Here is a 71,785-nt window from a genome sequence, read left to right on the forward strand (position 1 = left end):
TAACAAAGAGAGTGTTAGTATTATTAGAGTTAGGCATGCTGCCATAGGTAAAAAGAGAGCAATGACAAAACTTCTCCCAAAAAATCAACCCAATAACTAGAGGACAGCACTGTGTGGTTATCCAATGGGTGAACTCAAGTTACTTGGGTTCTAAAGTATATATAACTTAAGGGATTTTCTTTCTTGAAGAAGATTACAAATCTATAGTACATATGATATACAATTAGATATGAAAGGGAATATTTATTTTTAACGGGAAAGACAACACACACCCAAGTGATAAGAGTTCTAGAGGGTTAGATCCAACTTTCTTCTGAAATTTCTTAGCAATTCGTCAGAACTGTTTACATGAAAATATTTCCTTATTGTAAACTTGCTTCCCTTCCCACCTAGAACATACTAAGACACCCAGCTAGAGGCAGCATTTACAGGCCTGTGATAATGAGGGGTCTCACTGCTTAACACTCTGCTAGCTTCTCAGTAAAACTGCCTCTACCAAAGGAAACATGAGTTGTCTTGTGTCTCAAATGGAGACCCCTGAGTCCCACAGAAGAGGTGAAATGATATGCAGTTTACCTTACTGAGAAAGTCAGGGCAATATATATTTTAACACTTTCCTTTAAAAGTACAGGAAACTTTTCTCTTTAAAATTTGCTTTTAGGGCTCCCTGGTGGCACAAGGGGTTAAGCACTGCACTATGAAGCAATTTGCAGCCTCTGCAGCACAAGTTTGATCCCTGGCTGGCCAGGGAGCAACCCACATGGTGTGGCAGACCTCTCCTGTCTCGCCCGCTGCTCCCCTCAGCAGTGTATTTCAGTCAGTCTGCCTGTTCTGTTCCCCACTCTGTCTCTGGTGAATCCTCTCACCCCCCCACACACCTCTGGCCTATACCCCAGCTCTTGTATGCATAAATAAATAAATCTTTAAAAAATAATTAGCTTTTAAAGGCAATTAAAAGGGATTAAAAATTATCATATAAAAAACTGACAGTTTGTACAGTCCTGAGAATTTTAGCATATGGATAGTCATGTAACCACCCCTACCACAACAAGGATATAAGACAGATCTATCAACCCCAAATCTCCCTCATGCAAAAGTGTATATATTTAAAACAATATTGAAACAATATTGAAATAAATAACTTCCTTAGTTGTCACATTCACTACTATGAAATAATTCATTTTCCTCAAATGATAGTCCAAAGAAGCTCACTCTTTCCTGGCCTGCACACCCCTACGTCCAGTCTCCTGGAGATGGTGAAGCGTAGGATGACTTAGGAGGAATCATTTGAATCAGAAAGGACTGAAACTTTAAATGAAGAAGACTGTTTTAAAGTCCAAACTGGTCATTTTACAAATGAAAAAACTAAAAGACAATATTATTAACTGTGTCAACCCAGCATAGTCAATTGAAATTATGGGGAAATATGTCATGATTGAGATTCTTCACCACACCAGCTGTACATAGCATTCTTGCCCCATTCCCAGTTACCAATAAAACAAAAAAAAAATCACAGCTTCAAAAGAAGCCCCCAAAGGGGACTCTGTAAAAGGCATAGCTATAAAAGTAAACAGTAACAAGACCTGCTGACTGAGGAAAACAGCATTTGGAACATAATATGTGGCCATATGACATGCATTGTCCATTAGTAGCAAAAAACAAGACAAAACAAAAAAACCCCAAATAAGCTGTGAGTGATTCGTGAAGAAAAATAAACAAACTATGACCAGGTCTAAGGTCTCAGAATTTATCACCAGACTCTTGCTTATTGTAAAAAAAGGATCCTCACGGCCTATTTTTTTTTGAACGGGAAATGCAAAGACATTTCCCATGTGACTCTGGTGAAAGGCAGAAAGGCACAGTAAATAACAGTCCTGACAGAACAATGACAGAGTAACAAGTCCATTCCAGCCCAATCCTCTAACCAAGGACTGAATACAACACACCTGTGAATTGTTTCTGGCTCAACAGCATTTTCTTCACAAAGAAGCTGTTAGCACCAAGCAAGCTTCCGCTCACTGATCCCTGAAGCTTTCCCAGGCATAAGAATAGGAGACCATGGGCCAGCTCCTGCCCTTCTAAGAACCATTTTAAAAAGATAACTTGGGTTCTTTCCTCCCCTCTTCTACCACCACAGATCTTAAGGAAACAAAATCCCCACGGGAAAGCAAACTTTAAAAACCCGTAATAGCAGCATGAGATGAGGAGGCAAAGGGGTACAGCACAAACTGTAATGGAGAAGTGCTGAGTGTTTCTCCGCTGCCTCCCACCAGCCATGGCCAGGCAGGGCGCCCAGGCCTGAAGAGAAATAGCAGCACATGCTGCCATGGTGTTTGGTGGAGGGTTACCATGGGAACCTGCCTCTTGGCTCAAATGCTGAGCATCCTTCTGCAGTCACATCCTTATGTTTTCCAGGCCTGAAGTGGAAGTATGGAAATATAATAAAGGAGGTAGAATCGGGGTGGGGTGGGGAGCTGTCAGTCATGATGAAGCAAATAGACTGTTGGAGATCTGGAAAGTCTTTTCCCACTGCATTGAAGGTGTCAAGACAGAAACAGAAAATGTGTGGTCATTAGATAGAAATTTTACTCTATGTCCTGCGACAAATTTATTTATTCATTCATTCACTTGTTCATTCTTACATAAGGCTAATTTTATGGGCACCCAACCATACGCAAAGGCACTACATGGGCACTGGAAATGTAAGGAGAAATAAGATACAGTCCTCACTCTGAGGGAGCTCACAGTCCACACAGAACACACACATAGATATAAACACACAGTGTTTGTGTTATTGGTGCAAAAACACATGTGTACATACAGAATTGACAAACTGAAGGCAATTATTTCTTAGAACTGGTGTGAGGAGCTAGTCTTATGAGCTGTGATAAAAGTATGGGCTCCTGAAGAAGCTTGTTCAATGGACTAAAGGGAGAATATTGTCCAGCAGGGCACAACGCAAGCATGTGCTATGCATGCCACATGTGACGTACTCAGAAACTACCGAGAATGAAAGCACTTTCAGATGCCCAGCTACTGTTCCATGTGCCTCATTCAATCCCCACAGTGACTCTACAGAGTAGGTAATGCAATGACATTTACAGATAAAAAAACAGGCTGCAGGAGGTAAAAGAGCTTACCCAAGGTCACTGGTATTGGCATTGGGTGGCAGAGCCAGGCTTTTGTTCCAAAGTCCCTGCTCTTAACCTCAACATCATGCTCAGAAAGGCTGGGTTAAAGGATACTTAGGGAGAGAGGAGAAGCAAGAGCCAAGGCTGCTGGGAGGAAGCAAGCTTCAGGAGTTGGATTAGAATACTTTAAACACCATTTAAAAAAGTTTGGTCATGAGACACCATTATGGGTTTTTATGCTAGGACGGGTCATAATGAGAACTGCTTATGATGGCGCTTCTGAGATCATATGTAGTAAGGTAGAATGGAGGAGAAACAGACTGAAGGTTTCAACGGTAGGGAGGAGATCACGTGTAGTTTAAAGTAAGCCAAGACCCCTGTCATTGGTTCACTGCAACGTCTGGTATACAAGAAGCTTCCAGAAGGGTTGGTTAAGTATATATTTCAAAGTTGTCTTAGCTTGCAGGCAGGGAAATAAGGGTCCCAATGAAGTAGTTTATTTCGGAGGTACCAGCAGAAGAATGAGAAGTGGTACAGAAGAGAGGGCAGCTGATAAGAGAGCCTTTTCAGAGACAGCCACAATGGTGGACAGATGGAGTTTAATCATGTGCGCCACATGGTATAAGGCACACACATCAGCACCATTATGTACGAAGAGTGGGGGAGTTGCGGTATTTAAACAAGCTCTGTCAGAAGTTTGAATGTTAATTCTATGGCACCAGAATGGTAATAGTGTGTGTAGCTTGGGGAAGGGGAGTCAGACACAGAGGTACAGCTGGACTCATGGGCACTGACCATCAGGCACATGTGGGCTGGGTGGAGAGATCGCCTATCAAGCCAATTTTGGGCCAAAGTTGAAAGAAGGTAAACTATGAGATGTCATTTCTCCAAGAGAACATTCCCAGTGAGTTTCTCTGTATTTTTCACTAGGACATAAATAAGTTTTTCCTTCCTCCACCAGAAATTATGTTCTCAGTGGTGGTGGGAAACTGATGTTTTGTTCAATTTCATTTCTTGGGTGAGTTCCAGAAAACTTCACTGCACAGTATGGGTAGCTTCTGCATGTCAATCAAAGTTGAAAGCTTGAAATTCTATCAAGCAGCATTAATACTAAAGCTTGAGCAGAAGAAGGAGGAAGGGAAAGAGGAGGAGAAAAGGAGAAAAAGGCTTCTGCTAGAATTAGCACAACCGCTCTCATATCTGAATCTTTACACAAAATTTAGAATATTGCCTAAAGTTTTCTAAGCCAAGGGAACCAGAAACTAACGTGACATGTTTTTCTGGCTAATGGTGAAGCATTCATCTCAAAGGAATATTTCTCCCCCTCCCCACCTGCCCAGCCACCCTCTTTCCTCACCGTGGCTTTCCCTCTCACCTTCCCGCCCCACAGATTTCTTGTCCACCCAAGTTGTTCTGTTTTCCATCAGAACTGCATTCCCTGAAAGCAGATCCCCACCTATTGTCCAGTTTGAATGGTAAAAACTTCCCAAGCCTATAACACAACTGTGTCTGCTCCAAGAGGACCAAAGGAAGCAAATTCACAGAGTCTGTTCTACTGTGAAAAGACCAGAGGTTCTTGTTTCAAAGCATGGTCCTGGCACTACCTCAAAAGACTAACGCCATGGCTATGTGGTTAGAGTATAACACCGCCTCTAAACGATTTATTGAATTCCTCCGAAGACATGAAACAGTCAATGCACTTTTCAAACCTTAAGACAATCTCACAAATATAACTCTCACCCAACTTGTTGACCGATGGCAGTAAGTAGGTGGCAATCTTGTTGAGTGAAGTTAGGCAGGAGGTTTAGAGACATACCGCAGGGAGAACTGTCTTCTTGGCACTGCTCTCTTAGTCATTGCATGGCTCCGTTGGCAAATTAAAATTCCCTCTAATGACCTTATAAGTAATCAACGGTTATAGCCAACATCTAAACAAACACAAGTAGATTTATTTGACAAGTTAATACTAAATTTAAACCTGTCACAACAGAGATCATTTCAAAGTCATGTGAAGACCACAGTGCAAGTATAAATTCAACCACCTTCAAGATACTCAAGCCACTTTCCAGACGTTGCCTCATTTGCTCTTTCACCCTCAGGACAGAGGATAGTTCTGGCAAGTTATGAATACTTCCTGTCCCTGGATGAATTGGAAAAGGTATGGCTGAGGGTGAAAAATTCTAGCTTTTGAAAAGCACAGCAGGACAATTCAAGGCACCAAGGACGAATCACCAAACTAAGGGGAACGCAGAACAAAGGAGACACAGGTGTCTTTTGAGAGCAGACGGTGAGAGACAGCCTTTACAGAGCTGAGTATCAAACGAAGCTCATTAGGCCTTGGCAAGGCTCATTAAAGAGAGCGTCAGACAGGGCGCTGACTCATGGGAGCGGCTCAAGTGTGGTCCAGAGTGGCATGTCCTCCCTGAGGCTGCAACCGCCAGCGAGATGGTGATGGAAGGTGGGTGAGCCATCCATCAATGTCTTCAAAGGCCTCTGGAGTGAAGCCACAATGTTCCAGCCAAGTGTGCGGCGTGCTGACCTGCTCCACAGCCAGAACCCGGTGTAGGCCTGGAAGATAACCTGTGACTGATCAAGTCAACTAGTGTAAACTGGTGGGTGCACACCATCCTCTCCTTCCATGAGTAAGGCCTCTACCATTAGTGGTTATTTATAGTTTAATTCTACCAATTAACAAAAAGATAAAAGAAGTAGAGGAGATGACATAGAAGAATGGTTAAGTGGTTAAAATCAGACTGTCTGAATCTAAATCCAGTCTCTGTCACTTATAACTCTTATAATCCTGGGAAGAAGGTGAACATTCTTTATTTTTAATTTGTTTTATTTTTCACATCATTGTTCATTTTCAGACAATATTTGCTTCCCCCCCCCCCACCTCAGGTGTAGTCCCCATAGAGTATCCTTCACCAGTGCATCCGGGCACCATCACCTCAGTTCCCTGTGCTCCTCCCTCTGATCCCTCTCCCTCCTCCTCCCCTGCAGGATGTCTCTGATTTATAATTGTCCATTTTTGCTTTGTTGTGCATTGTACTGTTATTTTTTTTACAATGATGTCTTATTTGGTTCCCCTATATTCCTGCTATAAGTGCCCTTTTTCCTTCTGACTTGTTTGACTGAACATAATTTTTTCCAGCTCCATCCATGTTGCTGTGAATGGCATGAGTTTATCTTTTTTGATTGCTGAATAGTAATTGTGTATATATAGCATAGCTTCTTGATCCAGTCATCTAATTTTGGGCATTTGGGTTATTTCCAAGCCTTACCTATTATAAACAGTGCTGCAATAAACATAGAGGTGCAGGTATCCTTTGAATTAATGTTTTTGTCCTTTGGGTAGATCCTTAGGAGTGGAACTGCTGGGTCAAATGGTAGCTCCATTTTTAGTATTCTGAAGAACCTCCATACAGCTTTCCATAGTGGTTGGAGCAGTTTGCATTCCCACCTGCAGTTTAGGAGAGTTCCTTTTTCACCACATCCTCGCCAACATTTGTTGTTGCTAGTTTTTTTTTAATATGTGCCATTCTTACTAGTGTAAGGTAGTAACTCATTGTAGTTTTGATTTGCATTTCCCTGATGATAAGGGATGCTGAACATTTTTTCATATGCCTGTTGGCCATTTGCATTTCCTCTTTGGAGAAGTGTCTTTTAGGTCCTTCTGTCCATTTTTTGACTGGATTGTTTACTTTGCTTTTGTTGAGTCCTGTGAGTTCTTTGTATATCTTTGTGATAAGTCCCTTATCAGTTGTATGGAGTATAATATTTTTCTCCCAATCAGTAGGGCGTCTCTTTCTTTTGGTTAATGTCTCTTTAGCTGTACAGAAGCTTTTTAGTTTGATGTAATCCCAGCTGTTTATCTTTTCCTTCACTTTCTTTGCTTTGGGGGAAACATCTTTACAAATGTTACTGAGATACATTTCTTATAGTGTTTAGCCTATATTTTGTTCTTTTATTATTTAGTACAAAACTGATAAACAGTTCATTCTCAGTAAAATTTTGTAGAATGCAGGAATAACTGCTGCTTGAGATAATAACCTCAGTCAGATGCAATCTTAACCTGAAGCCATTGTGAGAATTAATATCAGGAATCTACTGACATACTTGTCCCTTACCGTCATTTAAATATTTACCTTTATTTTTTTTTTTTTGCTTTTAAAAGACATCATAGTGACTGATTTCCTTTATTTAACCAAAATGAGCACTAAATCAAAACATTAAAAAATATTCTTGAATAAGAATGTCTCTAACAATTTAAGTGGTAAAAATTATTTTTAAAACAATCATTTAAAGTCTCTGGAAATTGTCCTCAGAGCATATGGGAAATGGAAAAACACTCAAGAAAACCTATGACATCTGGGTAAGAACAGGAAGAGCCTGTGGCATTTTTCAGCCCCTGACCCAAGCTTCCCCCCCACTCCTTCCAGAAACTCCACCCTGGAGCGCTCTGCTGGCTGGGCAGGCCCTTCCCCAGCTTGAAGTCTGGGACTATGATCTCACCCCAGGAGGAGTGAACTGCCAGCATTTCCCAAATAGACAAAAACTGAGAGAAATACTTCCTAGCAGATACGCCTTACAACAAATGCTAAAGTAAGTTCTTGAGACTGAATATACTCAGGGTAAAATAGAGGGCCTGTGAGGCTAAGAATGTAGGCAATCACAAAAGACAAATATTACATTTGTCTTTTCCTTTTTTAAAAAAACTAATTTAAAAAGCAACTACCTAAAACAATATGCATATAACTGTATTGCTGGATTTGCAATACATAGAAACATAGTATATCTGACAGTAACAGCTCTCAAAGGAGTCAAGTGACACCAGCAAAGCAGTGACACCAGAGAGTAACTCAAATCCACAAAAAGGGATGAAGAGAACCAGAAATGGTAAGTAAGAGCGTTACTATAACAAGCTCTACAAATATATACTTACTCTTGATCTCCTTTATAATTGCTTTCCTTTCTTCTCTCAGCTGCTTAAAAAAGTATAAGGTTATATAAAACACTAATTGCAATAATTGGGGGGTATGTAACATATATAAATGTAGTATATATAACAACAGTATCACAAAAAGGGAAGTGGAAAAGGAGATCTATAAGGATAATGTTTCTATATTTTACTGGAACTAATCATTAGAAATCTAAAGTAGATTTTGACAAGTTAAGAAATACATGTAAGGGGTCTCCCTGGTGGCACAAGGGATTAAGCACAGCACTATGAAGCAATCTGCAGCTACTGCAGGACGAGTTCAATCCCCAGCTAGGGAGCTGACCCACATGGTGCAGCAGACCTCCTCAGTGTTACCTGCTGCTCTCCTCAGCGGTCTGTTTCAGTCAATCTGTCTGTTCTGCTCCCCACTCTGTCTCTGGTAAATCCTCTCACCCACCCCACTCCCCACACCTCAGGCCTACACCCCAGCTCTTGTATGCATAAATAAATAAATCTTTTTTAAAAAAAAGCTAAAAAAAAAAGGAATATATGTAAGCCTTAGAAGGATTACTAAGAAAATAACTCAAAAATATAATTTAAAAACCATTAAAGGAATTAAATTTTTATGCTAGAAATATCTTTTAACACAAAAGCAAATAAAAGAGGTATAAAGGAACAAAAAATACATGAGACATGGGTGGGGGAGGCAATGTGGCAGATATAAATCTAAATCCAAATACATTTACTGCAAATGACCATTAAAGAACGAGAAAGGCTATATAAGCACATACAATAAGACCAAAAACTACTAGAAATAAAGAGAGACATTTCATAATAATAAAAAGACTAATACATCAAGAAAATATATATTGTGGCCTCCCGGGCGCAGCGGTTGAGCGCTGGGTTGTGAAGCTGCCCGTAGCCTCTGCGGCGCCGGTTCGATCCCCGGCTGCTCCCAGCCACCGGGGGAGGGTCCCACATGGCGCGCAGACCTCTCTGCCGCCCGCTGCTCCCCTCAGCAGTGTACTTCGGCCCTTCTGCCTGCTCTGCTCCCCACTCTGGCTCTGGTGAATTCTCTCACCCTCCCGCACTTCTGACTGTGCCCAGTGCTTGTATAAATAAATAAATAAATCTTTAAAAAAAAAAAAAAAGAAAATATATATTGTAAAAAAAAGATATATTATAAAAATATATGCACCATTTTAATTTCCCATTGTTGCTATACCAGATTACCAAAAACTTAGTGGCCACAAAAATATACCATCTTACGGCTCTAGAAATCAGAAGTCCGAAATGAGCATTTGAGGACTAAAATCAAGGTGTCAGCAGCACTGTTCTTTTTGGAGACTCCAGGGGTGAATTCACGGCCTTGCCTTTTTGAGCTCCCAGGGGTCACTTGCATTCCCTTCCTCTATTTTCAGTGCACATGTTCCAACCCCTGCTCTGCCTGCACACTTCCTTCCCATTTCCTTTCCTCCACATTCCTTTCCTTATCAAGATGTTTAACTTAAATGTTTCTGCAAGTCCCTTTGCCATGTAAGGCAACATATTCACAGGTTGCAGGGATGAGAATGTGAATACCTTTAGGGGACATTATTCTACACAACGTATAGAACTATGAAGATCAAAAACAGATGTATTGAAAATTGAAAGAACTGGAGAGAACTAGACAATTTAACAGTAATAGAGACTTCAATACTCTACTTTCAGTAATGAATAGAAAAACGAGGCACAAGATGAACAAGGAAACAGAAAACTTAATATTATAAGCAAATTGGACCTAAATTATCTACAGAACACTCCATCCAGCAAATGCAGGATACATGTTCTTCTGAACAAGCATATGGAAGCTTTTCCAGGACAGGCCACATGTTAGGCCATAAAATTAATCTCAGAGAAGCTAAAAGAATTGAAACCATATAAAGTATACTCTCTTATCGCGATGGAGTCGTATTAGAAATCAGTAATGGGAAATTCACAAATATATGGAAATTATAGAACATACTCCTAAGTAACCAATGATTCAAAAAAATAATCACAGGGAAACTGGGAAAAACTTTAAGATGAATGAAAGCAAACCAAAACATAACAAAAGTTATGGAATACAGTGCTTAAAAGGAATTTTATAGCTGTAAATTTCTGTATTTCAAAAAAGAAAGATCTCAAATTGATAACCTACACTTCTGCCCTAAGAACCTAGAAAAAGAAGATCAAACTAAACACAAAGCAGCAGAAGAAAGGAAATGATAAATAGGAGAATAAGTAAAATAACAAATAGAAAAACAAGAGAAAATGAACAAAACAGGAAGTTAGTTCTTAGAAAACATCAACAAAATTTACAAACCTTTAGCTAGACTGCCCAAGAAAAAAGGAGAAAAAACTCACTTTTAATTATAAAGATCGGAATCAAAAGGGGGACCAACCACAGACCTTACAGAAATCAAAAGGATTATAAGGGAATTTTTATGTATACAAGAACCAGAGTACAGGCCAGAGGTGTGGGGGTGGGGGGGTGGTGAGAGGATTCACCAGAGACAGAATCAGGAATAAACAGGCAGATCGACTGAAATACACTGCTGAGGGGAGCAGCGGGCAAGTCAGGAGAGGTCTGCTGGGCATATGGGTTGCTCCCTAGCCAGCTGGGGATTGAACTCATGCTGCAGAGGCTGCGGATTGCTTCATAGTATGGTGCTCAACCCCTTGCGCCACCAGGGAAGTCAAAAGAATCTTTTTTTTTAAGATTTATTTTTATTTATTTATGCATACAAGAACTGGGGTGTAGGTCAGAGGTGCAGTGAGCAGGGGGAGTTCACCAGAGACAGATGGGGGAGCAGAACAGGCAGATCTTCTGAAATACACTGCTGAGGGGGCGCAGTGGACCAGACAGGAGATGTCTGCTGCACCATGTGGGTCACCTCCCTGGGCGGGGATCGAACTCTGTGCTGCAATGGTTGCCAAGAATTTCATAGTGCTGAGATTTAACCCCTTGTACCACCAGGGAGGCCCTATAAGGAAATCTTATGGCAACCATAGTTTAGATGAAATGGACCAATTCCTAGAAAAAGAAGAATTACCGAAACTAACTTAAAAAATACAAAACTGGGGCCTTCCCTGGTGGCGCAGGCGGTTGAGCACAGCTCTGTGAAGCTTTCCGCAGTCTCTGCAGCGCTGGTTTGATCCTGGCCAGCGGGTAAGGGTCCCACATGGCATGGCAGACCTATCCTGTCTCCCTCACTGCTCCGCTCAGCAGTGTATTTCGTCAGTCTGCCGGTTAAGTTCCCTGCTCTGTCTCTGGTGAATCCTCTCACCCTCCCGCGCATCTGGCCTGTACCCTGGTTCTTGTATAAATGAGTAACTAAATCTTTAAATAATAAAATTTTAAAAAAATAGAAAACTGGAACAGACATCTAACAGTTAAAAAACTTAATTTAGTAGCTCAAAAACTCCCTACCAAGGAAAGACCAGCCCCAAATGACCTCACTAGTTAATCCAACCAAACATTCAAAGAATTAACATGAATCCTGCCACATCCTGCTTCTCTATTTCCCTTCTGAGAAAACCACCTTAATCAATCTCTTTCAGGAGTGTCTGCACTTCTAGCTCTGCTTCTAGGAGACTTGACCTAGGAAACCGCTATAACAAGAAATTCATCATGATTCACTGCAGAATTACCTCACCGTGCTGGGTAAGCGGTGATCATTTTTCACCACAATTTCTTTGAAATCCCTCATGAGTGAATAGGCAATGAGTACATGTAGAAATGCCTGCTACCACCATTCATGATAATGCAAACAAATAATACTTTGAGACCTAGATAAGAGATGTGAATTTTAAATTTTCATGTTTTCAGGATACATTTTATTTGCTTTGTGTGTGTCTTTGGTAAACTCCATGAAGGCAGAAACACTGTTACACTTTTCCACCATCTTAAGTACCTTCACACAAATATAGTTTGACTGTGGGAATTGTGAGTACTCCAACTAGAGGGCTGATGTGTGGACAGAAGAGGATGAAGAACTCTTCTAATGACTGTGGATTCACCTTTTTTCTGCCCTCAGCTGGTAATGCCCACTCTGGTCACTGTGGGTCAATGTGTCCTGTGATGTCTCTTTATCCCTGTTAGGCACCTGTCTGGGGAATAATAAAAGTCTGAATTGATGAAGTGAGACATAAAATTGAGGTCAGAAGACAGTTAGATAAGCCAGAGATCATACACTAGGCAAGGAGGTTAATGACCTTTCACAAGAAATTGATCTTTTACCATTTGAATGATTAATCAAACATCGGGGGAGATTTTGTCAGTTGATGATATCTATGTGGCTGAAAGAGAAATTTCATGGTCCCAAACTGAGTATACGATTCTATATGTACCATTTCTTTAAATTCTTTAAATCTTTATTGAAGGCTCTCATACATGACTAGCAGGAACAAGAACTGGTAGAATCTTATGGAGAATAATTTGGAAAATTCTATCAAAGTTACACAGTTTGATAAGCATAATGACCCCCAAAATTCCAATTCTAAGAATGCACACTACGGGTGACATCATATGCACAAGGATATTTTATGCAAAATTAATTGTAATAAGAAACATAGGCTATTCATAATCATCAAAACTGCATGGTATTGGAACAAGAAGAGACATACAAACCAATGGAATCAAATGGAAAATCCAGAAATAAACCCACAGATTTATGGTCAACTAATCTTTGACAAAGGAGCAAAGACTATGCATTGGAGCAAAGAAAGTTTGTTCAATAAATGGTGCTGGGAAAACTGGGTTGCTACATGCAAAAGAATGAAGCTTGACCACTACCTCACACCATACACAAAAATCAACTCAAAATGGATTAAAGAACTAGACATAAGACCTGAAACCATAAAATACATAGAAGGAAATACAGGCGAAACACTACGTGATTTGCATATCAAAGACATCTTTACAGACACATCACCCAAAGCAGTGATAGTGAAGGCAAAGATAAACAGCTGGGACTACATCAAATTAAAGAGCTTCTGCACAGCAAAAGAGACAATAACAAAAACAAAGAGAAACCCCACCAACTGGGAGAACATTTTTGCACCCAACACTAATGATAAAGGACTGATCACAAAAATCTGCAAAGAGCTAATGAGACTCAGCAACAACAAAGAAAATAATCCAGTCAAAAAATGGGCAGAAGAGCTAAAAAGAAACTTCTCTGAAGAGGAAATGCAAATGGCCAACAGGCATATGAAAAAATGTTCAACATCACTTGTAATCAGGGAAATGCAAATCAAAACTACCATGAGATACCATCTTACACCAGTGAGAATGGCACATATTAAAAAAACTAGCAACAACAAATGTTGGCGAGGGTGTGGAGAAAAAGGAACTCTTCTGCACTGTTGGTGGGAGTGTAAACTGGTCCAACCACTATGGAGAGCTGTGTGGAGATTTCTGGACCTACTAAACATAGAGCTTCCATATGATCCAGCAATTCCACTCCTAGGTCTTTACCCAAAGGACACAGAAACATCCATTCCAAAGAACACCTGCACCCCTATGTTTTAGCAGCACTATTTACAATAGCTAAGCTTTGGAAACAGCCCAAATGCCCAAAAATAGATGACTGGATCAAGAAGATGTGGTACATATACACCATGGAATATTACTCAGCATTCAAAAAAGATAAACACATGCCATTTGCAGCAACATGGATGGCGCTGGAAGGGATCATGCTCAGTGAAATAAGCCAAAAAGAAAAAGAAAAATACCGGATGGTCTCACTCATAGCAGGAATCTAGAAAACTTAAATAAGGGACCAGGAAAATTAATAACTATAAGAAAGTGAAAATCAAAATCAACAAAAACTATGAACCAGAGACACTTTTTGGGGGGTGGGGGCCGGGAGGGGAGGGATTGGGGTCAGAATGGGGCATTTGCAATTGTATGGGGGAATATAAAAATAAATTTATTATTTAAAAAAATAAATAAATAATAAATAAATAAATAAATTTTTACATCAAAAAAAAAAAAAAAAGAAACATAGGCTATTACTCAATTGTCCATCAGTGAGAAACTGGTTAAACACATCTGTTAGGGGAAGTACCGTGTTCCCCACTTCCACGAAGCGAGGGGCAGAACTAGGCAGCCAGGTGGGTGTATGTATGTGAGGCAGAGATAGTGGAGAAGAAAGTCTCCTTTGGTTTTTGGAATTGGACTTGCAGCAGAGATTTGGGGGAACTTGGAGGAGACACACAGAGATCTGTAGAAACAGCTGAAAGAGACACGTAGGGGAGGGACCTGTGGTACAGCTGACAATGGCAGCTATTTCCTTGATTTGTACTTGATTTTGCTCCTTTAGTCCCAGGCTTTCCTGGTCCCTCTGTCCCCCTTTCTATGTTTCCCTACCAGAGGGTACCTTAGACTTATGGCAAGCTTTCAGGCCTCAGCAGCCTGCTTTGGGCAGAAACATGTTTGGCTGTGCATTTACCAACAGGGGATGGATAACTTGGGGTGTTTCATTTGGAATAACCTTTCTTTTTCTCTCTCTATGCACACTAATTCTGTTAAAGTTCTTTCACACTAAGAGTCTCCTTTGTGCACACAGAAGGCGAAATCTCTTTTTTTTTTAATATTTCTCTTTTTTTTTAATAGAAGCATGTTTTATTTATTTATTTATTTTATTTGTTTGTTTGTTTGTTTATACAAGCACTGGGTACAGTCAGAAGCACGGGAGGGTGAGAGAATTCACCAGAGCCAGAGCGGGGAGCAGAGCAGGCAGAAGGACCAAAGTACACTGCTGAGGGGAGCAGCGGGCGGCAGGAGAGGTCTGCGGGCCATGCGGGACCTCCTCTGGTGGCCGGGGAGCAGCCGGGATCGAACCGGCGCCGCAGAGGCAGCTTCGTAACCCAGCGCTCAACCACTGCGCCACCGGGGAGGCCCGCCAAATCTCTTTAGAATACACACTAGCATATCCAAAAGAAAGAGTGAAGCTATAAAAAAAAAATGAAAAAGCTCTCCATGAACTGATAAGACAGATTCTTAAGATTGCTACATTTCAAAAAAAGCAAGGTACAAAGAGCACATATACTGTAAGGGGGAAAGGAACAAAGTATATATCTTATTTGTAATTTACATGCATGAAAAATCTCTGGAAATAAGAAATTATTAATACTCATCTTCCTATTTCAGGGCCAGAGGGTACTGGGTATAGTGGTAGAAGGAATATTTTCTCCACAATACTTTTCTCATGATTTTGATTTTTGAAATATACTTGATGTATTCCCACTTAAAAACTTAAACACATTTAAGATATTTAAGATAATCTTGAAAAATGCCTACTATGTATAGAAGGTTTTACACATAACTCAGCTTTTCAGGAGTTTCTAGCTCACTTGATGAGGTAAAAGGCAGCCAGCAATCATAACACCATAGTGTTAAAAAGCCATCTCAGGATATTCTGCATTTCACCAAGTCTAAATTGTGATTCATTTTGAATAATAGCATGACCTGATATGTCACTAGGAAAAGAAAGACAGTGACCAGTTATTATGGCACCAGGCTTCCTTTTCATTTAGAATTTTCATTTTATATACAATGAGAGATCCTTTTTAGATATTTATTTACACATTGATTCTTATCATGTATCAGTGCTAGGTGATATATGATATTATATAAGAGAAATGAAAGTGAAATAAATTAAAGAATTCTGAAAACTTCTTAGTATGGTCTGTCATAGTAAGGGTATTTTTTTTTTTAAGATTTATTTATTTATTTATTTATTTATACAAGCACTGGGTACAGTCAGAAGCGCGGGAGGGTGAGAGAATTCACCAGAGCCAGAGAGGGGAGCAGAGCAGGCAGAAGGACCGAAGTACACTGCTGAGGGGAGCAGCGGGCGGCAGGAGAGGTCTGCGTGCCATGTGGGACCCTCCTCGGGTGGCTAGGGAGCAGCCGGATTGAACCCACAGCCGCAGAGGCCGTGGGCAACTTCGCAACCAGCGCTCAACCGCTGCGCCACCGGGGAGGCCCGTAGTAAGAGTTTTTAATCAGTTTTTAAATTCAGAATCATCAATGTCCATGTTTTACCACACAGTATTGTTCTCTGTTCTATCAAAAACATTGGTGATATAGCAGCTTTTGAAAGAGTATTCCACTAAGGTTTCCAGAATTTCTTCCAAGCTGAAACCTTATCTGTAAATTTTCATGCACAACTGTATCAGTGCAGCTACAAGACCAGTTGTGATTATAATACATACCCAGATCCCAGAGATACTGGAATGTGAAGAAAGAAGAAAAAAAAGCGTTGCCTCTTAAAATTGCTTAAATGTGGGAGATAAGTAGTATCAGGACAGAAGGGATCCCTGAGGTGTCATAGAAGACTCCTAGATGAGGCAGAAGTGAGAGAAGACACTAGAGAATGAGAGGGCCTTTGGAGGCAGAAATGAAGGGCCTCCCTGGTGGTGCAAGGGGTTAAGCACAGCACTATGAAGCTATCTGCAGTTCTATCCCCTGCCGGTCAGGGAGCAACCCACATTGCACAGCAGACTTCTCCTGACATGTGCACTGCTCCCCTCAGCAGTGTTTTCAGTCAGTCTGCCTGTTCTGCTTCCTACTCTGTCTCTGGTGAATCCTCTTACACACCCCCGCCCCGCACCTCTGGCTTGTACCCCAGTTCTTATAGGCATAAATAAATAAATCCTTAAAATTTAAAAAAAAAAAAAAAAAGAGTCACATAAGGAAAACAACCTGGCAAAGGAAAGAGAAACTGTGGACTGGAGGGGAAGGTTTGTTTACGTAGAAATGGAGGTGAGCTGAGGCTGGGCAGTCTGGGCCCTGCTGCTGTGCCCTGAAGGCAGGCTAAAGTTCAGACTTATCCTCTGGGCAAACAGGAAATCAGCATGCAGCTTGAGATGGGACACTAACTTTAGAAGTCATCAAAATTGGAGATTTGGAAGCAATCATTTCTTGGAAATTCTTCTAAAAAATGGGATATATTGTCCTTTGAGGAAGACAAAAAAAAACTGTTTGAAGGTGGCAGTCACACAGATTTTCAAATCTAGCCTTTCAATTCTTCTATAAAGAAACCATTGTTTTCTTACAAATAGAAATGAAAAAAAAATAACATAAATTTCTAAATAGAAATTTATTTATTTTTTTTTAAGATTTTTATTTATTTGTTTATACAAACACTGGATACAGTCAGAGCGCGGGAGGTGAGAGAATTCACCAGAGCCAGAGGGGGAGCAGAGCAGGCAGAAAGACCGAAGTACACTGCTGAGGGAGCAGCGGGCGGCAGGAGAGGTCTGCATGCCATGTGGGACCTCCTCCGGTGGCCGGGAGTAGCCGGGATCAACCGGCGCTGCAGAGGCTGCGGGCAGTTCGCAACCCAGCGCTCAACCGCTGACCGGGAGCCTCTAAATAGAAATTTAAAAGATATTAATCACTAATAGTTCTGCCGGGGATTTCAGATTTCATCTCTGTGGTACTTTATTCTCTGCGTAGGTAATTATCAACTACTGCTTTCTCCCACATCTGGCAATGCTAAACACAGTGCATTTGGGTACCTGAAATGGGTTGCTCTTAGGTGAGTAAGAAATCACAGCTATCAGAAGAAAATTGTCTTGCTGACTTGAGCACTACCAATGCCACTGAAAGCCCCTTAATATTAATCATGGAATGATGGTGTCATTTAGGGAAAAACTCATTAACAACTGAGTAAACTCAGATTAAGTAATATATTTCATCCAATTTATTTATTGGCAAAAAATATATTTGATTGACAGAAAATGTAAAACGTAATATTCAGAGAACTGGGGCACTAAAGGTGACGTGAATGATGACAGCGACTTTTGCTGGCAGTTTAGAAACACACATGCCCAAGGAGGCACATTTAAGGAGATCTGAAACGGCTTTGTTCATAATGGTAGAAAATAATCAACAAGGTCTATGTCCATAAATTGGGGACGTGATGGACATGTAAAAGTATAATAGATCTACAAAACATTCTGTTGAATTTTAAAAAGCAAGTTGTAGATACATTTAATATAATGCCATTTATGAAAACATACATTAAACTGTAGAGTTTCTGTGGCTGTGTATGTGTGCATGTCAGTGGAAGGACATGCTCTATAACTAAGAACAATAAGGATGTGGGGCCTCCCTGGTGGTACAGAGGTTAAGTCTGAGTGCTATCATCATGTTGGCCTGAGGTCAATCCCCGGCCAGGGAGCTAATCCACATGGTGCAGCAGAACTCTTCTGTCTTGCCTGCTGCTCCCCTCAGCAGTGTATTTCAGTAGTTCCACCTGTTCTGCTCCCCACTCTGTCTCTGGTGAATCCTCTCACCACCCTGCACCTCTGGCCTACACCCCAGTTCTTGTATGCATAAATAAATAAAAATAAATCTTTTTTTTAAAAGGAATGTTTATGTACAGCTTATGAAATTTAAATTTATTTTTAAAGAAAATAATAGTTTATTAAATGCTGTCCAAATCTCTGGTTCACTCAGGAAATTACAAATGTGGTGGCTTTCTGTAGGTATGGATTTGGATTCAAATGAGCATTAGAAATATTTTTCTATATTGTGCATGTTCACAGCACTATATATGTCAGTGGTTGAAGTGATAAAGAATTTAAAAATAATTTATATTAAAAATAAATATGACATAGAAATAAATGCAAAACAAATATAAGGTTCATCTTACCCTTGCCACGTCTATGAATCTGTAGGATATATATTATTTCAAATAAAGTTTCAGTACTAATGTCTAGAGGAACAAGCTGCCTTATGGTTTAAAACTAGTGCTTTTGCCTAGTTTCCAAGACCCTAATAACACAGATGCTAAGTGTAGCCTTAGGCATCTTTCATCAATGTCAAGCATTCAGAATGGAAAAGATCATGGCTCATTGCCAGATATATTTGCCAAGTCCCAATTTGCAGCACAATTCAGCTCATTTGCACTTCTATCTTGATCCTGAATATTGCTCTATTAAGAAATAATAGAACAATGACATTATTTCTTGGTTGCTAAGATCTATAACATTGGTTATGACCATCCTTAGGGGTAAAAACATCAAGAAATATACTTAATCAAGAAGATGTGGTATATATATACACAATGGAATATTATTCAGCAATCAAGAAAGATAAACTCATGCCATTCGCAGCAACGTGGATGGAGCTAGAAGGAATTATGCTCAGTGAAATCAGCCAGAAGGAAAAAGAAAAATATCGGATGGTTTCACTTATAGCAGGAATATAGGGGAACCAAATAAGACATTAAGGGAAAAAAATAACAATAATACAAAAGATAACAAAACAAAAACAAACAGACAATTATAAATCAGAGACATCCTGCAGGGAGGAGGAGGGAGAGGGATCAGAGGGAGGGAGGGAGGAGCACAGGGGACTGAGGTGATGGTACACGGGTGCACTCGGGAAGGAAACTCTATGGGGACTGCACCTGAGGGGGTGGGGGGAAGCAAATATTGTTTAATAATGAACAATGATGTAAAAAATAAAAAAATTAATATTTAAAAAACAACAACAAAAAAGAAATATACTTAAATATCCAGTTCCTATTGAACTGAATAACTTCCTCTCAGGAGGTTGATTCTGAAAGGTAGGATCTCCTCCCTGGGCTAACCAGGAATGCGAGTATATTATTCTATCTCAATAACTCGATCAAACAAACATGGCCATAGGGAAAAAGGTCAGTCCTAATTTCACTAATGAAGATGTTCTAGTGCTTGTTTCCCTGAAGGCTTGAATTAATCACCCAATAGATCACCTAGCAATAAAAAGTAGAATAGATCCCTACTTTGTCTGAGATTTACAGTCAAATACCGAAAACATATTGTGTTCAGGAAACCCTGATGTTCATATAAAGGATTTGGGGAACTCAAGAAAGTAGTTGCTATGATCCATCACCAACATGTTGCTAATGGATGAGATGAGATGACAGAGGACATCTGTTGTTTTCGTCTGCCTGGGCTTAATTCCTTTCTGCTGGTGGAAGCAACCTGGTTTCCTTAGTTGAGCTGGCCCTCTCCCCCATTCACCCCCTCAGCTCACAAGGCTCAGGTAGAACTATTTTCACAACTCTTGGCACACAACCCAGATCTGGCCAGCAGAGAGCTCCGTGCCACTACTGCTCAGGCTGACTGACTCATAGATGGCCACTTGACCCAGGCAAGGCTGATGAGAATTTGGGAAGTTTTGCTAGTGCTGCTGGGAAAGGATGCATGCAGAGATGAGAGAATAAATTCTGGAGCATCAAGAAGCCCTGTCTACAGAGAGTGCCTTTCTAAAAACAAAGTCTACACTGAGAACAGGCTGAGGGATGGTGACAGTGTCCTGACGGCATCTTTGAGATCTGAAGCCTTCAGCTTCGATGTCATATGGGTCATACTGGTTTAGTTTGTAATTTGAGTGGGGTTTTGGTCACTGGTAACCAAAATAATTTTGACTATTATCACCAGTAATAGTGTCTTGGCAAGCAAGCCAATTCAGAGTTGTCCTTCCACTTTGCTTATCTGAGTGCTAATTTTTTTTTCAAAGTCCAGGTAAAATATTGTCTTATCCTTTGAGTCTGTTGAAACCCACCTGAGCTTAGTGAATCCTTCCTCATTTCAATTCCTGAAGCACTTATTATTAAGTGTCAATTATTATTCCTGCTGGTTTGTTTATGATATATTCACACACTTTGTCTTTCCATATGGATTATAACGAACCTTAAGGGTAGGAACCACAGGAAATGCACCTCTTTATGTGCTTTGCATAGGTTAGGATCCCAATAGATGTTTGTTGATGATACATATAAAGGGCGTCATCTGTGACCCAGTTTTGTTGCTCCATCTCAACTACCCCAGATGCATGCCCAATGTATACATGTATCTCTAACCAAACATGTATATCCATCCACACACACCCCCAGCCAACACTTGCAGATACTACAAGCACATACAGGCAAACACAGTATGCAGATGTTACTAAACACAATACACTTGGCTCCATAAGCTCCTTCTTGTGTGCTGCCCTAAAGACCCCTTTGGGAGAGGACAAGGCTAACAGTTGAGCTCCTTAACATTCAGAAATGGCTGGAAGGCCGTGAAAGAACTCTTTGTTCCTCCACTCCCACCCCAACTGAAATGAAAAGCAGTGATGAGGGAAAAGACATGTTGAGGAGAAAGACAAGTCTGAAATGAGTAATACCTACCCACAATGCAGGCATGTGCTGCTAACCAGCTCCGGAGTGAAAACAGTGAAGTGAAATTTTGCTGCATCATAAGTACATGCTAGTGCGAACCCAGGCACAGGCTCTGAAATAAATTATATAGGACTTGTAAGGAGCAGGATCTGGGCGGGTGAGAATTTTAATAGCAATGCAAAAGATGACTCAGTCTCTCTCTGGCTCTGCCCTCAGGCATTTCCAACTCTCTGACCCTGGTTTCGCCATGAATCTCATGTCGGGGAGCATGGAAAAGGCCTCCCAGAAGCAGGCATAATTTCCTGCCCTTTCTTCCAGCTTCTCTGGGTGAGTGGGGTGAAAAGTTACATAAGGCAATGAGTTTTTTAAAAATTTTTAAAGAAAACAGTCAACAAGTGGGAACACTCAGGGAGGAGAAGGCGCTGACGGGTGGCCTTTCAGCAGCTACTGCCATCAGCCGGTATTGGAGGGAGTGTTCTTTGTAACATTTCACAAACAGCAGTAAAACAGTCCACTGTGCTGAAGACGCAGTGTGCCAGACAACACACTAAGCACTTTACACGTGCCCCGGAGTGTGGACTTAGTTGTGTTAAACTTCTGATGTTACAGGTGGAGAAGGGGAAGCTTACGGAGCATAAATTAGCTGTTCTAAATCAGTTGGGAAACTCAGGATCCTCCACCCCATGCTTTTACCGCTCCATAATATTTACTCTGGAAATAAATGGTACCCAGGGAAACAGCTTTTCTATTTTCCTGGCAGGAAACCTTAGGGAAGATGCACCGTAAAATTACAAAAACCGAAATTCCTTCTCATTTCTAAGGACCTCAAGTGCCAATCATGTCAATTTACGGACCAGCCTAAATTCCTAGCTCCCTGGCAGATCCAACCTCGCTCCCTGGTTCTCTTTGCAGGGAACTTGCTCTGAGTACCCTGCTGTTTCCACCCAGAACTTCAGTATTAAAATAGATGAGGGTGTGGGGCAGGCCATCCGGCATAAAGAACTGAGCTCTGAGAAGCACAATATTTGGAAGGAAAATCAACCAAAAGAATGTCACATTCATTCAAGTGACAGGTGAGTGCAAGACCAGGGCCCAAAAGGCTGAAAATGGGCCCTTTGCATGAGAACGGCACCTAAAGGCAATCGCTCATTCTTTCCACCTAGGCAAACAGATGCTTGATCCCACGGTTTGGGTTTTGATTTTTGTTATTAAAAATAACAAAGAAACTAGCCCTACTTCCAGTTGTGGGAAGAAAATGAGGGCCTTTCCTTCAGCTTAACTGCGCTTAAAGACCTTCTGATAGAGTCAGCTCTCAGCCAATTTGAGAAAGCTGTAGGAGCAAGAAGTCTCCGCTGTCAGCATCTTCAGCAAGGCAGATCATGCCGTGGGGGTTATCGTCCTCACTACACCCTCTCTGCCCAAATTCAAGCAGCTAGTCCGACTGACGCCACAAATACACGGGCCTTGGCTGCTCACCTTGCAGGGGCTCATCAAGGAACACCAGTGCCTCTGAGCATGCACAGCAAGCCAGGTCCTGGGTGACGCTGCACAGTTCTCCCTGGGAACCTTGCTACAAGCAGACGGCACCTGCAAGCATCTGAGCTCAGTGGCCCAATCGCAGTAGCTCGCTGTCATGTTATTCTCAGCACCAAGCCTGAGAACTCCAAACCAATGGACAAACCCATTCTATTCGCAAGTCTTTTGTTACCTAACTCCTGGTCTCCTGATCTTAACCAAAGTGGCTGGAGAGTTCAGAAAAGGTAAAGAGAAGAACAGCTGTTCCTGACTCATCATTTGCTTCATCTTATTTCTGCAGAAATGAGAAAGTGAGCAACGGGATGAGGTGCTCTAAGGGATACAGGAGATTTTTCTACCCGTCCATGTCACTGCTTGCCTACCAAGGAGGTAATTCCACATGCGAATCTTCAAGGAAATCTTTGGCCTCAACTTGTTCTTGGAGCTTGACTGGGCACCCTCTTTTTTTTTCCCTCTCTCGCAAAAGAAAGTGGTGGCACAAACCTGCCCTCTAGTGGCAACAAGAAGAATTTAAAACAAGGGGGAAAAAAGAGTGAGCCCCCAGAGAAACCGGGTAATTGAGACTATTGCATTTCCCAAAACGATCGGCAGACTGAGGTTTTGCCAGTTCTGTTCAGACTGAATATGCGCGCCACGTTGATAAATGCAATGGTTTGTGAGAGGATAAAGTAGCATCAAGAAACGGGGAAATCGGAGTTTGGAGTCAGCCGTGCATGGCACTGAATGTCAAGCACCTTTAGTCCACTCGATCTGCAACTTTCTTTTCTTTCTTTTTTTTTTAAAGCGTATTTCTTCCTCTCTTTTTGGTTTGTTTTTGTTTTTAAATTCCCTCCGCCAAACTGCCCATGCCCATATCACACCTGCTCTAACCAGTAGTTGAGTACCCACATCATGAGGTGAAAATCAAGGACATTTTGGAACAAACACACCCTCTGTGCTAAGGCTACACTTCGTGGACTTTGCCAGAAAGCACAGTCAGGACCTAGTCTGAGCAGCCAGATTGCCTGAGTTGAAATTCAGCCAGAATTATGAGACATGACCTAAGGCATGTTTTTTGACTCTGTGCCTCAGTTTCCTCACCTGGATAATATATCTGCCTCATAGAGTCATATTGAAGTATAAGTGAATCATTGTTTACAAAGTGACTGAAAAGTAACACAATAAATATTTGTTAAAAATACCTCATATTCCACAGTCAAATAAGATATATGTATTAGCACCTGTCACATGCACAGTACAAGATTAGAAGCTCCAAAATTACTGGTATATATTATTAAAAAATAAACAATAGTCTTTCTCTCATGTATCTGCAAACCCCATTGTAAAAAATTAAAATAGTTTTCTAAACTTCGAGAGACTCTAAAACACTAAGAAAGTTTATCTTTTTGAACTCAAGTTCCTAATGGCTTTTCTTAAAAAAAAAAAAAATCTTATGATCCATCCTGTGAAATTTTTATTCCCCAATTTTGGCTTATTATGAAGACAAGGATATCCATTCAGTATGTATTCATCCTCCAGTTCACTCACTCTCACATGCCACCACTCTTACACATGATAACCTCTGACATTTCTTTCTTGCTATAGTGTAAAAGGAAACTTGACATTTCAATTTAAAAGATAAAATTAGGCCCTTTACCATGAAATTATCAAATTCTTCAAGAGAACATTACTATATTTAAAGACTGTGCTTTAGGGCCTTGCTGGTGGCGCAAGAAGTTAATCATGGCACTATGAAGCAATACACAGCCTCTGCAGCACAAGTTTGATCCCTGGCCAGCCAGGGAGAAATCCACATGGCACAGCAGACCTCTCCTGTCTCGCCCGCTGCTCCCTTCAGCAGTGTATTTCAGTCAGTCTGCCTGTTCTGTTCCCTACTCTGTCTCTGGTGAATCTTCTCACCCCCGTATCTCTGGCCTGTATCCCAGCACTTGTATGCATGAATAAATAAATCTTTTAAAAAAAATAAAAAATAAAAAAAAAGATTGTGCTTTAAAATTACAAAAAGAAGGAGCACCATTTTGAAAGCACTAAGAGTACGTTGAACTTAAAGTAATATATTTTGAGCACTTACAGTAATGTTACTCAAAGACAAAATCTATTTTCACAAAAAATTCCAGGCTCTCTAAGATGATCAGAGGTGCAATGAGCAGTGTCCTATGTGAGTAAAGGCTGTTGACTGCACCAAACACAAAGAAACAGACAATAATTGCCTTCAGACTAACGCTTAGTGCACTGGTACAGTCAGAAGCATGTTGAGAGAATTCACCAGCCAGAGCAGCAGACAGGCAGAAGGACCGAAGTACACTGCTGAAGCACAGACATGTGACCCTAGCATCGAACTGCAGAGCAGTCAGCTCCCAGCTCTGCGCACTAGGCCCAACGCTTAGTTTTTAAATACACATAGGAACAGACAATAATTGCCTTCAGACTAATGCTCAGTTTTTAAATTACACATAAGACTGCCATTGCTTTATTAACATTTTTCCAGAGAAAAATTAAATTTTAATAAGCATATTAAAGCTAAAAATCTAATTAGACTCTCAGGGAAGATAAATTCAAATTTATAATAAAGGCAACTTGTATTCAATTAATGAATCTAGATAAGAAAATACAGGTGTTCATATACATTTTTTGAGGTTCAGTAAGTTAGTAATCATTCAAAATTATAATGGAGACTGGTCATTAAAACCAGAACATGATAAACAATCCTACCTTCACCGTTCTATCCAACACCATTCTTGTGGTCCTAACCACCTAACCATTATAAGAAAAGGTAAAAAAGATTAGAAAGGAATAAACAAACTGCTATCATTAACAGATAATATTTTTGGTTACAGAGAAAACCCAAAAGAATTTATAGAGAAATTTTAAGAAGAATAATAGAGCAATATGGCTGGATATGAGATCAATTTCATTTTCTGTACACCAGTTAACAGTTTCAAAATGTAAATTAATTAATTACATTTAAATTTAATTTAAATTTGTAATTTAAATACACACAAAATTTTAAATAGGAACAAAATATTTATGAATAAATGCAATAAGAGATAAACAAGATCTTGGCAGAAAAAAATTTGAAACTTATAGAAAGAAATTAAAGAAAGCTAAAGAAAATCTGTAATAAAAAAAATACACCTTCTGGAGTAAAAAGATTACCATCTTAAAAATGTCATCTCTTTCCAAAGGTACCTACAAAGTAAGTTTAATTAAAAGCATAGAGCTTTTTTAAAGAAATCGACAAGAATACTCTAAAATTTATATGAGCTGTAAAGGTCCATGACTAGCCAAGACACCACTGAATAAGTAGAGGATGCGAGGAAGAATCACTAGTTCACTCAACATGAGTCATTAAAAAGTTATAGTAATCAGGCCTCCCTGGTGGTGCAAGGGGTTAAGATGCAACCTATGAAGCAATCCACAGCCTCTGCAGCACAAGGTTGATCCCCGGCTAGCCAGAGAGCAACCCACATCACCCGCTGCTCCCCTCAGCAGTGTACTTCGATCAATCTGCGTGTTCTGTTCCTCACTCTGTCTCTGGTGAATCCTCTCACCACTCCCCCCACCCCCCAACCCCCGGCCCTACTCTCTGGACCTCTGGCCTGTACACCAGCTCTTGTACACATAAATAAATCTTTAAAAAAAAAGTTATAATAATCGAGACAGCCAACCACTGAAAGACTAAGAGAACAGAATATACAGTGGGGGTGTTATTAATTTATGCAGAGTAGAAAGAAGAAATTTGATGCCTGTGTTCTCCAGACAGGGCTGCAATTATTTCCCACTCCACAAGTTCTTGCAAAATGTTGACGCTCTCCTTTAAATTTGTGTGGCCCTTTGCAACAGTCTCAACCAAGATAGCAGAGAGGGGGCCTCCCCGGTGGCATAGGGGCTAAGTCCCAGTGCTATCACATTGTTGCTGCTGGGGCCTGAATTCAATTCCCAGCCAGGGAAATAATCCACATGGCAGAGCAGACCTCTCCTGTTTTGCCCGCTGCTCCCCTCAGTAGTGTATTTCAGTAGGTCCTTCTGTTCTGCTCCCCATTCTGTCTCTGGTGAATCCTCTTACCTCCCCTCCTTACCTCCAGCCTACACCCCAGTTCTTGTGTGCATAAATAAATAAATAAATAAATAAAAAATAAAATCCTTAAAATAAAAAGGGAGGGGAAGAGAGAAGAGAGGAAGCCTATGTAACTCCCAAGACAGTCATAAAAGCTGCACACTGACCCTTAAAGCCCAACCACCATAAGAGGCCACCTGAAGAAGAATCCAAGTCCTTAGCCTTGGCTGAGATTTCAGACACATTAGAGAGACATTTTGGAAAGGAATCCTCATAACTTCAATGAACTTCCTCAATTGCTTAGTGAAGAGTCAAGCTTTAACCCTGGAATCATGCCAGAGTTCCATGTTGTAAGCAAAATAAATGATTGTTATAGTGCTGTGTCTGAGTAGTTTTAAATCACTAAATGTATTACATAGATGCAAGTTATAACTAATCAAAAAAGAGAAAAACAGTCTCACTCATAGCAGGAATCTAGAAAACTTAAATAAAGGACCAGAAAAAAGAATAACTATAAGAAAGAAAATACCAAAATCAACAAACAACGATGAACCAGAGACACTCTATGGGGGGTGGGGGGTGGGGAAAGGAGGGATTGGGGTCAAAATAAGGGGGTTGTAATTGTAAGGGGAATATAAAAATAAAATTTAAATAATAATAAAAAAAAGAGAAAGACGTGGGAACTGCAAATGTGTGGAAGGAGACAGGAATAAAATAAAGATAATACAATATGAAAAGGATAAAAATAACCAACACAAAGTAAAATTATTACTGGACAATATAAAGTAAAAAAAACTAAATTCATCAAATTTTATTACAATAAATATGAATGAACTCATTTCCCTAAGAAAAAACAAAACCTTTGATATTTTTTAATTAAATTCAGTATTTTAAATTAAAAAATATATACCTCATAAAACGTGACCAGTAAAGACTGACACTGAAGAGTAAAGATATGCTAGGCAAAATAAATAAATGAAATTAATTAATTAATTAATTAATTAAATAAGAAAACAATTGACAACATCAATATCACATAATGTGAGAGATATTAAACTAGACAAGAAGTAAACCTGCAAAGACGTCAACGTAATTAAAAACTTCATCTTCAATCCAAGAGAACAAAAACAACACAGACCTTTTATGCACCAAATAATATGGTCCCATCAGTCAGGATAGGATGGTTAGTGCCTGCCCTACTACATAACACTAACTGTAGAGCACCCTTTTCACAGCAATCTAAGCTTGGAACCTAATTCCATTTTATATCTAAACTCAAAATAACATGATTTTAATAATAGTTGGCTTTTGAGAAACACTTCTGACATTTTAATAAATGAAAAATTATATTTTCTTTGAATCCAAATAGTACCAAGAATTATTTTCCATTTCAGCCTCATGGTATTGAAACACCAACCCACACCCTTGCATCAGTCAACAATTACTATAATCACATTTATGCTTTATCTGAGATATTTAGCTACTCAGGTTTTCTGGCAGAGTTATACCTATTTTCTTACAAAACATCATTTCAAGATAACACACGGGATGCCACTGACTGAACGGCGTACGCTCCACCAATTCTATGTTGAAGACTTAAACCCAACTTGATGGTGTTTAGAGGTGGGGCCTTTGGGAGGTAGCTAGGATTAGATGTGGTCATGACTGCACTGGTGAACTTATGAGAAGAGATGGCAGAGACCCAGCCTCGTGTGTCTCTTTCGTTCTCTTTCTCCCTTTCATCCCTTTCTTCCTGCCCCTCAAGGCAGCCAGAAAAGGCAATGTGAACACAGCAAAATGGTGGTCACCTACAAACCAAGGAAAGAGGCCTCAGAGTGAAAGCTACCTTATTGGCATCTTAGTCTTAGACTATCTACCCTCCAGACCCTGAGAAAATAAATATGTTATTTAAGCCAACCAGTCTATTGTACTTTGTTCTGGCAGATGTAGCAAACTAATGCAGGGGCATTTTACAAAAAAACAGTTTTATAAAGAGGAGAAGACATTAGAACTAATAAGATTGTAAAAGATGATTCACACACAAAATTGCCCATAAGATGCTAATCATGGTACTTAACCTTGAAGGACTATGAGTTAAATTGATAGAAGAAAAGTTCAAACTATTCCTGCTTCAGAAGAAAGAAAAGTTCAAACTACTCCTGCTTCAGAGCACGTGTTCAGTCAAGAATAGGAGAAAGAGGAGACAGGAGAGAAGCACCCCCATCATTGTCATAAAAAAGGAAATCCATATGGTATATATATACAATGGAATACTACTCAGCAATCAAAAAAGATAAACTCATGCCATTCGCAGCAACATGGATGGAGCTAGAAAGGTTCATGCTCGGTGAAATAAGCCAGAGGGAAAAAGAAAAATATCCGATGGTTTCACTTATAGGAGGAATATAGGGGAACCAAATATGGGATCAGGAAAAAAAATAATTACAATAAATTAAAAAAACAAAATTAGGGCCTCCCTGGTGGTGTAAGGGTTTAGGACACAACCTATGAAGCTATCCACAGCCACTGCAGCACCAGTTCCATGCCCGGCCAGGGAGCTACCCACATGGCACAGCAGACCTCTCCTGGCTTACCTGCTGCTCCTCTCAGCAGTGTGTTTCAGTCAGTCTGCCTGTTCTGTTCCCCACTCTGCTCTGGTGACTTCTCTCACACCCCCCCCCCACACACCTCTGGACTGTACCCCAGTTCTTGTATGAATAAATAAATGTCTTTAAAAAAAATAACAGGCAAGTATAAATCAGAGACATTCTGCAGGGGAGGGGTAAGGAGAGGGAGAGAGATCAAAATGGGAAGAAACAGCAGAAGGGGACTATGGTGATGAAGCACAAGTGACTTGGTGGTGGGAATTTTATGGGGACTACACCTGAGAGGAGAAAGCATACATTGTACAAAAATGAAGAATGATGTAAAATATATATAAATAAAAGTAAATAAATAAATATATATAAAGGAAATTCAAAGGTAGCCTCACTGTTTATCTATTAGACTGACACAACTTTAAAAGACTGCTAACATGCAGAGTCTGATGAAAATGAGAATTGTTATCTGGCAAAAATAACTAGCTACGGTGATAGGGATAGATTAGATAGACAGACAGATAAAAACATCAAATGGTTTCACTGACAGGGAAACCCAACAAAGGATCAGGAAAAAGGTAAAAAATACCTTGCAGGCTGATCTGTGCTGATCTATGCTCCACAGATCAGCGGGCGAGAAGGAAGCAACTATAAACGAGAGACACACTGGGGAGGCGCGGAGGGCGATTAGGGTCAAAATCAGGGGGGGTGGGGTGGGAATTATATGGGAATATAACCAAGATGAAAATGCATACATGGTGCAAAAATGAAAATGATGTAAAAAATATAGAAAATTAAATTAAGTTAAAAACAGAAATAAAACATTACACTTTGAAAATACAAAAATAAAATAAAATAAAACAAAACAAAACACTAACCAAAAAAACAGTGAAGAGCACAAGGGACTTTGGTGACAGTTCACGGGTGATGTGGTGGTGGGAGAATTATGGGGGCTACATCTGCGGGGAGAAACCAAATGTTGTACAAAAATGAACAACAATGTTCATTTGAACGAAAATAATCAATAAAATAAAATAATAAATAATAATAAAATAATAAATAATAAAATAAAATAATCAATAAAAATTTAAAATTTTCTCACCACTTCCTGGTTGAAGATGGCGGCTCCCTAGTCAGTGGGAGCGGGGTTAAAGGTTGAAGTGAGTCTTAGGCTCCTGGGAGGATCCGGGCCTGCCCGTCCGTGCTCCATCCTGCCCCTCCGAAGCCAGGGAGGCAGTGGGGTGGGGGGGTGATGCAGAGACCCCCAAAGCTCCAGGCTGCAGCCCAGCACAGGCGGGGATCCTGGCGGCCCCTGAGGTCCAGTCAGACCCCCAGCAGGCGATCTTCTGCCTGGGCCGGCGTGGGGAACGTGGAGTCCGAAACCAGCGCCCTCACCGTGTCCTGTCATGGCCCGTTCCTGCGTGGGGACCACATGCTAGACCCGAAGGGCCACGCTTTATCCTGGTGGCCAAGGACCCCTTGGCCTGGCTGTCCGGCCTGGCCCCTGACCCGGGTGGGCCCCACAGCTCACGTGCCCTGGAGCCGGCCTCCTTTTCCACCTTCCCACAGGAAGGTCTCCGCCACCGCCCCAGGCCACCTCCCCGCTCCCCGTGGTCTTCCTCTGGGGTGTTTAAACCCAGAGAGTGTTTTCACCTTGCAGGCCACAGGGTCTCCGCCGCGATGGCTGAACGCGCTGCCTCACGAGCCCAAAGCAGCCAGAGACTTGGGTAAACGAGTGGGCGGGGCTGTGCCCATCAGGCAGCATTTATGGACACTGAAATGTAATAGCAGATTGTAAACAACCCCATGTTGCAAATTTATGCTGCAAGAATAAATGAACATTAGTTATTCTAATTTTTATGTGAAAAAGAAACGTTTTAGAAAAGCATTGGACACTGATATTGAACTACTTTTTAGGGCCTCCCTGGTGGCACAAGGGTTAAGACGCAAACTGTGAAGCTGCTTAAAGGCAGTAGCAGAACCTCTTTCATTTTTCTTTCCTAAGTATCTTTTTATATTAAAGATTTATTTTTATTTATTAATGCATACAAGAACTGGGGTACAGGCCAGAGATGTAGGGGTGAGAGAATTCACCAGACAGAGTGGGGAGCAGAACAGGCAGATCTATGGAGATACACTGCTGAGGGGAGAAGCAGGTGAGACAGGAGAGGTCTGCTGTGCCATGTGGATGGATCGAACTCATGCCACAGTAGCTGCAGATAGCTTGATGGCATTCAGACTTTAACCCCTGAGCCACTAGGGAGGTCCTGTTGAGTATCTTTTTATGTGCTTACTTGCTGTCTGTTAAGAGGAACCTTATTCAGTGGCCTGGAGTTTCTCTGAGCAGCACTCTCCTCTCTGAACTCAGCCCTGGGAACTCTAACCATCTTGACCATCCTCATTTCATGGCTCTGTGTCCTCAACTCCAAAAGACTGGTGGGCTTTTTCTAGGCCCCCAAACCCACCCTGAACTACAGTCTGCAAGGTCTCCAGGCAGTAAGTTGGAGCAATCTTAGGGCTCTCCTCCTTTGTTTCTCTTCTCTAGTGGACTGCTATTCTACATGCCTTTTGCCCAAAGTATTGGCAGTTATTTTTTTCTTACAGTTTCCTTGGGTTTTAGTTTTTTAATGTTTTTCAGGCAGAAAGTTAAATCACACCCCTGCTACTTTACCTTGTCTTGGCCCAGAAGTCCTGTTTTTTATATTTTTGAGATTCAACTAGAACTAAACCACTGATCTAGATCAGGGGTCAAAAGCTAGTGGCCCAAGAGGTGTTTTGCTCTGTTATTTTTTTCAAATAACTCACAAATACTGAAAAATAATGGAGTTTTCCTATAAGAATCAGATTCCAGTTATTCTTGAAACATCTCCAGGGACATTTCAAAACAAGTGGAGGATATTTAGAAGGCTAACCGTTAGCCATCAAGGCATGGGGAGGGGTACAAGTTGAGGTAAGTATCTTCTTTAGCTCCCTTGATTCCACTGACCGTTCTTCTCCATCTGGCAGGCACTGTACTGAAGAGGCTGACCTCCCTGACGGCATCAACAGACTTCCTGATTCTCTAACTTCCTGATGGATTCAGCCAATCAGGGTCGTGGACAGGGGCCAGAGAATGGGAGGAAAGCCTGACCTCCTCCTTGCTGGAATACTACAGGTAGGCCAAGACCTTCTTTGAAAGGCCACAGGTTTTTTCAAATGGCCTTATCCATACTGCTCTCTTTCTGGGCTCCAATGATCCTGCCGAAGTGCAAAGGGTCTAAGAAACAGAAACCAATGAAATACTTGATGGCCCGTTGCCCTGACCACAAAGATGGCAGCAGGAGCCCAGCATCCTCAATGCCAGATCAAGAATGTACCTAACAGGGCCTCCCTGGTGGTGCAGGAAGTTAAAACGCAACCTATGAAGCTGTCCGCAGCCACTGTAGCACGAGTTCTATCCCCAGCCAGGGAGCAACCCACATGGCACAGCAACATCTCCTGGCTTACCCGCTGCTCCCCTCAGCAGTGTATTTCAGTCAGTCTGCCTGTTCTGCTCCCCACTCTGTCTCTGGTGAATCCTCTCACCCACCCCACCCCCAGACCTCTGGCCTGTACCCCAGTTCTTGTATGCATAAATAAATAAATCTTTAAAAAAAAAAAAAAAAGAATGTACCTAACAAAATTGTTTCCTGTTTCCTGTAACTCAAATGTGAAAGAGGACACCTCTGGACTCTGGAATACTTGCCTTGCTCTTTTCCTGGTGAGTTTCTTTAGCTGAAAGGGAAAGAGGCCCGAGAGAATTATTTTGAGGTATTCAACTACAGATCTAGATTTAATTGTATTCCTAGAGACTCTTTTTTACATTCTGGTTTTCAGGCTTTCAGAAGAGTGTTTCATCAATGTGATTAGGATCACTTCCCTCAGTCTTGTCTATTTATACAATCTATTTTGACAGCTCTGAGCAGAAGGGTCCCCAAAGAAAATATTAGATACCACCATATCATTTTATTCTAATCATATTCTGCACTGTGATCTCATCTTAATGACATTCAGCTCTGGAGAACAAAAAAACACTCCCACAGACAAGCATGTCTATGCCATGCTAAGTCAAGCCATGATTCTCTGGGCTTTTCTGCAATACTTTGTGGTCTCTATCTGCAGCCTTCTGTATATTTCATAAACACAGATTATTTGATTGATTCGATTAAATGTACCTCTTTAGCACAGGGAAAATCTGGAATTCTGAGAGAAATAAAATGTCAAAGAATATTCTTAGGTTTTATCTTTATAAGGTAACAAGAAATCCTGCCTGCCAAAATTAAGAAAACCAGCAAATATGTAAAGTAGTGGATATATATTCTTTGGATTCACCATCCCAGAGCTGAGTAAAGGTCAAAGTGCAAGAAGAAGGATTCCACTCTAGGAAAGACTTAAATTTTAGGAAAAAATAAAGAAAAAGAAAGATGAGGGCCTCCCCGGTGGCGCAGCGGTTGAGCGCTGGGTTGCGAAGCTGCCCGCAGCCTCTGCAGCGCTGGTTCGATCCCCGGCTGCTCCCCAGCCACCGGAGGAGGGTCCCACATGGCGTGCAGACCTCTCCTGCCGCCCGCTGCTCCCCTCAGCAGTGTACTTCGGTCCTTCTGCTTGCTCTGCTCCCCGCTCTGGCTGGGTGAATTCTCTCACCCTCCCGCGCTTCTGACTGTATCCAGTGCTTGTATAAATAAATAAATAAACAAATCCTAAAAATAAATGAATAAATAAATAAACAACAAATGAATACATAAAGAAAGAAAGAAAGAAAAAGAAAGATGAATCATTGATTCATTTATATCACAGATATTGTTTATCCCCTGATAAATAAGAGAAGCAGTGTAAAAACTATGCTTTGAAATTTAATGTTTTCATGATTAAATATTCTATAGGCTTCTGAAATATTTTATGTCTAAAGTATAGGGTCCAAGTCATGATAAACAGCAGAAACAATGGATTCCTCACGGAGCCCAGCATCCCATGTGAGTACTGTGACTTAAGTTCTGCCTCTGTGGAGTGGAGTGAACAGAGCTAAGATGCCTCCCAACTCTCAGTTCAGTGACTCAAGGTCAGACAGTTGGTCTGGAGATTTAGGAAGAAGTCTTTGTCAACAGAGGAGCACATTCTCAGAGCATCAATATTGGGACATTTCAAGAAGAAATAGTGACAGTAAAAACCAGAACACTGCAGCAAACATCTTGACTGCCTGGTGGCCTGTAGTCTGGGTTACGATTTGGTTTCCGGAATAGGAACAGGATCATAGCAATGATATCTGCATGTTAGAATCTACCTTTGCTATCCTCAGAGTTACCATAATATTCTCAGTCACCAATTCCATTCCATTTCTTGAAGTTCTAGCCTGTGAATTGTGGATAGTAACCTGCAGTCCCAGGAACTCTCTCCTGCTTTTTCCCTTCCTCAGTTTCCCTTCTAAGCCCTCTTTCCACTCCAACCTAAGTAGTTAACCGGTTATCTTTATTTGAATACATGCACACATATTTTTGAAAATCATTATTTTCTTATCACTTGGCTTATCAAAGATTTTTTTTTCTTGCGGTAATGTTGGTTTACAGCACTGCACATAATTTAGAGATACAGGCTCATGTCTCTTTAGATGTATGTTACCACATTACACTCAGCACGAAAGCACCCAGAGTCCTCCACCATAACACATTGTGGCCCCTCACCTCTTCACCCCCCCACCTCTACCCTCCCTCTCTGGTAGCCTCAATTCTACACCATATATCAAACTTGGGAGATGTAGATAAGGCAGGTGTAAAAGGAAATTGATAGCTTCAAAAGCTTGTCATAGAAAAGATAGGTAAATTTCCATCTTAAGAAGCTAGAAAAAGAAAGACAAAATGATTTATGCTGAAAATAAGTTAAAGGAAGGACAGCAAAGATATAAGCACAAATTAAGGCAATAGGAAAAAAAATATATAGAAAATTAACTGAAGTCCATTGAAAAACAAAATTGGCAAACCCTTAGGAAGACTGAATAAAAAGAAGGAAAGATGACATAACTTGACAATGTTGAGAGTACATAAGGACATTTCAGATTCTACAGACATCTAAAGAGGAATGTGACGAACACTTTCTGTCATTAAATTCAATAATTTAAATGAAGTAGACAAATTCCTTAAAAATACAACTTACTAAATTCACACAAGATAAAACGCAAACTCTGAATACCTACAAAGAAATTATGTTATCGAAACCTTTCCACAAAGAATTCTAGACAGGGGTAAGTTCACCATGGAATTTTTTAAAGATTTATTTATTTAAGCATACAAGAACTGGGGTACAGGCCAGAGGTGTGGGGGGGGTGAGAGGATTCACCAGAGACAGAATGGGGAACAGAACAGGCAGATTGACTGAAATACAGTCAATACAGCAGTGGGTGAGTCAGGAGAGATCTACTGCACCATGTGGGTAGCTCCCTGACCACAGCTATAGTTGCTGTGGATAACTTCATAGGCTATGTCTTAACCTCTTGCGCCGTCAGGGAGGCCCTGCCATTGAATTCTATCAAACAATTTAAAAAGAAAGAACAACAATCTTATACAAACTTCTAAGAATGAAGAAAAAAAACTGTGAACTCATTTTATAAAGACAGTACATTCTGATACAAAGGACATTACAAAGAAGAAAATGGCAAACCAATATCCCTCAATGTTTAACAAAATATTAGCAAATCAAATTTTACAATATATAAAAGCCTAATACATCATGGCAAAAGTTAATTTCAGGACAATAAGGGATAATCGGTGTATCCTGCCAGTTTAAGAAAATAAAACAGAAATGCTCCATAATCATTTAAATATTACAAAGATTTTTTTTTTTAATTTTAGGGCTACATATGGAAATAATTGTGTACTAGATGACAAGATTACTGGAGTTTGTAGTGAAGAATGGGGTGGAGGTTGTAGGATGAAACCAGAGCCGCCATGACTGTTGTTGCTGAGTTATAGCGGGGTCCATTTGTGTATATTCAAAAGTTTCTATAACTATTTTTGAATTAATAAAAAATCATTCACTTGTCAATGCACTTGCATTTACTATCACATGTTATAAAATTAGCAATAGGGCTTCCCTGACTACTCAGGGGGTTAAGTTGCAGCACTATGAAGCAATCCACAGCCACTGCAGCACCAGTTCAATCCCTGGCCAGGGAGGTGACCCACATGGTGCAGCAAGACCTGTCTCGCCTGCTGCTCCGCTCAGCAGTGTATTTCAGTCAGTCTGCCTGTTCTGTTCCCCACTCTGTCTCTGGTGAATCCTCTCACCCCCACCCCTTCTCTGGCCTGTACCCCAGTTCTTGCATAAACAAATAAACAAATCCTTTAAAAAAAATAAAATTAGCAGTAATAATGTCTACTATTGGAGCTACTCAACAGTTTACAAAGCAGGGAAGTTTATAATCTCATTTCTTTCTCCTCCACACTTCCTGGCAGTTGGAATGCCAGCTTCACAACAGAAGACATGACACTGTAAGTCGAGTTTAATGCAGCCAGTCAGCTGCAGCCAGTGTCCCGAGCCAGAACTTAAGTCTTAGAACTCCAAATTCCGGGATCCTCTCCCCCTATCAAGAAGCTTTAAAAAGGAAGAGTAGGTGTGAGAAGAAAAGACTTTTGTACAAAGCTCTTAAAAACCTGGCAAAACAGTGACTTGGAAAGTGAGTGGACCCAGCCAGCCACTCGCTCAGGGCCCCTTACTCTCCGTGGCCACCAGATGGCGAAGGCTGCCCGCGGCCCTGCCGAGCTGCGCCCGCCGCCTCGGCGGACACTCGGGGGCCAGGCGGAAAGGCCAAGGGCGAGGGGCCGGGGCCTCTTTCGCGCCTTATGGGGAGGAAAAACTGAGTCCAGGCAAGGCTTACAGGAGTTGCCGTGCGAACCCAGCTGCTTCTACACACGGACACAGAAGGACGCTTAGGGTTTTTTTTGGGGGGGAGGGGGGATTTCTCCACCTTGCTCCCTAAAACAGTAATGCGCACTTTGGGGGCGGTTGCAGAGGTCCATCAGAAGCTGGGGGCATTTGGGGCATCATCGTCAAAAGCCCGCTCGGTGTCTTGGGCCCGGCTGCAAATCCTCCGCCTGGTGAACTCGATGCGAATCCTCAGCTGTTAGGGTCTAAGGAAAGTGCAGGGGGGCGTTGTGGGGGTGCGGGGAGCAATGAATGGATCGCCAGGAAAAGCTCACTTTACGTTTCAATCATCGTGATAGAAATTCTGCGGCCACCAAGGTCAGAGTCCCATTGTGGTATAGATATGTTGCAGGTTAGTTCATGGACTGGGGAGGAAAGCCAGCCCTTGCCGGGTTCCGGCGCGCGGGAACCCCTGGGAACCCCCAAAATCTGCGTGGGGTGGAGGGACTCCCGGCCGGGAAGACCCGCGTGGGTGGACGGACTTTCCCGGGGCGCGTGTACTCGAAAGCCTAACCTGCAGGGATGGGGGTTTCAAGGAGGGAGCTCTTGAGGCGCACCAGCTAACTTTTGCAAATTGCCCTTTAAAAGAGTCTCCCCAAGATGCCAAGAGCTCCGCGAGGTCAAAGCCAAACTTTTGGAGAGGCGAGGCGCAGCGGGGCGGCGGAGGGCCGCAGTTTCCAAGCGAGTGTGAAAGGAGTGATTTAAGTGTGGCTCCTCCCGGCGGCTCCATGGCGATTAAAATTGGGGGGCGTGTGGAAAAGTTCTTATTCCGGAGCGTTTCCAGCACACCTGCAGATTTTTTTTTAATTGCATTCCCCCCACTTCTCATTACCCCCCCCCCCCCCCATTCCAGTTTGATTCAGAAAGGGCTGCAAAGGAGCGGGAGGACCGTAATTCTGCCTTGACTCCCAAGTTTAAACCCGGTCGGAGGCGCCTGGGACGGCAGGAGGCTACAGGAGGCTGCAGACCAAAAGCGGTTTTGGAGTCTCCAAACCCTCCGCTGCGGAATTGGAAGGTGCGGCGCTGCAGACTCCAAACGAGCTCCGACCCCCGGGTCTAGTTCCCAGAATGGCAGTAAAGCAGCTTCCTCCTGTCCTGTTTCTTTTCTGGCTCTTCCAGCCTTTCCCGGAGACGGGGTGGGGGGTTGGGGGGAAGGAGGCTCCCCATGCCACCCCCAGGAGAGCTACCCTCGGCGCTAGCAATTTTCGACTTCTAAACCAAACAGAAGGAATCCAGCAACCGCGGGGAGCGAACTCGTGCCGGGGCGGGGTGGGGCGGCAGAGGGAGGCCCTGCGCCCACTTCTGCCCTAAACAGAAAGACTTTCAGGGTCGACGTGTGAGCTGCTGCTTTTTTTCTTTTGCCTTAAAGAAAAGGGAGAAACGGGGCCTCCCTGGTGGCGCAGGGGGGTAAGGCACAACCTATGAAGCTGTCTGCAGCCACTGCAGCACGAGTTCGATCCCCGGCCAGGGAGAATCCCACATGGCAAAGCAGGCCTCTCCTGTCTCACCCACTGCTCCCCTCAGCAGTGTGTTTCAGTCAATGCGCCTGTTCTGTTCCCCACTCTGTCTCTGGTGGATCCTCTCACCCCACCCCCACCCCGCACCTCTGGCCTGTGCCCCAGCTCTTGCATGCATAAATAAATAAATCTTAAAAAAAAAAAAATAAGGAAAAACAGAACTAACAAAAAGTGGCGATGTAAAGGAAAACACGTGGAAAATGACAACGGTATTTGCAAAGCCGGGTCCTTTGGCCCTTCTTTTACTCTTCTGTTGCAGTTTGTATTAGGGTGTGCTTCTTTCTGCACGGGGAAGAAGCGAGGAGAGGCGAACCCCGGTCAGCCAGCACCGGCCCCCCGCCCCCCACCCACCCCCTGCCCCAAGCTGCGTCTCCACCCAAGGCAGGGAACGCCGCCCGCGCGGGCGCAAACGCTGGGACCCTGGGGGAGAATGTAAACAAACCGGGCGCCGAGCCCTTGATCTTTATTTAAATAGAGGCTTGTTTATCGGTGTCATCCTAGGAGGATTAATTAGATACATCTCTTCACAATTTGGTGTCTGACACTCCATCTTAGGAATGCCTTATCACAAGGTGTTAATTGGGGCCACTCAGCCACTTACGTTTCTATTAAACACCGTGAGGGACTTTTCACAAGTACCAGGTTCTTTTTTACTGTACGGTGCAAAAATATACAGGACTCTAAATAGACTGGGGCTGGAGTCGGCTTTATCCCGGTGGTGATTAGCATTTTCGGGCTTTCTAGAGGGCAGAACAGGAGAAAATCTGAGCGCGTTTGGAGATTCCATCGCATCTCCCAACGCGCGATGCTTCCATGGGGTCGGACAGGGGAGGGGGTGGTGCTGTGACCAGGTTAGGGGGACTCCGCATCTTCACCCCACCTCAGTCTGAATCTTTCATTTACAATTAATACACATAAACGAAATCTTCACACCTTTCGCCCCTCTCGCCCGCGTAAAATTCGGGGTGGCTTTGCCAAAGCGTCGTGGGCAGCCACAGTCGGAAACTTGGGGTACAGTCTGAGTCCCCACGGTCACCGACGGCGCGGAAAGAACTCGGGCTGCAGAAAGGGTGGAGGGAATGGAAAACGGGGGGCGAGGGGAGCCACCAGCTCCTGGAGACCTTAATTGGGCGCGGAAGGGGAGGGGGCCCGGCTGATTGCTCGCCTCCCAGCAGCTAATCCTCTTAGCAGCTGCATTTCCGCGTCACGCAGTTTGCAGAATGACCTTCCCCGCCAGACCTTTACCCCGGGAAGATCAGGAAGGGGCTGGGAAGGTTTGCAAGCTGAGCCAGAAGCCGGCTGCTGATAAGCCTGGCGGGGCGTCTGGCAGGGGGACAAAAGACCCCCCCGCCCCAATCTTTAACTCTTCAGCAGGCCCAGGGCGCAGCCCGGAGATGGGACGGCCTTCTCCCGCCCCAGGAATGAGACCCGAATAAACCGAGCTCAACTTGACGCTTATCACCCCCCCGCGGCTGTCCGCAGGAAGGCGAGCAAGGGGCGCCTGCATCCTCAAAGGTCGGGGGCGCGCGGGCCCGGGCCCCAACCCCGACGCCCAGCGTCTCGGGCGCGCTTCGTGCAAGCAGCTACCGCGGTGGGCAGCCTGCGGAGGAGGGGTAACCCCGAGAGACTCGGGGTGGAAGAAAGCCGCAGGTGGGCGCAGAAGCCGAGCTGTGGGTGGCCCCCGAGCCCCGCGACACCTCAGGGAGCCGGAGCTCTTGGGTGTTCAAGGGGCCGCGGGGGTTTCCGGGGAGCACACACTGGTCCAGGTATGGGTGCCCCAAGCAAGCCTAGGAAAAAGCCCAGAGGACTAAGTGGCCACCGGCCAAGACAAGACCAGGACGCCAAGGGCGGGGGGCGGAGGTTTTCCAGGCTTGCAGTAAGCCTGGGGGCCACAACCTTGCATCTCAGCGGCGTCAGTACCCATTGTCCAGCCCCCAGTACCCATTGTCCAGACTTCCCAGTGGGGTGAGGAAATGACCCCAATCGTCTTCAAGGAATAAAGATTAAAAACATCCCAACCCCTAGTTACAGTGATCATTTGGGGGGTGGGCAGGGGCAACGTTCATGTTGGGAAAGCAAAATAAAATCTTTAAAATAAATATTAAAACCCATAGTACAGAAGACAGAGCTATGCCTGTTCCCTTAATGAACCACATTTATTAAAAATGACTAAGACTGTACATAAAAATTCAAGATCTCTAAAAAGCCTATAGGAGCGGTGGTATCAGGTTTTAGTTTCTTCACCTTACCAAGTTGGGTAGTGGGAGTGGGGGCAAAGGAAGAGGATGAAATGGGTTTTCCTTAAACACGTTTCAAGTTAGTACAGAGTAGCTGAATACATTCTTAACTATCTAAGAAGTAAACAGAATATTCTCGAATATGGTGGGGATAATGAGAGGAAACTCTCCCCCTGCCCCTGCAGCTGTTAGGTGATTTGCGAATTCTTTACAAAGCCAAAGCACCGATTTTACATAATCTCAGATTCCTATGTAGGCTATTTGTACAATATAGTCCACTTTATTCTACAGTGTATCTAAGCACACACGACTGTACATTTTTTAATTCTTTTTTCTTTTTCGAGAAACTCCCTCCCTTGGCCACTCCTGAGTCTCACGAGCCACCCCTGCATAAAGCAGAGGCCTAACAAGTGAGGCTATCCTGAACTAGGGCAAACATGGCTTGTTTCAAAAGCCAGGGAGGAATTACAGTCAGGGAAAACCAGCACCTTCACAAAAGTTTTTTTTTGCCTCCCAGGCCTAACATCTTCTGTCCCTAGCTGAAGGTAAGAGCATAGAGTCCCCAGTTGAAGCTGAAGGAAGGCCCAGCCCTTCTCTTTCAAAAGCAAAAGCCCACTGTAACTCTCTGGGCTTCTATTTGCTTAGGGATTTACAAATAGAAATGGAGGGCCAAAGCCTTCAACTAACTTGATAGCACTCAGCACTCAATCTTCACAGCCTGGATCTCTGAATGTTTAGTGTCTCCAATAAATAAAAATCCAGAACCTTGAATAGCCTTCAAATTTTAAAACACTTTAAAGTCCTCCATTAACTTTATTTTAAAAAGAAAAAAAATTGCTAGGTTTGTTTCAGTTACCTGCAGCAATCAAAAAGCTTTGGCACCTTCTTTTAGAGAATTGCACAAAACAGGATGCATCAAGGTGGAAGGCAAACTTCTTTTTGGCAACCTAGGCAAAGAAGACAACAAAAAACACCACCAAGTCCATTTGCAAAAAGTTAGCTCATTTTTACGAGGTTAAAATAACTCTTTAGGGAGTTGTGTAAAAAGCATAGTACCCCCCCATGCCTTTTGAGGTGTCTTTACTGTACTCTTCAGCGTTAATGTCCTCACACTTTATGGAGGGAGAATTTTCATTACTAGAGGTGCTAGGAGACAGTCGCCTTCGCTTACAAGCACTGGTGTACACCCCTGAATCATTGGAATCCAGAGACTTGATGGAAGGGGGTGTCTCTATCCAAGAAGAGCTAATTTCTTCTTTGACTTTCTCCTTGGAGAGCTGGTCTTCAGAGAACACAGGAGGGCTTGTTCTGGAGGTCCATGGGAGTCCAGCGGCCATCTTCCTCTGATACGAACCTCGACTGCCCCAGCCTGCCATGGCAGGGAAGGTTGGGTCAGGGTAATACCCCAGGGCATGGGACGTCTGGAGGGGCAAGGACTTAATACCATACGGGAGCAAGGTGCTAGAAGTATATTCAGACTCATAGGAACCGATGTCTAGTTTGTTGGTCCCAGGCTGCTGGACAGGTGTGACAAGCCACCGCTGGGGAGGGTTGGCCACCTCTTCGCTCTGTTGGGGTGAAAGGAGGCCGTTGGTCTGTGGCACGGTTCTCTCGCCATTATAATATCGGGCTTGAGGTAAAGTGTTGACAAAGGGCTCCGGGAAGAAGGACTGAACGCCGTACCGACCTCCAGGGACAATCTGATGGGATCTAGGAGAATCCGTGGGAGATGGAGTTAACCTGTCATTTTCTGAAGCGGTGTACATGCTACAATATAAAGAGAAACACTTAAAAAAAAAAACCCCAATGTTGTTCCCAAACAAACCACCTCCCAGAAATTAAAAAGGTTCTGAAACTGATGGTTGTCTGTACCGGGAGCACTGGTCTGTTGGAGGGGAGAAACGGAGGTGGAAGATGCACTGGGCCATGTTAGCTGAACTCTTGGCTCATGGGGGAAATCTCCAGCATAGAAGAAAATAGTTTCCTCCCAGGCACTACTTATTTAAAGGACAGAAAATCTTACTCTGTAAGGCCTACAACTTGAACTCAAAGCAACCCTCCCTCATTTGTGTGATGGAAAGAATGCTCAGTGGTGAAAAACTAAATCTAAAAAGGCACTTTGGGGGGGGCCTTGCTGTTTGATGTTGTGAAAATTACATATTCTGAGTTTCAGGGGTTTTTCTTATGTAAAAAAAAACGGGGGGGGGGGAGTAGTAATACCTGCTCCCCAGAGGGCAAAAAGATGATCAAATGAAAAGGAAGGTATATAAATGCAGATTATGAAAATTTCAAATCTCTACTTAAATGTTAAAAAAAAAAGCTGCTCATTTTAAGCCCTTAATGTTTCTTTAGAAATTAGCAAAACCCTTCTGTGAAAATTCTAAAGCAAGATTAGTCAAGGCAAAAAAAAAAAAAAAAAAGTAAAAATCCCCAACATGAAAAAGCTCTTCCTAGAATGTGTTCCCAGCGAAGTATGATATTATATATATTCTGTTCCAAGATGACCTTGCAAATATGAATAAAAGCTGCACTTACGAATCGTAGTTGTCCCTGAAGCCTTTTGCAAAGGGGTTATGATCAATCTTTAGTTGAGTGATCTAGATAGAGGAGAAAAATAACTGTTGAGTTCTTTATCCCACCAGACCGAGCTCTAGAGATTCTTGGGGTATCTGGGGGCACTCACATCGGTGTTTTGGTAGGCAGTCACTGCAATGAACTGTGTTTCTGAGAAGGTAAAGGTTTGCGTCTTCGAGGGCTCGTTCAAGTCCTCCACGCCATCCTCAGTAACTTCAACAATGTGCAGCCGGGGCTGGTACTTGTGTAAAGACTGTAGAACGATCATCTGGAAATGGTATAGAAAAAAAGTTGCCAAGTTTTCAAAAAAAGTGGCTTAGATATTCAATACAAATTTTCGATAAAGCATATTTGGGGTTGGGGCCCCTGCTTGCTTCCCACCAACAGCTTTCTTTTTCTATGGCCATTTTCAATACCTTATCGTTGCCATTTTTGAAATTTAAAACACAGCTGGGAGTGCCTGTTGGACAAACACGCCTTTCTCTTGCTGTCCCCAAGCCCCCCAAAGACTTCAGTATTTCTGTTCTAACACTCAACTCACTGTTATCAAATTTTAACAAGAAAGCGAAAATGAGAAAGGTGAAAAGAAAATAAAGATGAGATGCAGGCTAGCAAACAAGTAACAACTGCAAATAGTATAAATATAGAGACGGATGGACTCTCATTAGAAAAGCGCTGGCCAGCCAGAAGATACCCTCCTGTCACTCTACCTGGGTGTTGTTGTTATTTGCGCCTTTGTTATTGGTGAGTTTTAATTTCCCAAAGGAAATCTCCTGTCTCATCCAGTGGGAACCAGTATTAGGAGACTCTGGGTGAACGTACATTTTATTACCTACGAGAAAATGAAACAAAACAGAAAACCCAAGAATATAGGACTGTTTAAAATGGAGGTAGGGGAGGCCTATGGGGGGGGGGGCAAAACTGAAGAGCAAGACTTCCCATACAAATCTTCCCAGCACCAGCTGTTTAAGAAGGTCAACAGAGACCAAAACTGGACTCCCCTGATAACCTCCCAGGATATCCTCGGACAAGGCACTCATCTTAACAATATCTCAAATATTAAAATGCAGCCCAGGAGAGGTCTTTTGGAGGTGAATTTGGGGCCTTCTAAAGCTGGAAGGGCAACACCTGGTGGTTGGAACTTTATGAGTAGACTCAACTTTGGGAAGGGCTTTCTCCAGTGACTATTAGTTTGCCAGGGATCCTTGCTACCCAGGGAGCCTAATAAGACACTTAGTTTCTCAAAAGAAAGGATGGGCAGTGGGTGGGTAGGGCCATGTTCAAATTTTATTGGGAGGGGAGGCAGGAAATCTGACTTAGCAATTCTCTCTTTCTCTAGCAAACAATCAACAAAAAGAAACTCGTACTAACACCTCTGAGCCCCAGGTTGGAGGGCTAGGGATGGGATGAGCTAAATTTAAATGCGAGTCTTCCAGATCAAGGGTCCCCACCCGCTCCTCCCCGCCGGGCCCTCTCTTTCCTCACCCTGCATGTTATTGTCGGCTTTGCCGCAGGTCACCCACTTGCCCCCCTGGAAGCGCCAGTGGTTGGGGTCTGCCAGCACCACCTCTACGAACACGTTGTAGTGGGCGGTGGGATTGAGTCCGTTTATGTTGAAGCTCAAGAAAGGAAACATGCGCCTGCGCAAGGGAACAGAGAACCAGGATGAGCGATTTAAGTTGGGATGCAGGAGAACAGACACAATTCGGTCCAGCTTGTGGACACCGGGGTAGGGTCGAAGAATCGTTTTTTAAAAGTCTACAGGGAACACAACGCGGGCCGGGAAGGTGGCCCTTAATACGTAAAATGGTTTTGAGCTGGCCACTCTTGCAATATCTCCCTCTTTTCCGAAATAATTTGCACCAAAGTCAAAGTCAGCATTTCCTAAACTCAAGTGCTTCTGCGTCCTCTCGCCATTCAAGTTCATGATGCCTGAAGATACGCCTAATTTTTAGGATGTTAAAAGCACTAATTTTTATGCATACAAGTTTCAGCGCGCAACATCAAGTTGTTCTTGTAAAATAAAAAATTCTATTGGTAAGGAGCCGCCCTGTGAGCGTTCTCTCGCGGGCACCCAGCCCTCACCTGCCTCAGGAGGAACCACTGTTGGCCGTGGGATGCGGATCAGAACTTTCTCACTTCAGAACCCCAGCCAGGTCTGGCTTCAGGATCCGCCTAATCAACTACCCGGACCAACACCCTCCTTTGCCGGTGCTCAAGCCCATTTCTCCCGGGCACCCCGTGGAGACCCTGGCGCCTAAAACTGCGGGAGCCCATCTCCTGCGCTCCGGAGGCCAACCCTGGGGCTTTCCTTATCCAAGGCTCCTCGCCCGCCTGCAGGGACCCGCGCACAGCCGTGCGCGAGGATCTAGCAGAAGCATCTTTGCGGCCAAGCCCCAGTTTCCATTTCCACCTCAGCCTCCTGCTCCTCGGAGCAGGCGAGGGGGTACCGAGGGGAGCACAAGGGAAAGAAGCCATAACAGCACCCCGCACAAACCCCGGGTGCGGGCGCTAGGAGGGACACCAGAATGGAGACGCTGCGCCTCCACTCAGCTGCGCGCGGAAAAACATTACTAGGAAAGCGCGGAGCGAGTGGGCACAGCCCCATCACCCTCGGCCTTTCCCAGGACCACGCGTTTGCTCTTCACCCCGCGCCCCGCAGCCCCTCCGCGCGACGCTCACCTGCCCTGTTTCGTAATGATCATCTCCGTTTGGTGGCGGTGGAATTTGAGCCACAGAGGCCGGTTGCACAGGTAGACGTGGGCACGGAAGCCGGAACCAGGAACCCCTAGTCCCCCCAAACCTCCGCAGGAGCCCGCGGTTGCCGCCCCGGGGTAGGGCCCATAAAGCGGAGCCCCCTGGCCATACTGATAGGCGCCCGGGCCGCCTCCCCCGGGGCCGCTGCCGCCCGCGCCGCTGCTCGCGCCGGCTCCGGGGCCAAACTGTGCCCGCCCGGGTGGGCACACAGCCGCCGGGAAGCCGCCGGGGGGCAGCATGGAGCCGTAGGGGTAGCGCGCCCCGTTGGGAGTCGGGTACACAGATCCGTGGGGCGCCCCGGCTGCCGCCTGGTACGGGAAGAGCGAGCAGGGCGCGGCCAGTTCGGAGCCCTGAGGCCCGGGGGACTGGAGGTAGTAGCGCTCGGAACTCAGACTGTCCATGGAGTAGCGCGCGGTGGCAGCAGCTGCGGCAGCCGCAGCGGCCACGGCGGCTGAGGGCAGCTCCTCCTCCCCGCAGGGGGAGCCCTTGCGGCCGTCCGGGGGCCCTGGTTTGGCCACTGCTGCGGCGTTGGCAAAGGCGTCCCCGGTGTCGGCGTCACTGAGCATGGCCGCGGGGGCCCCCGCGCTGGCTGCTGAGGATTCCCCGCTCCCCGTCTCGCACGAGAGACTGCCCGAGAACTTCTTGGGCGCTTTGTCTAAGTCCAACCTCTGTGGCGAGGGGGCTGCGCCCTGGAGGTGGCCGGCGTTTCCGCCGCCTCCGCCCCGCGCACTCTCCAAAGGGTAGAAGTGCGCGCCAGGCAGGTTCACCGAGCTCACCAAGAGCTGCTCCCCTAACTGCATGCTTTGCAAAGCGCAGACCGCAGCTGGCTGCTTCCTCTCCTCCCTCGGCCTTATTATAAAGGCAGGATGGGGGAGCCAGCGCCCTCTTCCGAGGGGAAGTTACCTTCCCCTTCCTCCTGTGCAGGAGCTACCCACCTGGAGAGGAGCGGACGGTGAGGCGCGCAAGAGCGCGCCCTGAACCAGCGCTCTTTCCTCAAGGAAAGCGCCCTGGCTTTGAAGGCCGGAGGTGGAAACTGACCGAGAAGCGCTTTACTTTTCTTTGACCGTCCTTGTTGCCTCTCTGGACCCTCTACCCTCCACCCACACTCACACCCCGGAAGAAAAGAACTTAGGTCTCTGCCCCCATCCACCCAGCAGCGCTACCCTGTCGGCCCTTCTTCTCACTGCCAACCCGCCGTCAAGTTGACCACTTGGAAACTTGCAGGCTGTCATTGGCTGCTTTATATATGTGCGGCCAGGGAGGGGATTCGCGGCCCAAACAGCCCCAGGACCCTCCTATTGGCTGATGGAGGTGACACTAATTCAATTAGGCATTTACTAATTGGATCAAGTCGCCTGTGACTTTCTTTTTCTTTAGTCTTAAAAAACATTTTTTTTTTTAGACTCTGTCCTGCTGTGTGAATCAATCTAGGTGTCTGTATTTCGCTGGAGTTTAGGGGAACAGGGTTGGGGGGCGTCTCCGTAGCGGGTTCCACTTTTGGCACAGCAGATCTCAGAGCTCTAAGCGGGGGATGAGGGGACAGAACAGCATTTAGAGGCAGGAGGGAGTAGCTGATGGCGTGCAGGGAGGCTCGGGTCCTTGAGGGTGGGGATATGGGGCGAGTTGGGGAGAGGCCCTAGCGAAGTCTTTCTCCTAGTCAGGGGCTGTAACTTCAGGCTCACGTTCCTCCCGATGGGGGAGCACTCCCTGGCCTTCAACACACCGGAACCACCTTTTTTTTTTTTTTTTTTTTTTTTGCTTGGTTCCATCCTTTTATCCAATGAGAAGAATTTGTGAAGAGTAACCTCACGCTGGGCTTTTGGGATTCCAGGGACAGTGAGAGCACACTGCCATTCTTGAGCACGAAAACCTTACTTTATGAATCAGAAACCCCGGCGAGGTGGGATACTGGGAATACCCTCATCCCCACGCCAACACACCCGCTTTCGGGAGGCAATCGCGTTTACACACACACCCACACCCCCCAATTTAAAATCCACACCGCCAGGTTTCCCTGAGTCCCAGATCTCCACCCTCTTCCTTCGTCTTCAGTTGGGCCTGACACGAAGAAACAAAGGTTCCCCAGCAGCCGCGCGGCTAAGATTCCCCGCGACTCTCCTCTGCAGCTCTGCACAGAAGGTAGAATAATTAGTGAAATAATCAGTTTGATATTGAATTAAGCCCTTTTGCCCCAGCTGCCTGTTTCTCCTCTGCGTTTCCGCAGACAGTAAAGGGCGGTGCCATCATATTTTATTTTATTTTTTTTTATTATTGGAAGGGGGGAGACGTTTTGTTGCGGATAAAAAGCAGCCTGGATATTCGCTGTTAATAAGCAATTATAGACGCGACTTGTAATCGCTCTGGGAGCGCATTTTCCGGCTGAGATGCGGGGACTCTGCTTCCCCAACCGAACTCGATCACACGGGAAAACTCCGTGCCCACAACAGATGAGGCGACCACAGGTTTGTTGAGCGCACACTAGTGAGTGCAGGCCGGCGCAAAGCTTTCCAATCTGGGTTCAAACCGCAGCTGCACCAGCATCGCCACGTCTGGGTTACAGAGCGAGGCAGTCCTCGATGCACTCGGACACTGCAGGGCACTTCGCAGGTTTTCCGTGATGATGAAAAACCTGGAGCTCACACAGGTTTTCAGGTCGCTCAGCTAAGGGAGGGGACACATTAAGATCAGTGGGGCCGGCGCAGAAGCCTCCTAGGTCCTGGGCCACTGCATCCTGGGGGCGCATCCGGGGAAAGGCGGCCCGGAGCGCGCTCAACCCGGCGCTCCGTGCCCTTGGTCCCACCTCTTCAGTTCGGGCTTAGCTTGGTTCTCTGATCTGATCATTCCTCCAACCACTCCCTCCTCCCAGCTCTTATTTTGATCCAGAGAAGTCTTGAGGAATTCGAAGATGTCGTGCTTTTGAAAATGATTTTGAACGTGGAGGGTTCGTGGAGGCAACGTGAGCGCCTGGACAGCAAGGAGACGCGCGCTTGGGCTCGGCGAAGTAGCCCCAGGCTAGTAGGTCCTGATTAGGATTCAGCGGCACCACCGCGTAATCCTTGACCTGAGCTGCTGGCTGTTTGAGGGGAAAGTTGGGGGGTGAGATCGAATTTCACGTTATTTGAAGATAGGGTGGCCAGTGGTAGATGGCAGTTTTGCACTTCATCCCAGTGAGAAACGGCCTCGGGATCTCTTCAATTCGCTTTCGAGGTGGCCAGGGTAAGGCTGCGCGTGGCAAAGTGCCATCGCAGGCAACAGGCATCGTTCCGACCCACTCTGGCGCAAATAACGTGGGCCAGCTGTCTCCCGCGCCACATCAGAAAGGGCTGATTTTATTCCAGCCCCAGAACGAGCTCTTGAGAGCGCGTGGGTTCACTTCGAGGGCTGCCTCATTATTAAATATATACACAGTAAGTGTAATCACCATTAGTGTTGATTCTTGGGGCAGGAAATTGAAGTTTATATCTCTCCCTCCCCCAACGTATGTATTATTTTATCCAAACTTTATCACGTTTTACAAATGGAGAGACAAAGAGGAATTCAAAGAGAATAAAAATTTAGGCTCTACAAATCTGGTTTTGATACGTGGAAAATTTATACATAATTTGTATTACATTTATCAATGATATTACAAATTCCCTTTTTAACATAGTGAAAAAGAGTTTCAACTAAAGATACTTTGCTGCCTGCATAGAGATAAAGAAATTTCATCTAAAGATTCTGTATTAATTACTTAGTTGCATTATTATCATACATGGAATATATAGTCTAAATGCCAGAAGAGTTATGGATGAGCAAGTCTGTGATTTCCTACTTGATATGGATTTTCCTTGCGCTAGCTCAGTTTTATTTAAGCCCTCGAAAGGCGCATAAAAATTTATTTTCATGCATCCCAGCCATGACACTTTAAAATCCAAGCTCTTTCCCAGAAATAGGAACGGTAAAGAAAGCTAACGCAGGGGCTTCAGAGAATATTTCAGGCAGCTCCCTCCTTAGATGGGGTGGGCAAATAACAGAGACTTCCAGTCTGTTTGCTGTTTGATTTCAATTACACCCCAAGCTTCATGAAATCCAAATGAGACATTTATTGAAAGGTGCCTGGTTTTATGTGGCTCAACTGACAGTGTATTGGAATACACTGAGCAAAAACATCAACATTGGGGAGGAAACGTGGAGAGCCTTTGGAACCCCAGACCCAAATGCCGGCTGGATTAACTCAAATCTTGCACCTTGCAGCCTGAGGTAGAGCAAGCAGAATCCTTTGAATGCTACCACAAAGCCAAGGCCAACTCTGAGCATGAGCCTATTCAAGATCTCATGCTCTATTGTCTCAAGCAATAATACCAACTTAAAGCTTCCTTATCGTAATAACACAAAGTTACTGCCAGCCCAGCCAGGTGCCCATTTTACTCCTTTCTCCCCATTAAAGGTAACCACTTTCATTGCATTCAATCTTTGAGAAGCAAAATTGAGGAGCAGTATTACTCATCAAATACATATGACGAGTAGGTATAAACTACATGGTGTTTGAATAAATTACAGGGTGAGTTGTAGATGAGCAATGATATATGTTTTACCTCCCACCCCCCACATACAACCAAGGGGGCCCATATAAATGTCCCAATAAATTCTATTATTTTCACCCCCGCTAAAAATGTGTTATCAAAACACTGTCCGTGTTATTCAAACACTTTGTAAATTCTGAACAGACTTGCTGCCGGTTCTCCTTTTAACCCTAGGAAAACATTCCAACATTACCCGGTCACCAGCTCTTCGCCTGGACTCTGGGAAAATGTCAATGGGTTTTTTGTGGCAAGTTGGTCCTTTTACTATTTATCTATGGCCTTTTCTTTGTTGATGTTACAGTTTATTTCAGCATCTCAGGTTCACTCTTTGGCCCTTTGTTCTCTGATGGCCAGATCTGCCACCTCCTCTGTGCTTTCCAAGGGGGGAAGGGGTTTTCATCACTGTAAGGTTGTTCATGGTGCCCTTTTTTTTTTTTTTTTTTAAGAAAATGTCCCGTAAGATAAAACATTTTGGCAAAAACAAGTGGTTTTGATTTTGCTGACAACAGCAAGATGCTCCACTAACCCAGTTTCACTTTTATAAGGATTTGTATTTCACCTTGACAATGGGATAGACAGATCACTTGACTTAAAGAAATCACCAGATCTACAAATGTGTGAGGTAAAGGGTTATATTAAACCCAGTGTATTTTTTTTCAAACAAAAATGACCAATTTAAACTATTAGCCATCAATCCATATATTTAGAATGTCAAATGCAACAGGAAAGATGGGGAAATATTGGAATGAAAGTTAGTAGACACATCAAAAGTTTACTTACTACAAAAAAAGATCCTTAAGCATTGACTCAAGAAATTGTTTATGAAAGTGGTTTTTTTTAAACTGCAAATCAGTTTCTGGATTGAACTGCTGTTTCTTTACCATTATATTTATGGAAGGGCATAGAGTCACACAAAGAACAAGAAAAGTCACATGAGGCACAGTAAATAAAATGTTCTTAAATTATGGTTCTGTTTGGCTAATTAATCCTATATTAAAATATGAAAGAATTATATAGGGCTTAAGTGGTCTTCCTTATTTTTGCACTTTCAAAGTCTTGGTACATGCCCATCTATTAATTAAAGGAAAAGGGCTAGTAAATGTAAATTAAAACAGCTAAAATGGCCCAAGGTCAGTGTCAAGTCTCAGGCTTTACAACCATGAAGTCTAAATTAAAAATGCTTTATTTCTATAAGAAAAAGAAAACACACGTCTTCTTAAATTAATGGACTTGGTATTTCTACCTTTTTAAAAGATCCTTTTAAAGATTAAAAAAAAAAAAAAGCTTTCAAAGACCTTTCCTAATCCAAAATTCTTACATTATTGCATGACTTTTCCTGTGAATGCCAATGTTGACATTCTTCTGCAGGAAAAGAGAAGTTAATGCCAGAACTACAGTCCAGCTGTTAATAAGAGCAGATACCAGGCAACCAAGAAGAAATGTTACCCTGGTCATAAGTCACTTGCACATCACTAACAGAGTTGGCAGAGCCTGAGGAAATTAATGCCACCACAGAAGGCCCCTCAATGATACAGGTGCTGCAGGATGTCCACAACAGGTGGACTGAGTCCAGTCCTGCCAACCCAGCTTGGATATGATAGGGGCAGCTGAAAGCCACCCTCAAAGACCCTATGTGAGAAATGGGGAGAGAGGAAGTCTAGATTGGGGAGTTAGTGAGCAGAGAGGATTAAGTCCATCACACAACCAAGGAAGAGAGTGAAAGGGAAGGGAAAAAGAAGAGAAGGTCTTCAGGATAGAGAGACCAAAGATCATTCCTTAGCCTTCTCCCATTTCAGGCTCCTGAGAGAAAAGCAGAACGTTTTATGTAGAACTGCATGTTTGTGAACCCAAGGTTTAACAAGCTTTGTGAGTTTGTACAAGGTCTTTAACCTCTCTGTTCCTGTTCCTATTGGCAACACTAGCATACATACATAATGTCATTAGATCAGCACCTGGCATACAAGAAAATCTAATGTCTTTCTTATTATTACCCATCACACTTGACTTCACTTTCCCCAGTCTCACTAGATAACTGGCGCTAAATTAGGATGAATGAAGCTTAGTCTTCCTCCTCCAGATTCCCTGTCTGACGGGGGAGGAGACCAGGAGCAAAAAGGTGAAAGGCTACCTGAAGCAGACATAGGAAGCAGAGGTGAGTTAGTTGGTCAGAACCTGAGGGGATAGTTCCCAGTTGTTCTATCAGCTTCCTTCTAGTCCACAGAAGGGGGTAGAAAATAAGCGCCCTCCCCGCGAGCGAGGCTGGAGAGGGGCACTTCAAAGGTAGGCGGCCCAGGCGCCCTAACCCGGCTGCGCCTTCCGCCCCCACCAGGCCGCCATTAGCATTCTGTTTTTCCCAGGCCTCTCCGCCCTCCCGCCCCCCGCCGAGATTTTGCGGTTCCGGCAGATTACTAGTCAAAGAAAGAAAATAGGGTATTGAGCTCAGATTTTGTTCTCCACCCACTTGGTTAAACGCCCGATGACGAGGGAGTTAAGGGAGTCGTCTGAAGCCTCCCGCAAGGTTCTTGCTCCCGGAGCAGGCACCCAGCACCCGGCGTCCCGAAAAGCGCGCCATCTCGATCCACAGGCCGAGGGGCCCTGCGGGCCTCAGTGGCGGCATCTGCAACGTGAGAGGACTGGGGCCGAGCAAGACCATCCCCAGCGGGCTGCTGCTTAGTGGTGTGGAGTGGACAGGACCCCAGCCCACCGGCCCAAAGACCGGGTGGAATCTTATTTATGCATATAAGAACTGGGGTACAGGCCAGAGGTGCAGGGGGTGGTGAGGACTCACCAAAGACAGAGTGGGGAACAGAACAGGCAGACTGACTGAAATACACTGCTGAGGGGAGCTGCGGGCGAGACAGGAGAAGTCTGCTGTGCCATGTGGGTAGCTCCCTGGTAGGCTGGGAATCGAACTCATGCTTCAGTGGCTGTGGGTAGCTTCATAGGTTGTGTCTTAACCAGGGAGGCCCTAGGCCTGACTTTTCCAGAACAGTTTCTCCTTGACTCCACAGCAGCAGACTATAGGCCAGACTGCTTTACTTGTACAATCAGCATCTTAGAATGTTCTCCCATTTTACAGGGGAGTAAAATGATGCTTGCAGAGGTGAAGTTTCTTATCCAAAGGCACACAACTAAAAATGTTAGCCAAGTGATTGGAATCTAGGCAGCTGGAGCTGCTAGGGCTTCCAATGGAGAGGTTAATTACGTGTGAATGGGGCGGTGTGCTGGTCATTGTTTTCTTTAAGGAGGAAGGCTCCAAGGTAGGCATTGGAATGGGGAAGCGCTGTTGGAAGCAGTGGACCTGTTTGGTGCCCATCTGCAGTCGCTGGTCTTCCAGAATAAGTCTCTTTGGAGAAAGATGGGCTCCATAATTTCACCCCAATTCTGGATTAGAATTGGTCACTGTTGCTTGGGGTAACTAGGCGCGGCACGGGATTGCTTTCTACCAGTTTGGGCCTGGCCCAGTCCTTGGCATAGAATTGCCCATTGAAACCCTCACTACCAACTCACAGAGGCAGGTCATTATCACCCCCATTTTACAGATAAGGAAAACCAAGCCTGGGAGAGTAAACTTGCCGAAGGGCAATACAAATTGTTGGCAGATCCAGGCTATCCCTGAGCTGGGGGAGCGGTGGTCTCTCCCTGGAACTCTAAAACCTTTAATAGAAAACTGGGATCTCGGGGTGCTGAGTTTTTATGGAGGAGGGGCTGGCAAAGGGTGCAGTGGTAAAGCAACAGCCGCCGCTCCTCCTCCTGCCTGAGGGTTTCCATCTCTCTCCACACCCCCAGATTCGGAACGCAGCGGCCAGGCTCCTAAGCGTGGGTCCCACACTCTCTCCAGGGCTGGGATTTTGGAGACGTACTGCACTTTTTCGCCGCTGTCTCGAGGCCTTTGCATTGAACGGGGCGGGGAGGCGAGACTGTCCTTAGGGTCTTTCTCTCGCGCGCGGGATTTCTGAGTCTGCTCTAACCCCGCAGCACGCGCGTCGGGTACAGCGCACTCGCCCACAGAGAAGCCAGTTCCGCCCGGAGGCTTTTAGGGGCTCCGAGCGCGCCTGGAATGCCCCTATTCTGACTCACAATCAGTCCATCAAGCAGCCCTGCTAGGCGGCCTGAGCAAAAAAAACAAAAACAAAAATCCAACTCCAGAAGTCCAGGCAGGGACTGGAACTCGGGCTTCTGTGCCCGAGCCAGGAAGGTTTTGACGGTTCTCGCTGCGCGCGGGTTCCTGACTTTTACCCCAACGATGACTAAGATCTCCAAATGCGCTCCGGGTTACACTCGTGTGGACGAACTTCTTGGACTCATTACCCACGAACACGCACTTCTCTTGAGTGAAAAGATATTGGGGGGAGGATCCCAGATAATTCCTTTAATCTTCCCTCTGCTTTTTCACGCCGCGAATCTTTCTCTCTGAACGTTAGGTCCGCCTCCAAGAGATGAACAGACTTTTAAAATTCCATCAATCCGAGATATATTTATGTATATGTGTAATATACAACATATTGCATGGTGGGGTATAGAATAAATATCTTGTACGACAGAAGACAGTGGCTATAACACCTTACAAAATACAACACAAAATATATATCTACAGACACACTTGTATAATCCTTTTAAAAGAAGTCTCAAAAAGCCACCAGGTTGTTTTTTGTTTTTAATGTTTTGTTGTTTTTTGGCCACATCTCCCGCCTCTGCCTGGAGGCAGCCACTTATTTCTAGTGTGTATTTTGGGATTTATTATATGTTTGCACAAGCAATACTTCTATGCGCCTGAATTTCTCCTGATCTGCTCACCCCTCTGCACGCTTTTATACACCCTCTTCAACACTTTACTTTTTTCACTTACAATACATTCTGAAGTTAGTTCCTGGAGAAGTCGGAGTTTTTGCTAGCTCAGCAGATCCCGGAGGCACCACTGGCGGGAAGCGCTTAAATAAATTATATAGGTGCTTTGGGGGCTTTCCTTGCAGCTGCGCTACCGTCCTCCGACCAGGCCTCCGGAAACGCTGCGGGAGGAGAGGTTTGCGCTGCGGAAGGCGCAGCGCCCCCTCGCTCAGCGTGCGCAGAGCCCCGCCTGGGCCTCTCTGTGGGATTTTTCCTTCCTTTGTGATCCCCCCGCGTTGTTTTTCTTCTGAAACCCCAGAAGCAGGTAAACACGCTCTTGGACGCTGCCCGCTGATCCGGAGGCTCGTGCTCGGGGGAGCGATCTGCTAGACGGTCCCGATGCGGATCAAAGCGGAGGACCTGGAGGGGACAGTCAGCCCCATTAGCATCCCGCGAGGATCGGCTGCAGGGGGCGGGGATGAGGTTGGGCAGATGGGGACCAGGAATCCCGTGCTGCCAAAGGCCCAGGGAGTGTGGCTGATCTGAGGCACTGCCTACATTCCCTTCGGGCCCCGCGGAACTCTGGAAGGAGCCCAAGCACCCTAAGCTGCTCTTTGGAAGTGCGCTGTAAGCTTCAGCGCATGGAGGGGTGCGGGATGCTGGGGCGCCCCCTTCTGGTCACTGCCTCCTAAGAGTTGATAACCATTTTGACTTCTATCATCAAGTAGTTTTCCGGATTTTGGAATTCTGTATTAGTGGAATCTTAGAGTGTGTTCTTTGTGTCTGGCTTCTTTCACTCAGCTTGTGTGGGATATTCATTCCTGTTTTCAGTAGCTGCTTTAGTTCGTTTTCCTTACTGTGTAATATTCCACTGTGTGAATTTGAAATGTATCCAAATTTCTGGAGACATTTGTGTTGTTTACAGTTTGCATGGTTATGCATAGAACGTTCTCGAACATGTCCGTTGGTGAATGTCAGAATTAAATTTTTGTCAGGTCTATACACACAGGAGTGAATTTCTGGGTCATAACAGCTTTTAAAAAAAAATATTTATGCATACAAGAACTGGGGTGCAGGCCAGAGGTGCAAGAGTTAAGAGAATTCACCAGAGACAGAGTGGGGAGCAGAAGAGGAGGATGTATCGAAAGACACTGCTGAGGGGAGCAGTGGGGGAGACAGGAGAGGTCTGCCGTGCCATGTGGGTCAGCTCCCTTGCCGGGGATTGAACTCATGATACAATGGCTGGCAACAGCTTGATGGTGCCGCTGTCTTTAACCACTGCACCACCAAGTAGGCCCATAACACTATTTTATTTAAAACAACCTAATATTTTCATTAACAGCCTGACATACTTGTCTGGTTTCCTCTAATTTTTGGCTGCATACTTTAAAAAAAAAAAAAAACAAGGTCAGTAACATTTAAAAATCATGGGCTATTTATGCTTGACACCTTATATTCTTAGGACTTCATTATAACAATGCTAGGGAGTTTTAAGGGAAGGGATATCAAGTTAAAGAAGGAAGGAAAAATGAAAGGGAGGCAGGAAGTAGATGGGAAGATTTAGCATACATTTCTTCTGTTTTCTAGTATTCAAGCACCAAATGCTTAGGAATGCTTGCATTTCCTCTAGGAATTGTTGAACACCTATAGATATCACTTGTTGACCAAGCAGTGAGGGATGAGGAAATCCACAGAATGTCAGAGGGAATGCCTTCATTTTCTTTCATCTTATATATTTATGACTTTCAAACAATTGCCTTGGTTGAAAATTTCTAGCACATAAAGATGAAGTTAGTGATATCTCTGAATTCTGGTCTAGCTTTTCCACTGATATTTCTTTTTTACAATCAAGGGAAAATGTCTCCCTTTGATGGTTTATACTCTTTGTTAAAAAAAAAAAAAAAAAAAAAGGCATGAGAAGGAGAAAAAAAAAAAAAACCCTAAATACTCATAACCCAATCTCCAAGTTATAAGCACTCAGCTTTTGTGGTTATAGGACATCAGTGGGTGTCTACTTAGTGTTCATCTTGCCACATGTGAGTTTTCTAAAAAAAAAAATCCAATTTATTTCTCTCCCTCATGACTCAGGAAAAAAGTGATTCCCTGCCCAATAGCAGGAGAGCCTCTTTAGTTAAGCCAATCAGTAGATGTTATTTCCATTGCTATGGTTCAGATAGAAGGGGATGACTTGGAGTCAATGGTTAAAATAGAGGTTTTTTTCATTTCATAATTCTTCTTCAGTAGAAGAAGGAAGCAAGCAGCCTGATAGCCTCTGATACCACTTTGGGACCAGGAGGGGAATCTCCTCAGGGGAACCCAATGCTCAAGTTACAGGTGAAAGAGAAGCAAAGAATCTGGATCCTTGGTGACTTACTTGAGCTACTAATGGTTGGACCTGCCCGACTTCTCAGGTAATAGTTGGCTTAATGTTTATGGTAATTTGCATCAGCATCCTAATCTTAACAACTATTGACCTTTCCAGATATGGTTGGACATAATGTGCCATAAATATATGTAATATGTAAACATACAAACATTAGTTCAATTTTTCCTGTTATAAGCAATACTAAAATAAACATCTTTGCATATACATCTTTACATGTGTCCTATTTCTTTAAATCCCTAGAAATGGTATTGATTGTCAGAATATATTTGCACAAAATTTTGATAGACAATTGATTTCCTTGTACCAGCTTAGTTTGTTGAATACTGAATTGATCTGAGATCGTTAATCAATTGATTCTCTAGGGCCTCCCTGATGGCCTAGGGATTAAGTCTCAGTGCTATCACCACCATGGCCTGATTGATTCTGGCCAGGGTGCTAACCCAGACCTTTTCTGTTTTGCCCAGTACTCCCCTCAGCAATGTTTTCCAGTAGATCTGCCTGCTCTGCTCCCCACTCTGTCTCTGGTGAATCCTCTCCTCCCACACACACACCTCTGGCCTACATCCCAGTTCTTCTACACAAAAATAAAATTTTTTTTTAAGATTTATTTATTTATACAAGAACTCGGGTACAGGTCAGAGGCCGGGAGGGTGAGAGAATTCACCAGAGACAGAGCAGGGAGCAGAACAGGCAGATGGACCAAAGACACCGCTGAGGGGAGCAGCGCTATGTGGGTTTCTCTCTTGCCGGGTGGGAATGGAACCCGCACTGCAGAGGCTGTGGACAACTTCACAGTGTGGCGCTCAGTCCGCTGCGCCACCGGGGAGGCCCTACACAAAAATAAAATATTAAAAAAAAAATTGATTTTCTAATGTCACTCTGATGAAGAGATAGGATCTGCAAAGGTTACTGGTAACGCCGAACTAAACAACAAATGGCAATAACAAAGACACTTTAATATCAAGGAAAAATTATTTTAAAGATGTTATCTAGAAAGAGCAAATGTTTAAATAAATAAAAGATTATTACTCATCAATTGATTAGCACTCACTCATTTTTGCATGCCTAGTTCTTCAAAGATCTGGCTAGTGTTGTCACTGTTGAACACAGACTTAAACCTGATTCCCCAGAAGAGGAGTGGGTGTCTCTGTTAATCTCTTTAGCAGCACTTTTAAATACAGGAAGTAACACTCTTGTCAGTATATTGTCTTGTCTAGAAAGGACAACTGCGTACCTTTAATCACTGTCTTGTATTTAGGGGTTCATCATGTACACTTGGATACAAATGAACTGCAGCAACAGCTTGCAGGAAGAGGGGACATGTCCCAGATTTATAAAAATGCTGCAATTTCCCTCGGATTTCCCCTTTCTGAACATGAGAAAAGTGGCCAATTATTTTTCTGCTGAAAACTCTCAGATATTGTAGAGTGTGACAGCTAGGACAGTTAAGCCACTTCTTCATTAGGAATAGCTGTTAAACTTCAATATCTTCTCTCTCTAAAAAGAATTGATGACAAGATATAAGAAAGAACTACGGAGTCAATATTTGGATTTATTCTTATCCTTGCAATGCACAATGGGCAAACTATAATAATGAGATGCCACTATTTACTTTTCAAGATTTGGGGCTGGGCATTTCAAAATTTGAAGACTTTTGTACAAATTGTTATTAGTGAGAACCATAAATTACCTTTCAATCTCAATTTTTCAAAATTACTTTTAATCCCCTCCACCCCAACTACTATTTAACCCTCACACATATCCTTAATTGAAAGTGCAAGATAATGATTTTTGAGCTCTGCAGAAAAAAAATTTGATAAATTAACAATACGAATTTGGATATTTCAAATGAATCACTTTGGAATTTATAAAAGCTAACTAATCACCTTTTATAACATTATTTCAACTAAAGGAGTAATCCACAATGGAACTAAAGTGTGTTTCAAAGAGTAATGAAATGATAACAGAACATTTCTAAACTGAGATAAAGCTAAAACTATAGCTTTGGGAGGGTCTTTTTAGAGCCATCTGAATTTTAGAATTAGCTTGTCAATATCTATAAAGTCGTAGCTTTATTTTTTTAATATTTTATTTTATATAATTCTTACATCATTTTTCATTTTTGCACAATGTATGCATTTTCATTTTGGTTATATTCCCCATACAATTGCACCCCCCCTTATTTTTGACCCTAGTCCTTCCTCTCCCCGCTGCCCCCGTAGTGTGTCTCTGGTTTATAGTTGCTTGTTGATTTTGATTTTTACTTTGTATTAATTAGTCTTTTTCCTGGTCCCTTATTTAGGTTTTCTAAATTCCTGCTATGAGTGACACCATCCGGTATTTAGCTTTAAATGAAATTATAACCTAAAATTAAAAAGAGAAAATGAACTAAATTTTTTAAACTTGTATTTTAGAAAAAAGAAAACAATGTGTTTATGTATATCTTCATTTATCTTTAGGTAGTTTCTTGATTTCATTATGTCTTTCTCCATTGGAAAAAAAAGCCTTCTGGTGTTTTCAGTGGGATTGCGCATGTTTTAATAAGACTGAAGAGAAAAGAGGGTCTTTTCCAGAAACTTCCAGCTGTTCCTCCACTCTCTGTGGGAACGAGAAATTCTGCTGACCACTGAAGCAATCTCTGTGCCTGGAGACATGAAAACACCCCAGGATATGGGGATGACACAAACCTAGAGCTGTAAGTTATGGAAAAGGGAAAAATAAATTTGTGGGCGATAATTCAATGTATAAGACACAGGGGTGTTGGAGAAAAGAGTGCCTATAAACAGGGAGTTCCCAGCTGTACACCACACCACCCACCCATCCAACAAATAGCTGTGGAACACTCACTAAGAGAGATGAACTATTGTAAGTGTTGGATTTATGATCATGAAGAAGACAGATGAGATCTTTTCTTTCAAGGAATTTATAAAAGGAGATGGAAAACAAACAAACAAAAAAGCATGGAAGTCAATTTCAGGCTATAATAAGAGTGATAGAAAAAATAGAGCAGGTCAGATGCAAAGCTAATAGGACAGCAGCTCTTGAAAGATGCTTAGGGAAGACCACCTGGAGTTAGTGAGTCTGCAGTGATGCCCCAGAGTCAGACTGGGAAGGAAACACATTCTCAGCAGAGGGGCAGGAAGCAGAACAACCTTGAGGTGAGGACCAGATTACTGCATTTTTTTTTAAGATTTCCTTATTTATGCATACAAGAACTGGGGTGTAAGCCAGAGGTACAGGGAATGAGAGGATTCACCAGAGAGAGCGGGGAGCAGAACAGGTGGATCTACCGAAATACACTGCTGAGGGGAGCAGAAGGCGAGTCAGGAGAGGTCTGCTGTGCCATATGGGTTGCTCCCTGGCCAGCAGGGGATCAAATTTGTGCTGTAGTGGCTGGCAGTAGCTTGACAGCGATGTATTTAACCCCTGTACCACCAGGGAGGCCCCAGATTACTGTATTTTAAAACCTGAAAGGCAACTGGTTCTGGAAATTGTGGCTAGAGAATGACATGAGAGGTAGGCTGGGGCCAAGGCATCAGGGATGTGTAAACTGCTTATAAGCATTTGACATTTTAGTGTATATGCTATAAGAAGCTATTGGAAGTTTATAAACAATGGAGAGATAAGGTTTAATGTATATTTTTAAATGATCTCCTTGCTATCCTTTCAAAAAATTAATAGTCAAGAATGGAAGCTAGAGAGCTAATTTTGGGGCTAAGCACAAGATGATGGTGGCTTGAGCTTAGGGTTTACAGCAAATATGAAGACCACTGATTTAGAGATGTATTGGATTAGAGACTGCTGGATTTGGTGGATGATATATATTTGGGGTTGGGGTGAGCCAGTGACAAAAGATGGAACATGAACTTGATTCAGAATCCTGATGAAATCTACAGAAAAGTTAGGGTGTTCAAAATATATTATGAGAGAGTCACCAAGAACAAGAAGAGAGAGAATTCATTTATTGATACTGGAAGATCAGATTGGCAACTGGGGGGGTGGTGGTGGTGGTGGTGAGATTTCACTGTAAATGTGTACCTTAAATAGCAAGTCAAAATCAATTGCAGGTGAGTTTAAAGTCAGAAATTTACAAATTAAGACGTGCAATTTGAGTATTTATCATGTTTTTGGACAGTTTTTAATTTTCTGATCTTAGAAAAGATGTTTTTATAATTATCAAGGAAAGAAACAAACAAACATAGGGCAGGGGTTAAGTCTCAGTATTGTCAAGCTATTGCCAGTCACTGCAGCCTGAGTTCAATCCCCAGCCAAGGAGCTGACCCACATGGTGCAGCACACCTCTCCTGTCTCCCCTGCTGCTCCCCTTAGTAGTGTTTTTCAGTATATTCCCCTGTTCTGCTCCCCAGTTTTTCTCTGGTGAATCCTCTCACCCCCTGCACCTCTGGCCTACACCCTAGTTCTTGTACGCATAAATAAATAAAAATAAATCTTAAAAAAAAAGCATAAAATAGAAAATTCTATAATTTGCATATTCCCAAACCATAATAAAATAAATCATATTATTAGTATATGTCAAATTAGGGAATAATAATGTTTCATAAAAATTTTAATTGAAATATATTTGACTTATAACACTGTATGAGTTTAAGGTGTGTGACTTGTTGATTTATTACTTTTATATATTACAATATAATGACCACCCTAGGGTTATCTAATACCAACAGCAAGTCACATAATTATAATTTCTTTTTTTGTGGTAAGAACATTTAAGATCTAGTCTCTTAGCAGTTTTGAAATAATATAATCTTGTTGACTGTAATCAGTGGGCTGTGAATTAGATCTCCAGAACTTGTTCATTTTCAAGTTGCAAGTTTACACTTAACAACATCTCCCCCAGGAATAATGTTATACTGAGTGATAATGGACAAAAATGTTCATAAAAGAAACCTGCCTCTATAAAACAAAGCTATAACTTAGTAGTAACTCAAACAATACAAGAGTGAAAACAAACCAGTGAGTCCCTTTTTACCTAACAGCAATAAACATTTAAAAAACAATAAAGTCTTATTATGAATAAAAGTATTGACTTCGGTTGATTAATGGATTTAATCCTTTGGGAACCAAAGTTACCCATGGGAATGAAGGAACACAAAAATGTTAATATCTTTTACCACAAGCCAATGTTTAACTTCTGCCCTGATTCCTTCAACACCTCCTCTCAGCCAAAGCAATAGAATTATTTGCAGATTTGGAATGCTCTGGATTTTTTATTTTATCACTTAAAAGTGAATATATTTGCAAAAAGTGAATATGTCTGCAAAATGGTATTCCTGTCTTGAGGAATACCAAACTTTGAGAGAAGTTGCACTATTTCAGTCTATTAGTTTTTTTTTTTTTTCCTCAATGGTACATTGTTTAGATTTGTATTTTAAAAATTAATGACAGGGCCTCCCCAGTGGCGCAGCGGTTGAGCGCTGGGTTGCGAAGCTGCCTGCGGCCTCTGCAGCGCCGGTTCGATCCCCGGCTGTTCCCCGGCCACCGGAGGAGGGTCCCACATGGCGCGCAGACTTCTCCTGCCGCTTGCTGTTCCCCTCAGCAGTGTACTTCGGTAGTCTGCCTGCTCTGCTCCCCACTCTGGCTCTGGTGAATTCTCTCACCCTCCCGTGCTTCTGACTGCACCCAGTGCTTATATAAAAAAAAAAAAAAAAAAAAAAATCTTTTTTTTTTTTTTTTTTTTTTTTAATTAATGACAGAAGTTGGGCATTTTTGCAGTGTTTTCTCTTTGGCCTTCCCCAGATGATCTGAGAGGTTTGTAGTAGCTCGCTTATCCCTTAACCAAGATGCCTTTGACCAAGTCAACAACCCAGGATCAAGCTAGCAAAACCAAGTCTTTGCTCCCCTAACTGTCAAGGAACAAACTAAGTAAAGGGAAGGGTAGCAGGTAAGGGTTAAGGTGGGAAAGAGGGAAGGCTGTAAGGTGGGAGAGAGGAAAGCAGGCAATCAGGTCTATTCCTGGTGCCATTTGGGTTGTCTTACACTTTTCTTTCTGGGCCTGGGTCAAACATCTGGAGTATTTCTTTGCTTAGCTCTGGTAAAAGGACTGGGGCAGACACTATGCCTCCTGGTTTCATGTGTATGAAAGACATGGCTCTTCAAGATCTGAACACAGTGTTGGGGATCCTGTTCTCTTGAGAAGTGCCCTTTCATGACAGGGGCGCAGGGGGCATGTTTATGTAAATGTGCAGGGGGAAAAGGAGTGGTAGCAAACACCAGTCAGGAAATCTAATTAAGAGACCCGAATGTAAATGAAAAGACCCTTCCATGATCCATCACTGACTAGCTGGCTGACAAGGCACGTTTCTTAACTTGTCTGTGACTAGTTTCCAGAGACAACTGAGAATGCTTAACTCATAGGTTTACTGTGACTATTAAATGATCGAATCAATGAACCGTGTTTAGAAAAGTATCTGGCGCTAGTAAGTGGTCAATAAATATTAGCATCATCAAGATTGTTATCTTTACGGCCCAAATGTGACAACTATCTTTCCCATTAGTTGAAATCTCTGAAGGTGGATGTTAAGAGATTGTTGTGCTAAAGACTTTCCTAAGAATTAGATGTGAGGGCCTCCCTGGTGGCGCAAGGGGTTAAGCACCGCACTATGAAGCTATCTGCAACCTCTGCAGCACGAGTTCAATCCCTGGCCAGGGAGGTACCCACATGGCGCAGCAGACCTCCCCTGACTCGCCCACTGCTCCCCTCAGCAGTGTATTTCAGACAGTCTGTCTGTTCTGTTCCCCACTCTGTCTCTGGTGAATCTTCTCACCCCGCCCCCCAACTCTGGCCTCTACCCCAGTTCTTGTATGCATAAATTAATACATCTTAAAAAAAAAAAAAGAAAAGATGAGAGAAAGAGAATCATTTGAAGTCATGACCAAGAGGAGGATCACTCACTCACAGGGGCAAAGAGGCCACAATTGAGAGAAATTGTGTGGAGTGAAGTGTTGGAAAATTCCAATAGGAAGAGGGGAGAATGGGATGTTTGTGTGTGTGTGAGAGTGTGTGTGTGTGTAAGAGAGAGAGTGCACATGAGCGTGTGCAGTGCACCCTTCACCCATTCACAGGAAGTGTGTGTCTCTAGTGGTGGTCTCTGAATAAACTATGAAAGTTCTCAAGAAGCAGAATCATCTTTCATCATTGGCCGGGTTACATGTTCTCAGATGACATTGACAGGACCAGCCCTTTTTTTTTTTAACTCTCTTTCTCTGTCCCAGGACTTTGGCTCCTGGGGTGAATCTGCACCCATGATCAGGAACGTGAGGGAGAGGATGGAGATGAAGGGCGGGAAAGAGAAATACATGCTCCTGCCCTCAGCTTCCTGTCTTCCGAAGTCCCCAGTGTTAGGAAATAAGGATATTTTAACTTAAAATTTTATTCATTTATGATTATTACATGGGATTACAAATATTTCACTGCTACACATAGATAAATTTTCCAACTTAAAATGATGGCAAATTCATTCATTTATTCATTCATCCCTAAGAACCACTAGAAAAATCACAGGCCTGTTTGAGTGTCTACGTCTTCCTCCAGGGGCAGAAGGAAAGGTTTCCACATTGACCATGTTTTAATGAGAAGGCAGGAGACCTAAATAAAGATGTTGTTTGATTGCATGACATAAGTTCTTTTTCCTTATCTACTGTTTTTTTTTTTATGTCAGATTTGGTTGAGGTTCTATGGCTTACAGTTAAAAGCATCCTAAAGGAAATACTAGTTTTCTGAGAGATTTATACCACAAAGGAAGAAATTACATTCAGTCGACACTACTGGCTTTTATTTTCTATCATTTATTACTTGGTGAGAATTGAGTTATGTGTCAATAAAACAAAGTTACCAAGTATCTGTTTTTTTTTTTTTTTAAATTGACATGCTGATAACAGGTGCATTTTTTTTTTAAAGATTTATTTATTTATATAAGAACCGGGATACAGGCCAGATACGTGGGAGGGTGAAAGGATTCACCAGAGCCAGAGCGGAGAACAGAACAGGCAGACTGACGAAATACACTGCTGAGGGGAGCAGCAGGCGGCAGGAGAGGTCTGCGCGCCATGTGGGACCCTCACTCGGCGGCCGGGGATCGAACTGGCGCTGCAGAGGCTGCAGGCAGCTTTGAAACCCAGTGCTCAACCGCTGCGCCACCAGGGGAAGCCCTACCAAGTATTTGAACGTTAATAACTCCAAAAAGAAGTAGTAGGGTACATAGGAGAGTATACAATTTTTTAATGTCATTAAGAAAGAAGGATAGTAAGCTATGGGAAGACATCGCTTCTAAATAGGATTTTACATAAAACATATCATCCCCATTTTTACTATATATTTAGTTCTGGGGTGATCGCTAGTTTTGAAGGATTTATAATTGACAGATGGTACCTAATGCAGCTTTTTCCCCTTCACCTATTGTGAAGAGGAAACCTTTGCCAACATTTCACAATATTAAAACTGTTCCTGTTGCCTAAAGGGCAAACATGAATCACTTTTTTTTTTTTTTTTGGATTGAAAACAAGTTAGGATGGCTCAGAAATATATTAACATGGTTTACCTGCCAGAGGGCTGACATTCAAGGCTGTATATATTTTTGGGAGAAAATTTCTTGTTTGTCTCTCTAGCATGGCCAGTTGTTAATGTTAAAATGTGGGGGTCAAAGCATTTTACACAGTACAGTCTTCTCATGTGGCATAAGACAGTTCAAAGTGTTTATTTAAAATAAAGTTTTGGGGGGCTCCCTGGTGGCGCAAAGGGTTGTCTCAGCACTATGAAGCTATCGGCAGCCACTGCAGCACGAGTTCAATCCCTGGCCAGGGAGCTGACCCACATGGCACAGCAGACCTCTCCTCTCTCCCCCACTGCTCCCTCCAGCAGCGTATTTCAGTAGATCTGCCTGATCTGCTCCCCACTCTGTCCCTGGTGAATCCTCTCACCCCCTGCACCTCTGGCCTACACCCCATTTCTTGTATGCATAAATAAATAAAATAAATCTTTAAAAAAAAATAGTTTCACAGTTTGTACCAATTGCCTTCCATTTCCAATGTACTCACTATCAAGGAGTCCTTAATTCAACCCCTAGAAGGTAAAGAAAGTAGTAACTTGTTCTGAAACAAAAGGACAAAACACAAACTCAGTTTAATGTTGTCTTTTCTAAATTCTAGTTATCTCTTAAGATTCATACAATGTACCACTTCCTCCAGAAGGCTTTCCTACAATTTTCACTTTTAACAACATGTACTGGTTTGGTATTTGACTTTTATTTCTCTCTAACCTATTCTGTTCTCTGCTAGTTCAATTTATGTAGCTTTGCCTGCTCACTATGTTTATGTGCACCATAATCTAGACAGAGATGCCTACGGCACGTCTGCAATCCAGATAGGACACACACTCCCAACCCTACAGCCCAGTGCCACACCGTAGTAGGCATATAGTAACCCCTCCATGGGACTCATTATGAGAATAATCCACTTTATAGGGAAAAAGTCTTAAAGAGGCAACAATTATTAATTAAATAATTAAGCTAATGAAATACTTCATTAGATAGTCACAAGCTACCCCTTTTGCCCTTGATTTCTGCTAAAGGTTGCCAAATCATCTCCCTGCCTCAATCTTGGTCCCCTCAGTTTTTCTTCCATAGAGATGCCAGAGAACCCTTTCAAAACTACAAACCTGGGCCTCTCTGGTGGCTCAAGAGGTTGAGACGCAACCTATGAAGCTGTCTGCAGCCTCTGCAGCACAAGTTCAATCCCCGGCTGGCCAGGGAGCTACCCACATGGCACAGCAGACCTCTCCTGTCTCGCCTGCTGCTCCCCTCAGCAGTGTACTTTGGTCAATCTGCCTGTTCTGTTCCCTACTCTCTCTGATGAATCCTCTCACCCCTCATGCCCCTGGCCTTTACCCCAGTTCTTGTATGCATAAATAAATCAATCTTTAAAAAAAAATAAAAATTAAAAAACCAAAAAAACTACAAACCTTTGATTCAAACTCTCCAGTACCTTAGGATAAGAGACAATTTATTTAGTTGGCCCCCAGGGTCCTCTGTAGTCTCACTGTGCCTGGCTCTCTCTCCATTCCCTTCTGCTCTTTTCAGTGTCCATTCGGCTTCATCTTGGCATCCTCTCAGTAACTAGGCAGGTCTTTAGTAGCTGGCCCTTCCCCTTAATTATAGGTTGAATTGTGACCCTTCTTTCTCCAATTCATTTGAGTCCTAACTCTAGTACCTCAGAATGTGACCTTATTTGGAAATAGGTTTGTTGCAGATGTAACTAGTTTTATTTATTTATTTATTTATTTACTTACTTACTTACTTACTTACTTATTTTTTAAAGATTTATTTATTTATGCATACAAGAACTGGGGTAAAGGCCAGAGGTGCAAGGGTTGAGAGGATTCATCACAGACAGAGTGGGGAACAGAACAGGTGGATTGACTGAAATACACTGCTGAGGGGAGCAGTGGGTGAGTCAGGAGAGGTCTGCTGCGCCATGTGGATAGTTCCCTGGCCAGGTATCGAACTGGTGCTGCAGTGGCTGCAGACTGCTTCATAGGCTGCATCTTAATCCCTTGCGCCACCAGGGAGGCCTGATGTAATTAGTTAAGAGGCGATCATACTGGAGTGTGATGGGCCCATAAACCTCTATGACTAGTGTCTCTATGAAAGGGGGAAATCTGGACACAGACACACGCACAGATAGAACGTGATGTGAAGGCTGGAGTGATGTTGCCACAAGCTAAGGAATTACCAGGATCTGGGAGAGATTTGTGAAACAGTTCCTTTCAGAACCTTCAGGAGGAGCAAGGTTCTGGTGACTCATAGATGTGGGACTTCTGGCTTCCAGGCTTTGAGACAATAAATTTCTATTGAATTAAGTCATCCAGTTTGGGGTAGGGTGTTATGGTAGCCCGAGAAAAGAACCCGATACATCCTCTTTCCATTTGGTGAACTACTAGTTGTTCAATATTTGGCTCAAAAGTCACTTTTTGGAAGTTTTTCTGACATCCTTGTCCCTCCACCACTGAACTAGGAGTCCCCTTGTTTCCTCTCCTCATATCTTTGGTGTTTTGACCATTGGTTTCTTTGCCTTTATCTCATCACAATCTCTGCCTTTGTTCACGTCTTTATTTCAGGTCCTTGCACAAAGGTCTCAGTATGAGTATGTGTTATTGAACAATGGATGTTTACTTTTGTGATGACTTTGTAGCATCTCTGTGGAGAAATACTTGCCTCAAAGGAATACGACAATGTTCATTTTATAAATGAAAGTCCAGTGGTACAAAACACTGGAGTGAAATTAATTAAGGTCACCTAGCATCTTTATGGAATAACCAAAGCAATCTTCCACATTTGTGGTTTAAAATCAAGGCATTTTGGAAACTTCCAAAACCTCCCTTTGCAGACGAAGAAGTTGATACATATACATTCTCTTAGCTACAAACAGCTCCTCATCGAGGAAGGAAAAGAATTCCTTTGGATGCTTATGAAACTATTAATAAATTTAGGAAATTCTAAAAATTTTAAATGGACACCCAGAATTTAAACATTTCCTTATGTAAACTCTTTTACCGCTTCCCAAGAAACCCAAAGAATAGTGTCTAAAAAGTCATTTATATTCATTTCCAATGAATATTAGTATTCTCTGCCCCACCGCCAGCTGTTGCTAGTTAGAATTTAGTCAGTGGATTTTATATACAACAGAAGAAAGCTCAAATGATCATTTTAAAGCAGTAACTAAAGAGATCTGTCCAGACTGAGATTTGAGACACCATCTTTTGTGTGCACAGCTGCTGATACCACTACTTCATACGCAGATCTTTGTGAAGACCCTGGCTAGTAAGACCATCACCCTTGAGGTACAGCCTAGTGATACAACTGAGAATGTCAAGGCCAGGATCCAAGATAAGGATATTTCACTGCCCCCACCCCCACCAACAGATAGTGATCTTTATTGAGAGAAAGCTGGAAGATGGACACCCCTGTTTCTTTTTTTTTCTCTTTTTTTAAAGATTTATTTATTTATACAAGAACCAGGGTACAGGCCAGAGGTGTGGGAGGGTGAGAAGATTCACCAGAGACAGAACGGGGAACAGAACAGGCAGAGTGACGAAATACACTGCTGAGGGGAGCAGCGGGCGAGACAGGGGAGGTCTGCTTGCCATGTGAGATTCTCACCAGCCGGCCGGGATCAAGCCGGCGCTGCAGAGGCTGCAGACAGCTTCACAGCGCCACACTCAACTGCCTGCACCAGCAGGGGAGGCCTGGACACCCCTGTTTCACTACAACATCCAGAAGGAGTCCACTCTCTACTTGGCCCTTCACTTGAGCAAGGGAGGTGTGTAAGTAGCCCCTTTAAGCTTTCAGCAAATTTCATTGTTTTTCTTTCAATAAAGTCATTGCATTCCAAAAATATATATAATAAAGTAGTAGCTAAAATACAAGATTCTTAATTGGCTCAATCCAAAGCTCTATCGATTATGATATGGATCATAATCTCAATCACAATGCTAGAGTTGTCTTTTAATACAAAGTAGTAAAGATTCCATGGCAGCACTGGGTAATTTAAGATTTTCTGCTGGACTCTGGAAATTCACTATGGAATGGACCCAGTTGAAACACAAAATGGAGAAGAGTGGAAGGATCACATTTGTGTCATAAACAACTCCTTTATAAATCATCAAGAGACTGCAAAGATGGCCACAAAGAGATTTTGTTGAGGGTTTTCTACAACTAAAATCAATTCATCCACTTTATCTGTTTTGAACATACTGGGGCTGCAAGGAGAGATGTCACTAAGAGTTAGAGCTGCTCGGAAACCTTTAAGGTGTCAATTGACCATATTTTTAGGTGCAGAAATGTTACATGGACAAACCACAGATTCACCAGTGATTCACTTTTTAAAATCTGCAACAAATGGACCCAGGAATCTACAAGGGAATAAAAATATCATGAGAGCAAAGCTGCGTTGAAGCAGGGTAACTCAAAATCAATATTTTGCTTTTAAACTCTTAAGGGGAGACCCAGGAGGGCTGCACTCATTTTGTCCTCCTTACTTATTATCCTCAGAGGATGGGGTAAAAAGTGACAAGCCTACTCCTTACTTCAGCCAGGACATTCTTCACTAACAAGCCACTTGTTAGAATTCTTAGCTTCAATTTCCTGCTGAGTGGCTTTTTAATAGCTATGCTATCAGATGCTGGTTAAAAAAAAAAATCAAATTTACTTTCCATATTATATAAGTGAGATTGCATTTGGAGAACTGGTCAAAGAACCATGAATATCAAACTGGATGCATGAAAGGGGATTGTTTTATTAGTTATACCTGTGCAGAAAGGGTACTGAAATATCTCCTACTGCGGCTCGCTAGGTTTTCTGCAATGAACTAGAATTTCTTGTTATTAAGTCAAAACTATTTTCTGCCCTTGTACTTTGACAAACAAAAACTGCATTTACATTACTTTGCTGGTGCCTTCAATAGGTGCAAACAGTAAATTGAGAAGTAGGTGGGAATTTTCTCTAAGGAGCTGCTTGGGAATAGGTTT

The 71,785-nt window shown here is 43.2% G+C and overlaps 1 protein-coding gene and 2 long non-coding RNA genes across 8 annotated transcripts in view; 1 reads left to right on the forward strand and 2 right to left on the reverse strand.

Annotated features, from left to right (window-relative positions):
- The window catches only part of LOC129145412 (uncharacterized), a 148,782-nt gene extending 145,441 nt beyond the window's left edge, over positions 1 to 3,341 (reverse strand). For all 4 annotated transcript variants that reach the window (XR_008550942.1, XR_008550941.1, XR_008550944.1 and 1 more), the window contains exon 1: positions 3,141 to 3,341. This is a non-coding gene — a long non-coding RNA (uncharacterized LOC129145412). The remainder of the gene's footprint in view (positions 1 to 3,140) is intronic.
- An 8,316-nt stretch (positions 3,342 to 11,657) lies between these two features.
- LOC129145415 (uncharacterized) lies at positions 11,658 to 38,269 on the forward strand. Of its 2 annotated transcripts, none has more exons than XR_008550945.1 (4): positions 11,658 to 11,755; positions 21,483 to 21,593; positions 32,463 to 32,610; positions 38,239 to 38,269. It is a non-coding gene; the product is annotated as an uncharacterized LOC129145415 (long non-coding RNA). The 2 variants fall into 2 exon arrangements; XR_008550947.1 differs by lacking the exon at positions 38,239 to 38,269 and adding an exon at positions 33,152 to 33,177.
- Positions 38,270 to 41,485: 3,216 nt separating this feature from the next.
- EOMES (eomesodermin) lies at positions 41,486 to 47,299 on the reverse strand. 2 transcript variants are annotated; one of them, XM_037519922.2, is made up of 6 exons: positions 46,396 to 47,299; positions 45,199 to 45,353; positions 44,424 to 44,545; positions 43,823 to 43,981; positions 43,675 to 43,736; positions 41,486 to 42,849 (listed from the first exon to the last, which is right to left on the reverse strand). In XM_037519922.2, the coding sequence occupies exons 1-6, from the start codon at positions 47,268 to 47,270 to the stop codon at positions 42,168 to 42,170; spliced, it is 2,055 nt and encodes a 684-aa protein (XP_037375819.1). In that variant the 5' UTR covers positions 47,271 to 47,299; the 3' UTR covers positions 41,486 to 42,167. The 2 variants fall into 2 exon arrangements, with proteins under 2 accessions (XP_037375819.1, XP_037375812.1); XM_037519915.2 differs by having other exon boundaries at positions 41,486 to 42,906.
- Positions 47,300 to 71,785: the final 24,486 nt, after the last annotated feature.

This window comes from Talpa occidentalis, unplaced genomic scaffold, assembly GCF_014898055.3.
Source record: "Talpa occidentalis isolate TD23 unplaced genomic scaffold, MPIMG_talOcc4v2.1 talOcc4.10, whole genome shotgun sequence".
Lineage (NCBI taxonomy): Eukaryota > Metazoa > Chordata > Mammalia > Eulipotyphla > Talpidae > Talpa > Talpa occidentalis.

Excerpts from the sequence above, each read along its gene's own strand:
- EOMES (XM_037519915.2), bottom strand. The coding sequence starts at position 47,270 with ATGCAGTTAGGGGAGCAGCTCTTGGTGAGCTCGGTGAACCTGCCTGGC. Across the intron at positions 45,354-46,395 it reads ATCATTACGAAACAGGGCAG|GCGCATGTTTCCTTTCTTGA; the intron begins GTGAGCGTCGCG and ends TCCCTTGCGCAG. Across the intron at positions 43,737-43,822 it reads CTGCCTACCAAAACACCGAT|ATCACTCAACTAAAGATTGA; the intron begins GTGAGTGCCCCC and ends TCCTCTATCTAG.